The sequence below is a fragment of the Camarhynchus parvulus genome, chromosome 22, assembly GCF_901933205.1.
Source record: "Camarhynchus parvulus chromosome 22, STF_HiC, whole genome shotgun sequence".
NCBI lineage: Eukaryota > Metazoa > Chordata > Aves > Passeriformes > Thraupidae > Camarhynchus > Camarhynchus parvulus.
The window spans coordinates 933,824-1,002,880 of NC_044592.1; the positions used below are offsets into that span (position 1 = coordinate 933,824).

At 51.3% G+C, this 69,057-nt stretch overlaps 3 protein-coding genes and 1 long non-coding RNA gene across 4 annotated transcripts; all 4 read left to right on the forward strand.

Moving 5' to 3' along the window:
• Positions 1 to 9,310: 9,310 nt before the first annotated feature.
• On the forward strand, positions 9,311 to 12,472 carry LOC115912646. Its single transcript, XR_004061344.1, has 3 exons — positions 9,311 to 9,469; positions 10,690 to 10,753; positions 12,244 to 12,472. It is a non-coding gene; the product is annotated as an uncharacterized LOC115912646 (long non-coding RNA).
• A 1,518-nt stretch (positions 12,473 to 13,990) lies between these two features.
• On the forward strand, positions 13,991 to 27,580 carry STC1 (stanniocalcin 1). The gene is made up of 4 exons (XM_030964292.1): positions 13,991 to 14,140; positions 16,917 to 17,059; positions 18,703 to 18,914; positions 25,811 to 27,580. Exons 1-4 carry the CDS (start codon positions 14,023 to 14,025, stop codon positions 26,079 to 26,081), a joined length of 744 nt encoding a protein of 247 aa, XP_030820152.1. The 5' UTR covers positions 13,991 to 14,022; the 3' UTR covers positions 26,082 to 27,580.
• An 11,362-nt stretch (positions 27,581 to 38,942) lies between these two features.
• Positions 38,943 to 40,886, forward strand: NKX2-6 (NK2 homeobox 6). Its single transcript, XM_030964068.1, has 2 exons — positions 38,943 to 39,030; positions 40,351 to 40,886. The coding sequence occupies exons 1-2, from the start codon at positions 38,943 to 38,945 to the stop codon at positions 40,884 to 40,886; spliced, it is 624 nt and encodes a 207-aa protein (XP_030819928.1).
• A 3,482-nt stretch (positions 40,887 to 44,368) lies between these two features.
• On the forward strand, positions 44,369 to 48,379 carry NKX3-1 (NK3 homeobox 1). Its single transcript, XM_030964069.1, has 2 exons — positions 44,369 to 44,714; positions 47,997 to 48,379. The coding sequence occupies exons 1-2, from the start codon at positions 44,369 to 44,371 to the stop codon at positions 48,377 to 48,379; spliced, it is 729 nt and encodes a 242-aa protein (XP_030819929.1).
• The last annotated feature ends 20,678 nt before the right edge of the window (positions 48,380 to 69,057 follow it).

Sequence of the window (69,057 nt, forward strand, 5' to 3'; positions counted from 1 at the left end):
ATTAAAGGATTTTTATTTATTGAAGGGCCTTCAGGTACATTTAGGGCAGACAAAGCCCCCCAGGGGCTGCACCCAAAATGGATGATAGGTCACAGGTTTGCACACTTTTATAAGTGCCATTTTGTAAGGTCCCTTTATTAAGGGCCCTTTATTTTAGGTGCCCTTTTATAAGGGCCATTTGCATATTGGGGTTAAACTAATTACGGCTGCAGGTCATGAAGTCATTGACCCGAAGTTTGCTGCCCCAACTCCCTTTTGTTCCCATCTCTGGGCCCTGAGGCAGTGAGGTGTCCTTGGTTCCCAGGCCTGGAGAGGAATTGTTGTGTCTGCCCCAAATGGAGAGCAGCAGCTCACACTGGGTGTGGAGTTCAGAGTTACACCCTAAAGAGCTGCGGGGTTACAGAGAGATGGGAAGTAGAAAAGCTGAAATCCTGGAGAGGAATTGTTGTGTCTGCCCCAAATGGAGAGCAGCAGCTCACACTGTACATGGAGTTTAGAGCTGTGAGAAATGATCCTCACTTTCTGTCCTAGCTTACAATATAAAAATGTATTCTGTTCCCATCCTCAAGAGCTGCTGATACCAGGAGGGGAATCGCTTTTTCCTTATCTCCTGTTAATGCGCCCATCAATGTCTTGCCTTCTCCTTCTGTGCTCCTGCTGCTCTCATCTGGGGAACACACAAAGCTTGGAGGAGTCTCTGCCACACAAACTTGTCCCTGGTGAGGGTCTGATCCCTGAGGATTTCAGCTTTTCTATTTTCCATCTCTCTGTAACCCTGCAGTTAAGGACTGACCGTGGACCAAAGCTGGGCTGAATCCACCCAAAGATTCTCTGTGGATGGATATGACATGAAGGACCTGATTAAGTTATTAATTCGTTTATTAATTCTTGATCTCTTTCTGAAAAGCCCAGAAAAGCGAAAAGCCCAGGGTGAAACAGCCCTGGCTCGGGGAGGCTCATCCCAGAGCTGCTGGGAGCTGCTCTGGAGCTTTTCCTGCTCCAGCTGTGGGAGGGCAGAGATGCCTCAGGATCTCACCTTTCTATTTCCCATCTCTCTGTAACCCTGCAGCTCTTTAGGGCATGACCCTGAACTCCACACCCAGTGTGAGCTGCTGCTCTCCATTTGGGGCAGACACAGCAATTCCTCCCCAGGCCTGGGAACAAAGGACACCTCACTGCCTCAGGGCCCAGAGATGGGAACAAAAGGGAGTTGGGGGCAGCAAACCTGGGGTCAATGACTTCATTACCTGCAGCTATAATTAGATTAACCCCAATATGCAAATGGACCTTCTCCATTTCTGTTCAACGGGTAATCAAGGACCCACTGCATGACTCAGAACGATTTCAGCCCATTGTGAGATGCTCTGCCCAGGGGGAGGAGCTAAGCATCCCCAGCTGGATATAATCTGGAGTTTGGGACACCACAAGCAGTCTTTCCACTGGATTCCCACAGGAATGGCCACCCTTACCCTCGGGTTTTCCAGAGGACAGGAGCTACCAGGTGGCTTCTACAGGATCACTCTCAGAATCTCTGCTGGTCAGGATGACCCCGAGATGTGTAAAGTCTCTTGTCCCAGCCCAGGAGTCGAAGAAGGAGTCAGAGTTCTTCAGCTGTGGTTTTCAAGGTTGTTTATTTTCTGTTATCAATAACATTCTTTCCCTGGCCTGCTGAGGTCTGTTCAGCAGCTCAGTCAGAGGCACGCTGACCGCCCTCGGAGGCAGTGTTTTCTTTTACACTAAGAACTACGTGTACATTATTTACAATAATTCCCCAATACCTATCACCTGTGTTAGACAGTGAGTTCCTACCTTAAACCAATCCAAAAGTGCCACCATCTGAAGGGGGAGGGGTCTCCCCCCGGCCCCAGCCCCCAGATCGGGCTTAGCCCTGAGCAAGGCAGGCCTATCTGGATAACACAGTGCACCGGCAGTTTATATACAGGCACGAACGGGACGGGACTTAGCCAATTACACAGAGAGAAAGCATATTGACAGTGATTCTATCTAATCAACATAAGCACACGTAGCTGGAGTTAAAACAATACTTGCTTGTTCACTTATAAGAAAACAAAGCATAAAACCCTATTCATAATTTCAACCTTGCTATAGAAACTTTTTGCAACTTAGAAAGTTATTCCGAATCGCTAATACATAGCTCTGTTGTTCTATTCTTCACGTCTTCGCTACAGCTTAACAAGATGCATCAGCAATATCCATAGCTCTGCTGCACTGAGGCCTGTCTTTCTTTCCCACCAATATAAGACCCTCTAACTTTATGGATTCCTACACGCAGTCCCTCTGGGAGACAGAGTGCCCGAATACCCAGTCAGCTCATAGCGCTGGCCACCCTCAGCAAGCTTGGTGATTTCAGCTCTTTAGTGATCATCAGCTCTCTTAGGATTCCAGCTTGAGCTCGCTTGCTAGGGCGCCTTTGGCTGGGGCAGAAGCAGACACAAGAGAGGAGGAGGAGAGGTCCTGGTGTTCCACAGCGATGGTTTATTGAGGGGTCTGTGAAGGGTTCCAGCAACAGCTCTTCCTCTGCCAAATGGGCTAAACCAGCCCCTTTTTATAGGGTAAAGGGGGATCCAAACCCGTCCAATAGCAGGGGTTAGGGGAAAGGTGACCTATGGGGTTACAGAGATAAGCTATGGGTCGAGACAGAAGACAGGAGCTTATTTTGCTGTCTCATCACGACTCAGCAGTTCCTGTCATTAAGCCTCAGCCCGGCACAGGGCCCTAGCCAACTCCATGGAGCTTGCTACAGCCATCACCCAGAACACGGAGGCTGGGAAGAAGGAGAAAGAAGGACAAAACACACCCAAATCCCTCCATCTTCGGACCCCAAACCTCCATTCTAAAAACCCCAAAAATCTACTTTTCACCCTGTGACAAACTAACTATTATTCTACTTACACTCTCTTGACTTGTAATTCTTCACAGAAAGGTGGCAATGTGCTCCATGGGTCAGAATCAAACTCACAGGTGCCTTGGGCTCTGTGCCAAGGTCTCTGAGCCCTGGCAGGGGCTGGAGCCATCCAGGGCAGCCAGAGGGATGTCCTGGGTCCTGACACATCCCTGCTTGAACAAGAGCATTTCACCCAGACTGCTCCAGCCACCCTGACTAGCAGGGTGTCAGGTTGTGTTCTGACTCTGGCAGTGGTGTTTCTTTTGTATTATTGTATGTATTTTGGTGGGTTTTTTTTCCCTTTTCCTAATAAATTGTATTTCTGACTTGGAGCTTCTCGCTGGTTTTGCTTTCAAACCAGAACACTTTCAAAAAACTTTAAAAAGGTTTATTAAACCTCAGCAGAAATACAGCAGAAGGCTGAATACAGAAAATATTACACTCAGCACTAGGAGCTGAGGATTTCTTTCCCTCCATCCACACAATGGAGGTTTCATCGTTTAACCCTTTAGCCCCTCCCAAAGCTCTGTCCATTGACTCCTTCTTCCCTGCCCAGTGCTGGAGATCACGTCACTAAACCTTGACTGGGGGTCAGCTGTTGCCATGGTAACGAGCCAACCCTCCCAAATGTCCCAAACTCAGGCCACCCCATAATAACAATGTAAAGGGGATAAAACATAACTATAACTATAAATATATAAATATATAAATAAATATATAAATATATAAATATATATTTATATCTATAATGATATATATTATACATATAGTTATATATAAATATATATTATAATATAAATAAATAATATATAAACATTATAATTGTTATATTATATTATGCATATATTACATTATATTATATTATATTATATTATATTATATTATATTATATTATATTATATTATATTATATTATATTATATTATATTATATTATATTATATTATATTATATTATATTATATTATATTATATTATATTATATTATATTATATTATATTATATTATATATTGTCATTATTATAATATTATAATATCATAATGATATTATATGAATATTATAATATATTATATTTCTATAACTATATATATTTATATAAAATATAACCTTATTTTTAATAACTATAAATCTATAAAACTTCTCCTGACATATACACAGGATATTTGCATTTTCATTGAGAGAGTCAGCCGTGGCATTGCTCCTCTGTCACAGAGTTCCACGCTAAGGAGCTGCAGGATTCCGAATGGATGGAAAATGGAAAAGCTGAAGTCCTCAGGCCTCGCTGGGATCTCACTCCCAGCTGGAACGGGAGGAGCTCCGCGCTCTGGGGCTGCCAGGGGTGTGTGCCACAGGGGACACTGGGGTGACAGGGCAGGGACAGGGTGGATGCCGCTGCCTCTCCCCAGGGAGAGCAGCAAATGGCAAATCCTGGTGTTTTCCAGGGAAACTGGAATTGTGGTGGCTGAATTCATCTGGAGGAGGGTACAGGGGATGTTGTATTACCTCACCCTTCACTTAAAACTGAAATAAAAGTTTTTAAAACACCTCTCAGTTACCCCATGTCTAAGTCAGAAAAAACGTAATCTGACATTTTTTCTTCTGTGAAACCTGGGACAGTGGAAGATGTCCCTGCCATGACAGAGGGGGGACTGGATGGGCTTTCCCCACCCAAACTATTCCAGGATTTTATCATTCTGTGATCTTCCAGAGCTCTAAAAGGAGGAGAATGGCTGCATTGCTGATGTGGAAACTCAGGGAAATACAAAAACCTTCCCTGATTCTCCTCTAAAAGTCCCCAGCCTGTGCTCTTGCAGGGGGCACAGGGGGATATTTCGGGGTGGGGGCTGGGACAAGAAGCTCCCAGATTATCCCAAAATCCAGGAGGTCAAATGAATTCCAGGGATCTTGAGCCGGTGCAGTTCTGGGATTCCATGCCCCTCTTGCACCGGCCATGACCCCAGGGCAGTTTTCCCATTTCCTCTGATATATTTTAATTATGCTCTACTCACTCAGCCCCTCTTACCTCACTGTTATTTAGGCCTTGGCAATTAATATTCCCTGAGAATTATCCTTCCATCTTCTGGAAAATCACAGGGATAGAAGGATTCTCATCTCAGGCAGCTTTTTGTCAGTACAGCAACCAGAGTATTTAATACACCAGCCTTAGGATCTGTGAGTTGTTACTTCAACAAAATTTAAAACCACAAATTGACCTCCTTGACAAATAAATCCCAGCAAGGCTGGGAAAGTTTGAAGGGACTTTCTCAGGAGTGGAGTGAGGAGGCTGCTGTGTCATTCCCTCTTTTTTTAAAATTTCTTTCCCTCTTTTTAAAAAATTCCTTTTTAAAGAGCAGCTCTGCTGATTAAAATCCTGAATCCTGCCTGATCCCTGCCTCATTCCCCACCTGGGAAAGCTCCTCCCTGCATGTGGAGAGGAGCCAGCTCCTCCTGAGGATCCTCCCACAGCAGGAAACACAGCAAATCCTTCCCTGCAGCAGGTGGGGGAGCAGCCCCATTCCCATTCCCTGCCCCATTCCCAGCCCCATCCCCATTCCAAGCCCCATTTCCTGCTTCATTCCCAGCCCCATCCCCATTCCCATTCCCAGCCCCATCCCCATTCCCAGCCCCATTCCCATTCCCAGCCCCATCCCCATTCCCAACCCCATCCCCATTCCCCTTCTCCTTCCCATTCCTATTCCCTGCCCCATTGCCTGTCCGATTCCCATTCTCTGCCCCATCCCCAGCCCCATTCCCATCCCCATCCCCTGCCCCATCCCCATTCCTATTCCCATTCCCATTCCCTGCCCCATTCTTATCCCCAGCCCCGTTCCAGCCCCATCCAGCCACACACGGGGCAGGGAATTCCCCTCCGGAGGCCCAAGCCTGTGGATCCCTCATTCCCAGCCCTATTCCAAGCCCCATCCCCATTCCCTGTCCCTATTCCCATCCCCATGCCCATTCCCAGCCCCATTCCCATTTCTATTCCCATTCCCATCCCCATTCCCATCCCCATTGCCATCCCCAGCCCCATCTCCATTTCCATTCCTGTTCCCATTCCCTGCCCCATCCCCATCCCCGTTCCAGCCCCATCCAGCCGCACACAGAGCAGGGAATTCCTCTCCAGAGGCTCGTGCCGGTGGATCCCTCATCCCCATCCCCATTCCCTGCCTCATTCCCAACCCCATTCCAAGCTTCGTCCCCATTCCCTGTCCCCATTCCCATTCCCATCCCCTTTCCCATTCCCAGCCCCATTCTCATTTCTATTCCCATCCCCATCCCCATTCCCTGCCCCATCCCCAGCCCCATCCAGCCACACACAGAGCAGGGAATTCCTCTCCGGAGGCCTGTGCCAGTGGATCCCTCATTCCCAGCCCCATTCTCATCCCCATCCCCATTCCCTGCCTCATTCCCAGCCCCATTCCCATCCCCATCCCCTTTCCCATTCCCAGCCCCATTCCCATTTCTATTCCCAATCCCAGCCCCATCCAGCCGCGCACAGGGCAGGGAATTCCTGTCCCGCGGCCGGTGCCGTGGATCCCACGGAGCAATGCCCGGCAGCCGGAGGGAACGGCCGGGTTTATTTTAACCTTTGGGAATGACAGCGATCCCAACACCGATCCCACAGCTGTCAGCACTGCCAGGCTGCTCCAGCTCCGGCAAATCCGCCCCGAATCCACTGCTGGGGGGAGGCGGGATCTCCATATTCACCGGGGATCTTTGTTCTGCAGGGTGAGGGATCCTCGCTCTGCTCCAGGCAAGCCTTTGCAAGAAGCTCCCGAGATAATTTGGCGGAGTCATCAGGCTCGGGAGCAGGGAGGGGAATTCCGGGATTTCAGGGGCTGGAAACTCCTCTGGGGGAGTCCCCTGTGCATGGGGGAGCTCCTGAAGAGCCTGCCCCATTCCCTGCCCCATTCCCTACCTCATTCCCAATCCCCTCCCCATTCCCATTCCAATTCCCATTCCCTGCCCCATTCCAGCCCCATCCCTGTTCCCATTCCCAGCCCCATTTCCAGCCTCATTCCCGTCTCCATTCCCCTTCTCATTCCCATTCCTAGCCCCATTTCCTGCCTCATTCCCATTTCTATTCCCATTCCCATCCCTCAACCTCAAATTTGGGGTTGGGATCTCCCTGCTGGAGATTTTGCAGCTGCTGGGACTCCCATCCCACCACTCTGAGATTTTGGGGGTTTTCCTTCCTCTTTTGATCCTTTTTTTTCTGCTTTTCCTCCCGGTGAGCAGCTCTGTCCCTGCACGCAAATCCTGGAGATCTGTCCCCAAAATCCTCAGCTGGGTGTGGGGTGAGCTCCAAAGCCCCTTCTCCCCTGGAAATGCCACTTCCCCACCCCCACAGGGCACATCCTGGTCCTGATCCTCCCCTTGGACACTGCCCTGGGGCTGGGAATGGGGCTGGGGATGAGGGAATGGGGCTGGGGATGAGGGAATGGGGCTGGGAGTGAGGGAATGGGGCTGGGAGTGAGGGAATGCGGCTGGGGATGAGGGAATGGGGCTGGGAATGAGGGAATGGGGCTGGAGATGAGGGAATGGGGCTGGGAATGGGGCTGGAAATGAGGAAATGGGGCTGGGAATAGGAATGGGAATGGGGCTGGGGCTGGGAATGAGGGAATGGGGCAGGGAATAGGAATGGGAATGGGGCTGGGGCTGGGAATGAGGGAATGGGGCAGGGAATGAGGGAATAGGACTGGCAATGAAGGAATGGGGCTGGGATTGGGGCTGGGAATGAGGGAATGGGGCTGGGAATGGGAATGGGGCAGGAAATGGGGCCTGGAATGGGGCAGGGAATGGGACAGGGAATGAGAGAATGGGAATGGGAATGGAGCAGAGAATGGGAATGGGGATGAGGCAGGAAATGGGAATGAGGATGGGGCTGGGAACGGTACAGAGAATGAGGGAATGGGGTCTGGAATGAGGTAGGGAATGAGGGATTGGGGCCTGGAGTGGGGCTGGGAATGGGGTGGGAATTGGGCTGGGAATGGGACAGAGAAAGCGGATGGGGCTGGGAAAGGGAATGGGGCTGGCTGCTCCACCTGCTGCAGGGAAGCATTAAAACCCCTCTGAGTCCATTTTTCAGGGACAAACCCACCCAAGGCAGCGATCCCCGCGTTTGGCAAAGCTCCCAGCAGTGCCTTTGAAGGACTTTTCCCTTTTCAGAGCATTTTCAGTGCCTGGTGTAGCAGGAGCTGAGTGCTGGAAGTTCTCGATGTGTCTCCTCCACGAGGCACATTTGGTTTGAATCAAAATCCCATTGCAGCAGGCACTGGGATTTCCAGCCCGGGATTACGAGTAATTCCAGGTTATTATTAGCAATCACTTTTCATCAGACTCTGCAGCTACAAGATGCAGAACAAGCCCAGCAGAAAGAGACTGAAATGTGGGATTCCTGTTATTTAAAAAAAAATCAAATTGTGCAATGCAAACCAATCACAATAATACGAAAGAAATCCTTTACTTTGCCTTCATTTATGTTGCCAATTCAAGCTCAGTGGAAGACAAAAGTTCACAGAATCATTAAAGTTGGAAAAGCCTTCCAGGATCATCGAGTCCAAACTGTGACTGACCCAGCCCAGAGCTCTGAGTGCCACAACCAGTTGGACACCTCCAGGGGTGGGAACTCCAAACCTCCCTGGGCACCTCTTTCCTATATTTAACAGCCCTTTCCAGGAGGGAATTCCTGCTGATGTCCAGCCTGACCCTCCTCTGGCAGAGCCTGAGGCCGTTTCCCCTTGTCCTGTCAATAATTGCCACCTTACATCGGGCACTAAATAATCGTCCTGTCGATAATTGCCACCTTATATTGGGCATTAAACAACCGTCCTGTCGATAATTGCCACCTTACATCGGGCACTAAATAATCGTCCTGTCAATAATTGCCGCCCTACATCGGGCATTAAACTATCGCAGCTTCTCTGTGACACAGCCAAACCCACCCTGACTTCCTGCGCACAAAGCTGAGATATTAAATCCCTGCAATAATCAGATTTGCAGCAGTTTTGTGCCAGGTTTATGGAGCCTGTAGCCAGATCCAAGTGGCTCTGTCGGGGCAGACTCCCAGGTAACTCCGAAATTGCATCCTGCCTTTTGGAACAAGTTCTGACGCCCCTGCCCCGGTGCAGCCGGGGTTGTTCACCTGGGCTAAGCAAATTAAAAGGTTCTGCTCGGCCTCTCCCTCACTTTGCTGTTCTCCTGCCGGGTAATTGCAGCTGCTGCCGGCTCCCAGCCCCGGCATGGGGAATCGCATCCCGGCAGCGTGCGGGGACGCGCCGGAGCCATGGCGGGGGGGGAGGAGGGGATGGAATTCTGCGGTCGGGGTTAATGTGCACCTGCTGGGGAGTTGGTCCGGCGGGCTGCGAGGGCGGCTGGCCGCGGGCCAAGTCCTCCACACTGCCAGGTTTGATCCCTGGAAATCCTGGAGTGCTTCCCGAGGGGCTGGGAACACCTTCAAGCCACAACGAGCAGGAATCGCCTCGCCCCGCTGGACACGGGTCCTGCTCCTCGCCAGCCCGCAGGAATTGTGGAAACCTGGAGGGGACTCGGAGCAGCCCGGGCTGGTGGGAAGGGGCTGGAATGGGATCATCTTCCCGGCCAAAGCACCGGGACAGCCCCTCGGGGTCCTGCGGTGTCCCCAGCCGCCCCTCGGGGCTTTGGGAAGGGCGGGGGGACCCCGAGGGGGCGGCGGGGCCGGGGGAGCTGGGAGGGACGGGGGAGAGCTGGTTCTGGGAAAAGGGAAGGGAATGCTGGATTGATGGGAAGGGAAGGGAAGGGAAGGGAAGGGAAGGGAAGGGAAGGGAAGGGAAGGGAAGGGAAGGGAAGGGAAGGGAAGGGAAGGGAAAGGGAAGGGAAGGGAAGGAGGAAGGGAAGGGGAAGGGAAGGGAAGGGAAGGATCAGGAACGCTGGTTTGCTGGGAAGGATCAGGGAACGATCAGGGAATGCTGGTTTCATGGGAAAGGAAGGATCAAGGAACGCTGTTTGATGGAAAGGTTCGGGGAACGCTGGTTTGCTGGGAAGGGAAGGATCAGGGAGCGCTGGCCGCAGGCAGCAGCCGCGCAGGGCGCTCCGCGAGCAGGACGTGCCGTGCCGTGCCGTGCCGTGCCGTGCCGTGCTGGGCTGTGCCGTGCCGTGCCGTGCCGTGCCAGGCCGAGCCGTGCTGTGCCAGGCCGTGCCGTGCTGTGCCAGGCCGTGCCGGGCCGGGCCGTGCCGTGCCCCGTGCCGGGCTGTGCCGTGCCGGGCTGTGCCGTGCTGTGCCAGGCCGTGCCGTGCTGTGCCAGGCCGTGCCGGGCCGGGCCGTGCCGTGCCGTCCCAGGCCGGGCCGGGCTGTGCCGGGCTGTGCCGTCCCAGGCCGGGCCGGGCTGTGCCGGGCCGGGCTCCCTCGCGGCCGGGGCGGTGCAGTTGCTCACGTCCCTCCGGAGCCGGGGAGCGGAGGGGTCCCGGCCGGGAGAGGGGGGATAAAGGTGGGAAGGATCCAGTTACACAATGGGAGGGAAGCGGGGCCGCCCTCGCAGCCGTTCCCAGCCGGGAGCAGCTGAGCAGAAAGCCGGGAGGGGAGGGGGGGTCACTGACTTTGGGTCCCACTTTCTTCGTTTCTTTTCTTGTCCCCCTCGATTTTTTTGAGGGAGGTTGGATAAAAATCTTAACACCTTGGGAATAGAGGAACAGTGGCACAAAAGGCCGGGCTGTGCAATTTAATCGGGGCTGTGAATGGGAATGGAGAGAAGGGGGGGATTCTCCCAGGGCTAACAGTGCCTCTCTTTTTTCTCTTTCCACGCACCAGCCAGGAACAGAAACCCTCCAGCGTTTCACCTGCAAGGGAAGCCACGGGGAAAATCTTCCAGCAGGTTGTGCCAAGCTCTTAGGAACAAATAGGGAAACTTTTATTTTGGTTTTTGGGTTTTGTTTTTTTTTTTTTAATGAGCTCCCTAGTCTGCAAAGCAGCTGTCACCTGAGACAGGGAGGAAGGAAGGTTTTTAGGGAAAACCTTATCCCTTAATGGGTGTTCTTGTATCCCTAAACCTTCTAACAACGCTTGTGAAGGGCACGGCCCTTGAATGAGCCAAGCACTGATTTTGGGGCAGCGGTTCCATCTCTGGCTGTTCCTTTTTTCCTCCAAAACCTGGGACAGGAGTGAAGCCAAGCTCCTCCGCCACCAAACTCCTGGAAATCCCACAGCAAGGGCAGAGGGGAAGTTTCCAGGGAATTTTGAGCCCTTGCTGCTTTCAATATGCAAAAGAAAAAACGCAAATGTGCTTTGGTAGCACAGGACTCGGAGGTCTTGGGCAGAAATTTGCTTGTACCTGCCAAATTCGCCTGCCAAATTTGACAGCGGCTCAGAGCAGGTCCCCCACTCCTGAAAACATCCCCCCTCTCTTTTAAAGCAAAATAATCCAAGTTCTGCTCCCACTGGGTCTTTTTGGAGCCTCCTCAGAGTTCCCCTGGTGTTTTAATATTTGTGTCCTGATCCAGCAGCACTCACGGGGTCACCATGGCCGTGGCACCAACTGAGCCTCCCTCACCTCCTGTTGGTGCTGCTGGGGATTGAAACAGGCAGCAGGTACAAACAGCAAACATGGCCCTAAAGGAGCAAATCCCTGGGAAAATCGCAGGAGAAAGAACAGAAAATGTGCTGGAATAATCTCAGGGTCCCTTTGGCTCAATTCCTCCCCACGCTTGCGCTCCCCTGGGTGTGGATGGGCTCCTGGGGAATGCCAGGCCAACCTGGCCGGGTCTGCAGCCTGAAGAGGCAAAAAAACCCCAAAAATCCAAGTGGGAATGTTCAAATTGGGGTGGAGGGATCGTGCTGGGAGTCTGCAATTCAATGGTGTGGAAAATGAGGAGAGGAGAGGAGAGGAGAGGAGAGGAGAGGAGAGGAGAGGAGAGGAGAGGAGAGGAGAGGAGGAGGAGAGGAGAGGAGAGGAGAGGAGAGGAGAGGAGAGGAGAGGAGAGGAGAGGAGAGGAGAGGAGAGGAGAGGAGAGGAGAGGAGGAGAGGAGAGGAGAGGAGAGGAGAGGAGAGAGGAGGAGAGGAGAGGAGAGGAGAGGAGAGGAGAGGAGAGGAGAGGAGAGGAGAGGAGAGGAGAGGAGAGGAGAGGAAGGCTCTGGAGCCGTGAGTCAGCCCCCATTGAAGTGGCTGCCAGAGTTACTTTTGATTTAATCAGGATCAAACCCTCTGGGATTATTCTCGCTTCCAAACTGGACCGGGGCTCTGAAGTGGAGAAACCACAACGCTTTGTGGGGCTGCTGCTTCTTTTTCTTGAATTTTTTTTTCTTTATTTAATGAATTTGGCTCGGCGTCCCAAACCGGAGCCGAAACCCGAAACCCTCCTGTTTCAGGGCTTTTGGCGAGCGCTCGGAACATCTGGCACAGCTGCTCCTGTGAGCCCCGGGCAGCAGCAGCGCAGCCCCGCTCCTGCTCCCGTTCCAAAGGGAGCCGACACCGCCGGGAATGGGGCAGCGCTGCCCCGGGAATGGGACACGGGGATGGGCAGGATCCAGAGGGATCCCGTTGTCCCGGGGACAGAACGGCTGCAGTGGGGCAAAGCAGCAGGCACAGCTTCTGGAGCCCCACGGAAAGAGCCTCCTCCTGCTTCTCTTCCAATTCTTCCTTATTTGAAATTCAGCTGCCATAAACACGAATAAATGCCCCAAAATGGGGAGTTTGGCACCTCCATGTGAATGGGATTTGTGGAACTGGTTCGTCAAATGGGAATTCTGTACCTGGGTGGATCCCTGGATCTATCCAAGCTGGATTTCCTTGCCTGGCACCACAGAGCTGAGAGTCCTTCCCCTTCCCAGAAAAGATCCTGGGGGTGGCAGAGTGAGCCCCAAAAGTGCTCCTGATCAAATAATCTCAGCTCAGATCAGCCAGAGCTGGTCTCTAAATCCTTGGGTTCACTCTAAGCTGCAGGAACTTGTAACTCTTTATCTGGAAATCTTTCTGCCCTCACCTTTCCCGATTTCCTTGCAGCTCTAAGAGCCCTGCTGCACTTCCATCCCTGCAACACCCGGAGCTTTAAATTGTCTCTGGGATGGGGGAGAATCAATCCTGCAGCGTGTTAATCCTCATTACGTGCCAATTAGAAGCGAGGTTGAATCAGGCATTAGGGTGCCTCCTCCCGTTATGAAATCTGAAAAACAGGATTGAGTTTGGAGCGGGGGGACGGGGGGGGCGAGGAAAACCACGAAGCGCCTAAAAATTGGGGTTTGGGGCGCGAGCAAAGGTTGGACTGGGTGATTTTGTGGGGGGGATGGCGCAGGTGAGGGGAGCTCAGGAGGGTTGGGCGAGGCTCGGGGCAGGCAGGGATTGATTTGCATGTGCCTACGTGAGCCAGGGCTGAGTGCCGGGGCTCGCACGTGCTGGGGCAGGAGGGAGGCACCGGCGGGGAGAGGTGAGAGCCGGGGCAGGAGCGGGGGATCCCTGCCAGCCCCATCCCCGCCCCCATCCGAGCCCCTCAAGCCGCCCCTTCCCCGCTCCCCAGCCCCGGGATCGCTCTCGGACGGATGGGAGCAGATTTCCTCCAGGGCAGGTGATTTTCTGTTGGGGTGGGGGCGCTTTAGGTCGGCGCTGTCATTTCCTCGAGCTCCGCGATCCATAGGAAGCGTCCCCCCCCCTCATCCCCTCCCTTTCCCACCGCTCCTCCGAGGATGAACTTTTCGCTCATTGTTCTTTGGCAGGTACTTTTAATGGGCTGGAAAATATTCTTCCTGTGAAGTTGCAGTTTTGCGGGGCTTGAATGAGTCCAGTCCTCCCCTGGCTCTGCCCAGCGCCACCGATTGGCTCCGCAGCCCGGGGGGGACCGATAAGGGCGGCTATAAAACCCTCGCAGCTCCCGGTCCCCCAGCGAGCAGCAGCCAGAGGGGCCACCCCGATCCTCCGCACATCCCTGCGCTCATCCCCGGGCTCGCCAGGATCCTCCCTCCTGCCTTCCCTCCCTCCCGCGAGCGCGTATCCAGCTCCACATCTTTGCTCAAGCCGGAGTGGAAGAGGAGAGGCGCACACATCCAAAAAAAAAAACAACCACCCAAAAAAAAAAAAAAAAAAAAAAAAAAAAAAAAGGGAAAAAAAAAAAAAAAACCAACCCAACCCCACACTTAGCGGAAACTTGTCAAAGAATGCTCCTAAATTCTGGTTTTCTCCTGCTGCTGCTGATCAGTGCATCCGCATCCTACGAAGCTGAGCAGAATGACTCTGTGAGCCCCAGGAAAGCGCGGGTGGCAGCGCAGAACTCAGGTAACGCCGGCGAGCCGCGCTCGGAGCCGCAGCCCCGCTGCCCTAAACTGTCTCAGATTTCTCTGCTGCTGATTTTTCTTCTTCTTTTTCATTTCCTCCCTTTTTTTTTTCCCTTACAAACTTACCGGCTGGCAGCACAAATGTTCCTTCCAGGGCTGGAGGAGCTGCTGGTGCAGAGCTGGAGCAGGAATCTCCTGGAGGAGCGAGGATGCCATCCGGGCTCTCCCCTCCTCCCGCAGCTCCCCGAGGAGTTCCGAGCACTTTTTATCATTTTTATTTTCCTGCTTGCATGCGTCCCTCTCCTTCCCCCGGTGCAGCGCTGCTCTGGGGTTAAACCTTTGCTTTTTAGGAAGTTGATGGGATCCGCGGCGCCGGGACTGCCCCATTGTTCTGGAACATCTCTGTTCAAAGAGGGGCAGCCTCGGAGGAACGCGTAACCCAGAAAGTGTCCCCTGCTCGCTGCGGTTGTCACAAACCGATCGCTATCGGGCAGCTGCCGCTGTAAAAATACATCGGTGACATTTTCCAAACTTGCTTCCACAATGGAGAAAAAAAAAATAAATTGCTTTGGCGAGCGAGCCCTGGATGTGTGGACTTTGCCGCTTAGATAACTTGGAGACATTGTCTGGAACAATGGGAATTAAAAATCCGCCTCTACTGTACTGCAAAGATATTAACGCTCCAATTCGGAGCTCATTAGCAGCTGCCTTATTTTAGCTCCGCAAGGCTCTGCGGCGCTGGAGCGGGGTGTTTGCTCCATTTGCTTTTGTATTTGGTTGCTATAGGAACGTGGGGTCTCCCTCTCGCACCGCGCCGGAGACAATCAGAGCTCCGCGCACCCGGACTCTGCTGCGAGCGAAGTTCTAATTGGAACCTGTGGAAAGCTAATTACGGGGCTGGCTCGTGCTGCGGGAGGTTATGAACCGGGGAGGGGATGAATTACCAAATATTCCTCCCTTCAGGCACGCCGGCAGGAGCGCGGAACGACCAGGGGTTAATTGGGGGAATTTTTAAATATTCTTTCTTTTTTTTTTTTTTCGGGGAAAATCCCGGTTATAAAGAATTCTCTTTAGGGTGCAACTTAGATTTAATAAGGTGTGTTCTGTCGCAGTAAAGGCTCCCTTTTCCCACACCTCGGGGCTGCATGGGGGACCCTGGCCTCGCATTTCTTCCCCAAGAATGTCTGGTAACACGAGCCGCAGCGGCAGCGAACGTGCCTCGCAGGGCGCGGGAGGGGACAGATGTTCGGCTGGCCCAGAAAGGTTAATCCCGGCTAATTTCAGGGCAATCATGTGGCGATTCTGCTGATTCATGGTTAAAATGCTCTGGATGTGCTCCGGGAAAGCCGGGATGACACGGACACCCTCGTGCTCAGCCGCGGGGTTTAACCAGCCCCGGAGCGGCGTTACCTGAACTGTCCCTGCCCAAATTCCCCTTCCCCTCCCGAATCTCAGCAAAAATGACCTTTTTTGGCTACGCCTGCGAGCTCCCAGGGCAGTTTTTGCTCCAAGCTGCTGGATCGAGTCCTTTTGGGTGCTGAGAATTGACTCAAGCCCAAATCCTCTTTCTAGGTAATTGAGGCATTTTAGAAAAGCACAAATGCCTCCCAATAAGTGCGATTTCCTGCCAACTTGTTGGCATTTGCCAGCACTTCCATCTCATTTTCCAGTGGTTTTGTGAGCCAAGGCTGCTCCCAAAGGAAGAGCCCTCAGCACCCAGAGCTTTCCATGGGCCCATCCTCATCCCTGCTCCTTCTTTAGAGGGACTTGGGATGAAGATGTAAATGCCTGAAGAGAGAATTAGGTTGGGATGGGACATTTGGGTCCCCATCTCAGCAAGGACTGTGAGGTGCTGCCTCTTTTAATCCGCATGTGACCCTCGAGGGCTTTGGTAGCTGGAATTCCCGTTCTTTGGGGTGCTGGTCGTGTCTTCAGAGAATTCTGGAATTGTAGAATCCTGCAATTACAGAGTCATGGGATTGTAGAATCGTGGAATTACAGAATAATGGAATTATAGAAGTCTGGAATTGTAGAATTTTGGAATTATAGAATTCTAGAATTGTGGAATCCTGCAATTACAGAATCATGGGATTAGAGAATCATGGAATTATAGAATTATGGAATCCTGGAGTGGTTTGGGTTGGAAAGGGACCTTAGGGCACATTCCATCCCTGCCATGGGCAGGGACACATTCCACTACCCCAGGGTGCTCCAACCTGGTCTGGGACACTTCCAGGGATGAGGAATCCACAACTTCTCTGGGCACCCTGTCCCAGGGCCTTACTGCCTCCAAGGGCCTTACTTTCTCCCTAATATCTGACCTAAATCTTTCCTCTTTTAGCTTAAAACCAATCCCAGCCGTTCTAGCACCGTGCATACAAAAAGTCGCTCTCTCACTTTTTTATAATCTGCTTTTCTGCACCAGGAGGGGCTCTGAGGTCTCTCTGGAGCCTTCTCTTCTCCAGGAGAAGCATTCACTTCTCCAGCTGCTCCATCTCCTCTATCAGGCAGATTTTGGGGTCTCAGAGAGGCTCTGAGCCTGGCTCCAGTGCCAGAGCAGGATTTGGCCGGGAGCTGGGCAGGATTTGGGCACGGGCTGGGCAGGATTTGGGCGGGAGCTGGGCAGGATTTGGGCACGGGCTGGGCAGGATTTGGCCGGGAGCTGGGCAGGATTTGGGCACGGGCTGGGCAGGATTTGGCGGGAGCTGGGCAGGATTTGGGCGCGGGCTGGGCTCGCTGTCCGTGTGCTGATGTTCCTGTGCCTCTCTGTCCCGCAGCCGAGGTGGTTCGGTGCCTGAACAGTGCCCTCCAGGTGGGCTGCGGAGCCTTCGCCTGCCTGGAGAACTCCACGTGCGACACGGACGGGATGTACGACATCTGCAAATCCTTCCTCTACAGCGCTGCTAAATTCGACACTCAGGTACGGCCCGGGCACCACGGGAACAAAACCCGGCCGGGAATCAAACGTGGCCGGGAATGAATCAAACCCGGCCAAGAATAAAACCCGGCCGAAAATAAAACCCGGCCGAGAATAAATGGGAGCCGCCTTTTCATGCCCCGGACGAGTCCTGCGGGTTCTAAAGCACGTGCAAAGCGCTCCGCTCAATGCCTGCCTTAATTGAAGCTGTGCTTTGGGCAGGATTAACCCTCCCCTCCCTGCAGCCCTTCCTGCTGCTGCTCTCAGCCCCCATTTCTGGCTCCAAGCGCGTCCTCCAGGGCTCTTTTTCCACCCGCTCCCTGCTCCGGGTGAGGACTTGGCACGGAGGGTGCCGCGGGGTGGAGAGCAAGGTTTCCTCTCCAGGAGGAAATAGAAATGTTCTTCTAACAAAATAAATCCCCTGACTGTGTGACCTGGCACAGGGCTGGGCTTTGACTTGGAAGTGTTCGGGTCTGGGAATGCACGGCCAGGCTGGGGCTGTGGGGAGAATAAACGGGATAATATTGGACCACTGGGCTCTGCCAAAATCCTTTTCCCTCTGTGCTTTCCTCCCAAAATCCACACAGCCCCTTGTTCCCCGTGCTCCTGCTCCCAAGGGCAGATTAAAAAGCTCATGAAGGCTCCTGAGGTCTGAACCAGAAGTGTAAAACTGCTGGCATTAAATTGATGTTAAATCGATCTGTGGGGCAGAGCTGCTCCATCTCTGGTCCTGGCACTTCCAGGCCGAAGATTCCCACAGCCTAAATCCTTTGGGAATGGGAGTTCAGAGCATCCCGACTGCTGAGAGTGACAACTCTGCAGTAATGAGGAGCATTCCAATCCCATTCCCTGCCTGTCTATAATTGCAGGAGGGTAATTAGCACAGCCAGGCCTGGTGGGGTATCCATAACACTTCTCCTTCCTTTGGATTCTGTTAAAAATAGGTTAGAAACTGTTGTAAAATAGTGATAGATCGTTAAGCATGGACTGTTACTTTGGTTATTATATTGGAAAAGGGGTTAAAGGGCAGTTGTAAGGAATCCAGGACTCAAGGTACCAGAACACACCTCAGTAAAGTGCAGCAGGAGCCAGCCAGAGCTGTAATGGCCAATCAAGCACCTTAAACCTTCATGCAAATGAAGGATCCAAACAGAAACCAATCCAAAGGGACAAAAAACGGGATAGAAAGGGGCTCCTGACCCACTGAATTGTGCTGCTCCATCGGGGCCATTGGGGCCATCGCTGCTGAGCAGCCCCAGCGCCGGCGCTGCAGCATCTTCGAGGGAACGCCCCTGCCCCAATTCCCTGCCTCATCCCCATTCCCAGCCCCATCCCCATTCCCCTTCTCATTCCCATTCCCCTTCTTATTCCCATTCCTCTTCTCATTCCCAGCCCCATTCCCATCCCCATTCCCTGCCCCATTCTCATCTCCATTTCCTGCCCCATCCCCTGCCCCATTCTCATCCCCATCCCCATTCCCAGCCCCTCCCCATTCCCAGCCCCATCCCCATTCCCACAAGCCCCCTTGCTTTAGGCCTTTCTTTTTCCATACTAAAAGCTGAGATCACTTTAGTACCGGGAGCCTGCTCCCGTTTTTATCCGACTCCCTGGAATTCAGCTGAAGTTGGTTTCCCTTCCGTGTGCAGGGAAAAGCGTTCGTGAAGGAGAGCCTGAAGTGCATCGCCAACGGGGTGACCTCCAAGGTGTTCCTGGCCATCCGCAGGTGCTCCACGTTCCAGAGGATGATCTCGGAGGTGCAGGAGGAGTGCTACAGCAAGCTGGACCTGTGCGGCATCGCCCGCCGCAACCCCGAGGCCATCACCGAGGTGGTGCAGCTCCCAAACCTCTTCTCCAACCGGTACGGAACGGGGAACTCCGGGATACGGAGGGGAGCTGCGGGGGCAGGGACCACAGGGGATTCGGGATAAACCTGTGCAGGTCCTGGGACATCTCACCGGGAAAGCTCTGCCTCTGCAGACCCTGCCCGGCTTCAGCAGCATTCCCCTGCTCTTTTGGGGAAATAAATGTATTTCCCCTTTTGGGAAAGTCCCTTTATTTTCTTTTTTGGGAAATAAATGTATTTCCCCCTTTTGGGAAAATACATTTCTTTTCATTTTTGGGACAGTATACTTGTTCGTTTTGGGAAATACACGCATTTCCTTTTCTGGGAAAAATATTTATTACCCATTCTGGGAAAATATATTTATTTTCCCTTTTGGGAAAATTCCTTTGTTTTCCTTTTTGGGAAATACATTTATCTTCCTTTTTTGGGAAAATTCCTTTGTTTTCCTTTTTGGGAAATACATTTATTTCCCCTTTTGGGAAAATTCCTTTAGCTTCCTTTTTGGGAAAACACACTTTTTGTTCATTTTTGGGAAATACATTTATTTCCCCTTTATTTTTGGAAAAATGCCTTTATTTTCCTTTTTGGGAAAATACACTTGTTGTTCATTTTGGGAAATACACGCTTTCTGGGATTTCCCTTTCTGGGAAAAAAGTTTTTATTTCCCATTCTGGGAAAATACATTTATTTCCATTTTTTGGGGAAAATACATTTATTTCCCTTTTGGGGAAAAATCCTTTGTTTTCCTTTTCGGGAAATACATTTATTTCCCTTTTGGGGAAAATTCCTTTATTTCCTTTTTTGGCAAATACATTTATTTCCCTTTTTGGGAAAATTCCTTTGTTTTCCTTTTTGGGAAATACATTTATTTCCCCTTTTGGGAAAATACATTTATTTTCCTTTTTGGGAAAACACACTTGTTGTACATTTTGGGAAATACACGTATTTCCCTTTCGGGGCAAATCTATTTATTTCTCCTTTGGGAAATCCATTTATTTCTCCTTTTGGGAAGTACATTTAAAAGCATTTCCAGAGGAGAATCATAAAATTATCCAGACGTCCCTTACTCCAAAGCCTGGAGCTTGTTTAAATGTTATTTTTTTGTTTGGGTGCACTGTAATGATCAATGATCCCAATCAGGTTGATTAATTTGGCATGTCTGGCACATGGAGCTGCTCGGGGAATCATGGAATGGTTTGGGTGGGAAGGGACCTTAAACCCCATCTCATCCCACCCCTCCAAGGACAGGGACACTTTCCCCTGTCCCCAATTGCTCCAAGCCCTGTCCAGCCTGGCCTTCTCCATCCATTGCCATCACTCCCTTTTCCTGATTGTGGGACCTCCTGAGCAGCTCCAGCCACAGCCTCTTCCCATGGTGGAACACGTCCCTCTCCTGCTTTTGGGCTCTGTGGGGTGGTTTGAGCCCATTTCGCACCGTGTGCCAGCTCCTGGTGACTAAACCATGCAGCGAGCTTGGTAAATCCTGATTTAAACGTGCTCACAGCCATCCCCTTCCTGGGGCTCGTGTGGCACCTGGGAAATGAATCCTTGTCCTCCGGAGTCCTTGTCCTCCAGAGTCCTTGTCCTCCGGAGTCCTTGTCCTCCAGAGTCCTTGTCCTCCAGAGTCCTTGTCCTCCGGAGTCCTTGTCCTCCGGAGTCCTTGTCCTCCGGAATCCTTGTCCTCCAGAATCCTTGTCCTCCGGAATCCTTGTCCTCCAGGTCACCACACTGCTACAAAACCCAGGGAAAATGAAAGGAGCTGTTGCTGTTTGTGGATTCCCAGGGAGCCCCCTAAGCTGTGTGTTCCCTGGTAGCAGCAGCAGGCAGGCAAGGACACTCCACACGGCTTCTAGGGGTGCTAATTATTGAGGGTGCTAATTACTGGGGGTCCCAACCCTGCGAGCAGCATGGTTTCTGAGGGAGAAAAGGGAACGGGGGAGAGAGGGAGAGTCCAGGGAGAAAAGGGCCAAGAGAGCAAAGAGCCAAGACAGATTCTGATCTCCCCCCACAGCTCAACAGGGAGATTCAGAGTGGGTGCAGAACAAGCCTTGGGCCAATGGGATTTCAGATCCATGATATTCCAGGGGAGGAACACAGGCTTGGGATATCGAGGGGTGAGGCAGAGCACACCATTTAACTAAAATGTGACACCACAATTCACCCTTTTTTGTTAGAAAGGAAAGATTAAGATAAATAAGTGGCAAGAGAGAATCTGTGATTTCCCCCACACAGCTTAAAAGGGAGATTCAAAGTGGGTGCAGAATAAGGCTGGGGCCAATGGGATTTCAGATCCATGATACTGCAGGGGAGGATCAGGCTTGGGATAAAACCTGTATTTTTGAGGGGTGAGACAGAGCACACCATTTAACTAACATGTGACACCACAAGGAGCCAGCACCCCTGATCCTGTACAACCCCCCTGTGCCAACTCCGTGTTCCCCATCTCTGGTGTCCTGGGTCAAAAAGGAAGTGAGGTTTTTTTGGAGTTTGTGGTCAAACCAATGAGTGCTGAAATTTGAATGTTGGCACCCGGTGTGGCCACTGAGGACATGGATTCACCTCTGAGAACACAAGCGGTTAAAAGCAGAGAACTCCCCGGGGAACTTTCTCTTGGTTCTGGTGGGTTGAAGAGGTCAGAGCTCCTGCTTTGCTCCATTTCTGGTCACATCTCACAGCAGACACACAGGGAGGATAGATTTTCATGGGGGCAGTGGAATTGTCAAACCCAGGGAGAGCCTGGGGCTCTCACTGCTCTGCCTTGGGGCTGTCCCCTGTCCCTGTGGGAATGTCACTCTGCTGCCTGGCACCCTCCCCTGAGCAGCACTGCCCTGTCCCCTGTCCCCTGTCCCTGCAGGGATGGCAATGTCACACCTGGCACCTTCCCCTGGGCAGCACTGCCCTGTCCCCGTCCCCTGTCCCTGCAGGGATGGCAGTGCCACACCTGGCACCTTCCCCTGGGCAGCACTGCCCTGTCCCCTGTCCCCTGTCCCTGCAGGGATGGCAGTGCCACACCTGGCACCTTCCCCTGGGCAGCACTGCCCTGTCCCCTGTCCCCTGTCCCTGCAGGGATGGCAATGTCACACCTGGCACCCTCCCCTGAGCAGCACTGCCCTGTCCCTGTCCCCTGTCCCTGCAGGGATGGCAGTGCCACACCTGGCACCTTCCCCCGAGCAGCACTGCCCTGTCCCCATCCTCCAAGGACAAGGGACACAGGGAGCTTCAGGGCTGCTGCAGTCACGCTGCAGGGCAGGGATTTCTTGCTCCCAATCCCTGAACAATCAGTGCTGAGTCTTGTGATTGGGATAAAAGGGATTTTTGGGGCAGTTGGAGTAAATAACCCCAGAACTGGAGCTCAAACAGAGCACTGGGTCCTGCTGGCCGTGGCCTCAGCCCCTCTGGGGTGGCCTTGGCTGGATCCAGGAGCATCCCAAACCTCCAGACCTGTCCCAGGACAGGTGTGCAGGTGATTAATACATTTTATGTTGCATCAACCAGCATACATTTGTTCAGGGAATTCCAGATTACCCATAGCTGGAAGGGACCCACAAGGACCATGGAGATCCATTTCCTAGTACAGAAAACTCTCTCGTAGATGGAGAGATTTTTTCTTGTCTATCCAGAAAATGCCACAATTGGAACGGCAAAATTATTGTGGGGGGAGTAAAGATGAAATTTGTGCAGCAAATCTGCGGGGGAAATTGGAACCTTTGAAGGAGGATTTCTGGAGGACTGGGAGAGGAGCAGGCAGCTCTGTGGAGTCCCAGGTTAAACTGATGGGCTGGGCAGATCAGCAGAAAGAAAAAGTCTTTTCTTTCCATGTCCTCCTTTGGAAAGGGACATGGGGACACTTGGGCAGCGCTGGCCGTGCTCCTCAGAGAGGACCCAGCCCCGGAGCCTCTCCCGAGGCCGGGGAGCTCCTCCCCAGCCCAGCAGAGGATATTGTGACACGCTGAGGAACAAAAGCAGCAGGATTTCCCAGCTCCGAGGTGAGGCTGAGGGCTCCGGGAGCATCCTGCTTTCCCAGCCCGGGATCAGAATGTGCCACTTGGCCCGGCCCCAGGGGAAGTGGTTACAGGTCATTGCATCCTCCTGCCATCCCATCTGGGGCAGGAGCAGCAGGGGAGGGAAATCTCTGCTCACAGCCCAGCTCTGAGCGCTCTGGGAAGGTGTCTCAGCGCGGAAGCTCCCAGGGCTCCGTGTCTGGCCCTGGTTTAGGCCAGGTCTATGGCTGGCTCAGCTTTGCTCATCTCCACTTCAGACCTCGCCCCCAGCCCTGCTGAGCCGGGCTCAGAGCGAGCCAGAGCCGGGTCCTTTTGTGCAGCTCAGGCTCTGACCTCAGCTGACCTCCCCCGGCTGCTCCAAAGGCCACGGCTGAGAGTTGGGAAAGGATTTTGAATGGGAGCTCTCATTTCCCTTTTCCTTCCCCTCCTCCACCTGCAGGTTGTTCTCCTCTCTGCTCCTGTGGAAAAATGTCACCGTGACCTTAAAGTGCTTAAAATAAGTTCCTTTCAGGCAGAAACCCCAGCGAGTGTGGGACTGCTGCCCTTTCTCCCGGCTCTGTCTCCCTGGGAAGATGTTCCCTGGCACAGGGAGGTGCCAGGCGCTCTCCCAGCCCTGCTCCTGGCGGAGCATTCCTTGGGGAATTCTCAGCAGGGCTGGGATGCAGAGCAGCACCCCTGTGCTGTCAGTGTGCGAGTCAGGCCTGGGTACAACGTGACCTGGACTCCCAAGGCATTCACAGAAAGTTCATTCAATTTATTGAGACACCCATTGCTTTTTGTACCCTAGTTCACTACAGGTGAACCTGATTGGTCCTGTAATTAAAACACCAGCACCACTGGCTAATTAACAATTTATAAACCATTTATAACAATCTTATTATTGTTATACACCCATTTATAAACAATCTTACGAGAATAACAAGAAAACAGATATTAGAGAAACAACACCTGCAGGTTTTTAATAATTGGCTATCACTGTTTATCTCCAGCTCCCCAAAGCTTCCCAGGCTGATTCTGGGAAAACTTATTTAGCTTCTCTCTTTCTCTTTCTCTTTCTCTTTCTCTTTCTCTTTCTCTTTCTCTTTCTCTTTCTCTTTCTCTTTCTCTTTCTCTTTCTCTTTCTCTCTCTCAGGAGCTGCCACCACACGTGGCTGCTCCTTGGACGCAGAGTTTGTGCCCAGGGCCGCTGGGAGGTGAAGCTGCAGTGGGAGAGGAGGCAGGGAAGCCTCGCTTGGGGCTCTGTGCATGGTGGGCTGGAAGTGACCACAGATTGTCCCAAGGGAATCCAGGGATCTGCCAGGCTTGGGCTGGGCTGCTTCTCCCTCTGGCCCTTGCAAGGGAAGGGGACAAGAGGGACAAAGGGAATGGAAGTGACAGTGCATTGTGTGTGCTAAAGATCTGTCCCGAGGGGATCTGCCAGGCTTGGGCTGGGCTGCTCCTCTCCCTTCTGGTCCTTGCAAGGGCTGTGCAGGGGAAGGGACGGAGGGACACGGGGAATGGTGCCGCAGGGATGGATCAGTCGTGGCTCAGAGGCCAGGCCAGGCTGGGATCCCGGCAGGATCTGTTGCTCCCAACATCAATTATTTCCCTTCCCAAAGCTCCAGGAAACTCGGGTGTTGAGCAGAGAGTAAATCACATCCTTTAACCCATTCCTGATCTCTCAGCTCCTTGTTTTACCTTCCCAATCCACCAGGACCACTCCAAATCCACTGTGCTCACCCCTCACCTCCCAGAGCTGGTTTGGGGCAATTAAATCAGAATTTTGGCCATGGTGTTCGTCCCCTGTGCCAGGAGCATGGCACCTCCATACCCAGGGTGTGGAGTGGGTGCTCTGGGAGCCCTCAGCCTCTCCTCAGGGCTGGGAAATCCTGCTGCCTTTGTCCCTCAATCTGTCACAATATCCTCTGCTGGGCTGGGGAGGAGGCTCCAGGGCTGGGTCCCCTCAGAGGGGCATGGCCAGCACTGCCCAAGTGTCCCCATGTCCCCTCTGGGGGCTGCTGATCTGCCCAGCCCATCAGTTTAACCTGGGCCTCCACAGAGCTGCCTGCTCCTCTCCCAGTCCTCCAGAAATCCTCTTTCGAAGGTTCCAATTTCCCCCCCAAATCTGCTTGGGGGAAAGACACACGAGTTTCATCTTTACTGCCCCCAGTACAATTTTGCCTTCCCAATCTTGCCATTTTCTGGATAGACAAGAAAAACTTATCTCCATCTACGAGAGAGTTTTCTGTACTAGGAAATGGATCTCCATGATCCTTTCCCAACCTTAAAAATTCTGCCACAAGACTGTCAGAAATCAATTCCAAACACGCTCTGGCTGAGTTAAAAACCCTGATTCTTGCAGTTTTGTCACCTGGCTGGGCGATATCCCGGTTTCCTGCTGGGCTGGTTCGCCCCCAAGGCAGATAGCTCAGTCCTCTTTTGGGGACAGAGTGTCTGGGTACCCAGGCTGCTCTTAGCCCCAGGCAACCTTAGCAAGCTTAAGGGATATCAGCTCTTTAGGGATTTATCAGCTCTCAGGATTTCAGCTCTTTGCTTGCTAAGGCGCCCATGCCGGCCGAGGAGGAGACGTGAGAGAGCAGAAGGCAGCTGGAGCTCCACAGGGATGGCTTTACTGGGGGGTCTGTGAAGGGTTCCAGCAACAGCTCTTCTAACCAGAATGGGCTAAACCAGCCCTTTACATAGGGTGTATGGGGATCCAAACTTGTCCAGTAGCAGGGGTTAAGGGAAAGCGACCTATGGGGTTTCAGAGAGATAAGCTGGGATCTGAGAGGTGGAAGAGAGGGGCTTCTTTGCTATTTCACCACGACTTGGCATTTCCTACCTTTAATCCTCGGCTCCCCATGGGGCCCTAGCAGGCCCGGAGCCTGCTGCAGGGCGACACCGTGGGCTAACGAGGTCCCTGTGCTGCAGGTATTACAACAAGCTGGTTCGGAGCCTGCTGGAGTGTGACGAGGACACGGTGAGCACCATCAAGGAGAGCCTGATGGAGAAGCTGGGCCCCAACATGGCCAGCCTGTTCCACCTGCTGCAGAGGGACCACTGCGCCCAGGGCCACCCTCGCGCCGAGCTGCTGCGCAGGAGGCTCTCGGAGCCCCAGAAGCTGAAGCTGCTGCTCAGGAACCTGCGAGGTGAGGGCTCCACAACCGCCCACGCCAAGCGCGGCTCCGCCGAGCGCGCCTGACCGGGCCGGGCAGGCCGAGCACGACCAAAGCTGAGGGCTCTGCTCCAGGAGTGCTGCACCCAAAGCCAGCGGACTGTAGGTGTTGTAACCCCCAGGAGCTGGGTTTAGTTCCTTAGGGCTCGTTTAGTTAGTTCATCTTCTCTGTTCCTCCCCAACAACACTTCTGCATGGGTCTGTGTTCGGTGTCGTGGCTTTCCCGCCAGCCAGACGGCTCTGTCTCTTCTCTTCCCCACAAAAAATCTGTTATCCCAAAAAATCTTAGTCTTTAGTAGATCCCTACAGTGGTCAGGCCTTCAGGCGCCAAACTCCCAACGTCTGGAGGCTGAGTTTTGTCCCAAACTGTTGTGCTGACACCAGCCAGGCCTGAGGTTCGGCACTGAGGGGAGGAGCCGCTCCTCTCCTGCCAGTGACGAAAGATGCACTAACAACTCCCACAAATCCTAAAAACACTCGTGGGATTCATGTCATGAATCTGTGCTGGCCATGGACGAGCATGGATGTCACGTTCCTGGTCCTGTAGTGTCACCCTCAGCCCTGATCCTCCCAGCAGAGTGCTGTGAACACATTTAAGTCAGGATTTACCAAACTCTCTGCATGGTTTAGTCACCAGGGCCTGGCACCACGGTGCGAAATGAGCTCAAACCACCCCACAAAGCCCAAAAGCAGGAGAGGGACGTGTTCTACCATGGAAAGAGGTTGTGGCTGCAGCTGGTCAGGAGGTCCCATAATCGCGTGTTGTATTTCAAAGCTCACATCTTTGTACTGTATTTAACTGCCTGAAGCTTTAAACCAAGCCTAACAGAAACAAAGCCTGTCTTAAGATTAGAGTATTAAAGGCCTTGCTCTAACTGTGGTATAAATAGTGCTAAAATCTGTCTGTACTGTACATAAACTCCACCAGAGTCTGCTTCAAAGGAGCAGTACAGGTTAACTTTAATTGCCTAAATTGAGTTTTGTAAGTCAGCTCTTTCATTATTATTATTATTATTATTATTATTATTATTATTATTATTATTGCTTTTTTTTTCCTGGAAGCAGCACCTCTGTCATAGTCAGGAGTTCACATTCCACTCTGTGGCCTTTTAAGAAAGGAAGAGGGGAAAGGTTTAGGATGGGAATCGCAGGACCAGGAACAGCCTTTCAGAGCTGAAATTGAGGCAAAATCCATAAAAACCCAAGAGCAGGCTGGTCAGTCCTGCCCCCACAGGGCGGCCAGGAAATGCACTTAGACACAGGGCAGAGCTGCTGGGAATTCTGGAATTCTCAGATCCTTTGGGAATCTCATGGGGCAAAATTCCCATCAGGATTTCTGTGGCAAGGCAGGGAAAATCCATAATTCTCTCAAGCTCCAGCAGGAAAGCTGAGGACACAATGAATGCTCTGGGAGCTGCCTTTCCTCCTCCCTCCTCCTCCTCCTCAGCGGGCTCTGGGAAGAGGAGCAGAGCTGGAGACCCCAAAGCTGCTCCCCACAGCACAGCCAGGCCCTGGTGAGCCCAAAAATGTCCTTTGTGGTGTGGGACCCACCAAATGTCCTTTGTGGTGTGGGACCCACCAAATGTCCTTTGTGGATTGGGATCCACCAAAGGCCCTTTGTGGATTGGGATCCACCCAATGTCCTTTGTGGTGTGGGACCCACCAGTGCCCTCTGTGGTGTGGGACCCACCCAATGTCCTTTGTGGTGTAGGACCCACCAAATGTCCTCTGTGGTGTGGGATCCACCAATGCCCCTTTGTGGTGTGGGACCCACCAAATGTCCTTTGTGGATTGGGATCCACCCAGTGCCCTTTGTGGGGTGAGATCCACCAAATGTCCTCTGTGGTGTGGGATCCACCAAACGTCCCTTGTGGTGTGGGATCCACCCAAAGCCCTTTGTGGTGTGGGACCCACCAGGCCAATCCCAAATCCATGCCTTGGAGTCCCTGCAGTGTGGGAGACTCTGCCTCAGAGCGTTGGAGAGCTGATAAAGGAGGGATCTCTTTACTCTTATGGAAACCTGAAGCAATATTATTTTATTTTTTGTGTTGTTTGGGAAACCACAAAGCCTTTAAACCAGAACTTGCTGCTAAAATATCAAAACCAGATGCAGTGGCGGCGTTTCAGATGTCGCTGTCTTCACGAAATGTAGAAGTGCTGGCAGAGAATTGGAAGCAGCAAAAAAATATTGCTGACATTGGTGGAGGGTCAGAATTTGTAACTTTTTTGGGATACTCCAAACAGAGCCATGCAGGGCAAGGAAGATGCGAAGTTGCTCCTTCCTCAATCAGGCAGGAATTGAGAGGCCAACACAAAGAAATTCTGAGAGGTGAAAACCAAAACCTTCTGGAATATCCCAACCCTAAAATTGGGATTATATTTAGGAATTGATCCCAGGAGAGCATCCCTGACTTCCCATCCCGCGGCTGTTGGGAGCCAGGGAATTCTGCTGGGGTTTGTGCCTCCAGTCTGTGCTTTTTTTGAGAATTGGTCACAAAAAGTCTTTCCCTGCCTCGGGGCAGCGCTCCAGCCCCACCTGGGAGTGCTCCAGAGCTCCCACGGTGGGATCCCAAAGCTCCCAGGAGCTTTGCAAGGACACCTGGGCAGGGATATGGAAAGTGGCATCTCCACACTCCCACTGCTCTGCAGCCCCAAAAAAGCACCTGAAGCAGATTTGGGGCCGGGGAGGAGCCCTGGGCCTCCCAGTCCCATCTTTTTTTTGGGGTGCCATAATGAAATTTCCCTTTCCAGCAGCGATTCCAACTTTGTCTCTTGAATGAGGGTGGGAAGAGGAGCAGGGAGATGATTGCCCCTGGTGGGGTTTGCTGTGGTGGCCCAGGAAATCATCCCCAGGGAGCTCCCCTCGTGCCATCCCTGTCCCACAGAGCCACAATTCCCAATTTTTGAGCTGCTTTGAGGCCACTTTGGTCCCTGTGCTGGAGCAGGGAGGAATTTGGGATTTCTCACCCGAGCTGGGCACTCCCCACTCAGCTGAGGGGATTTGGGAGCCCTTCCCATCCTCAGGAGTGAGGGAAAGGTTTGGATTTGGGTGTGAGAGATCCCTCGGGGTGGGGAGTGATCCCCACGACCAAGTCCAGCAATTTCACCCTGGAGTTCGTCTCTGCTTCGTGGTTTTGGTCTCACAAAAAGATTTTTTTTTCTCTCGGGGCGGGGAGGGGCTTCTCTGGGAAGGTTTGCATGAGTCTCATGTTTGTTTGCACTTTAGATGTTTTTGTGCCATTTGAAATTTGCATTATTTGTATTTATAATTTAAAGAGACCTAGAAAAGGGAAAAGGGAGAGAGTTTGGGGGTTTTGGGGGGGTTTTGGGTTGTGGGGTTTTTTTGCTGAGTACTGGAATAAACAGTGAGCATATCTGGTATATGTCTTTATTTATTGTTTCCATGACATTTGTAAAGCTCCGTGTGTTCATATAAAGGTTATTTGAAACATATCATAGCGAGGAGAGAGAGGCAAGTTATTTTCTTTGCTTATTTTTATAATTAAAGATGCATAACGTAATGAGGCCTACGTTGGATTTTCTTCTGCAATGAAATAAAAAAGTCAAATTTTGAAAGGTTTTGGTGTCCGAGTCTTTATTGGGCTGTTGATGGCAGCAGGATAAAAATTTTTATTTGTATAAAATAAATTTATAAAAAATTTATAACATAATTTATAATTATTTTATAAATTTAAAAAATTATTTTATAAATTTAAAAATAAAAATAGAAATAATTATAAAATATAAAAATATAATATAATATAAGAATATAATATAAGAATAAAAATATAATTAAGTATAAAAATAATATAATTTAAAATACATTTATTTAATTTTTTTGTTTCCTTAGTTTGAGCATCAGATCTCTGCTGTGTCCTCTGGCTGTTTATGGCCTGGCATGGTAATTACATTTTTTTCACCCTACTTATTAAGGCAGGAGCACTTTTTAATGAATGCAGCTGCAATGCCCCTGCAGGGAAATAAAACACCTGGATTCTGGAATTCCATATGCACTTTAACCAGTCAGGAAATCTCAGATTTCCACTGGAAGATCAAAATACATTTAATAATCAGCAGAGGAAAAGAGGGATCTTAACTCCAACTCTGCTCCAAAAGCTGCTGCGAAGTTTAAAAAAATCATTTTCCCATTGCATGAGAGCGTAAGAATAAATACTGGGGATAGAAGACGATTATTAAAAGATTTCTTGCCCTAAAATCATGGAAAGGTTTGGATTGGAAGGACCTTAAAGCTGAACTCATGCCACTCCCTTCACTATTAGTGTTGCTGCATAATTATTACTATCATCATCATTATTATTATTATTATTAATATTATTATTATTATTTTATTTGGCATTATAATAAAAATTATCATTATTATAATTGCATAATTATCAATAAAATTAATTAATTAAATTATTGATGTGATTAAAATGCTTATTAAAATGAATGAATTATAATGAATATGTATATTTCATAATTATAATTATTTACATTATTGGCGCCATTGGAAATTCCCTCAGACACTTCCACCTGGAGCTCCCAACCTTGACAATATTCCAGAATTTTGACGACTTTTTAAGATTTGGGAATAAAATGGACACATTTAGATCTGTGCTGGTAATGGAGGGAGCTGAATTCCCAAAAAAAGAGCAGGAGCAAGGGGTCGGATCAACCTGGGCTCTGTGGGGAGGAAAATCATCCTGGAAAGGGAAATTTTGGCTCAGTGATGAAGAAAATTGTGCTAGAAGAGGAAATTTACGCTGGATAATGAAGAAAAGGGTCCTGGAAAAGGAAATTTTGGCTCGGTGACAAAGAAAAAAGCCCTGGAAAAGGAAATTTATGCTTGATAACCAAGACAAAAGTCCTGGGAAAAGAAATTTCAGCTCAGTGACGAAGAAAAGAGTCCTGGAAAAGGAAATCTGGGCTCGGTGGTGACGGAGAGCTCGGGAAGCATTAAAATCCTGGTTGATTTTCCCCCGGAAAAAACCCCAGGAGTTTGATTTGGCCAGGATCCAAAGGATTGACTGGAGGTTCTTTTCTTGTCCACGGGGGTTTTTGCAGCTTCGTGACGAAACAAAGGGAAAACCAATTCAGATTTTCCCAGTCCTCACCCTTCCTGCCAGCTTTGGGAGGGAGGGAGGGAGGGAGGGAGGGAGGGAGGAGTGGGATCCCCGACACTTCCAAAGGGCTGGGAATGAAATCTGGGACCAGGCTTCCCTTCCTGCCTCCCAGGAACTGAGAAAAATAAAAAAGCAGGGGGAAAAAACTCCCACGGAAAGGAAGGACAACAAAAACTCCCACAGAAATGAAGGATATTGTCTTTGCTGCCGTGATTCAGCCATTCCGAGCGGGAACACGGACGGAGTTCAAAAAATAAAAGGAGTGGAGTTGTTAAAATTAGAAATCAAAGCTCAAATGGCCTGGATCCAGAAGTGATTCCCACTGGGAGAGCTTGGATGGGTGAGGAGCAGAGGAAAAGGCAGGAGAAATGCAGAGGGATGAAGATTTGGCCAGGGGATTCTCAGGACCCCGAGATTTTGATGAATTTTTATCAATTTCAGTGGAAAGCAGTGGCCAAAAATTAATCTGAGGGATTGAGAGGATGGTGGGGCTGGAAATCTCTGAAAACCATGGAGCCATGGAATGGATTGGGTTGGAAAGGACTGGGTTGGGTTGGGTTGGGTTGGGTTGGGTTGGGTTGGGTTGGGTTGGGTTGGGTTGGAAGATCCAGATCCTCCAACCCATGGGATGAGGGAGCTGGAAATCCCAGAAAACCACAGAGCCATAGAATGGGTTGGGTTGGATGGGACCAGATCCTCCAGATCCTCCAACCCATGGGATGATGGGGTTGGGAATTCCTGAAAATCACGGAGCCATGGGATGGTTGGGTTGGTTTGGGAAGGACCAGATCCTCCATCCCATGGGATGATGGGTCTGGAAATCCCAGAAAACCACAGAACCATGGAATGGGCTGGGTTGGATGGGACCAGATTCTCCAGATCCTCCAACCCATTGGATGATGGGGCTGGAAATCCCAGAAAACCACGGAGCCATGGAATGGGCTGGGTTGGATAGGACCAGATCCTCCAGCTCCATCCCTGCCGTGTTCCTGGGCAGATCACAGGGAGGATTCCCTGCTTCCAGACTCCCAAAAAGTCACTTTTCCCAATAAATTTCCACCTTTTTCAAGGAGCCAGCCCTTCCTCAGCACACAAAGCTGGATTTCCAAAGCCTTTTCCTCCCCAAAAAAGACAAAGTTGGTGTTGGAAAGAACATCAGAGATATTTTCTGTGACCCCTCAGCTCCAACCAGAGAGTTTGGAGAACCTCAGGCACAAAACATCTGGGAGAGACCCAGGAGTTTTATTCTGGGAGCAGTTGGAAAAACCAGTAAAACCAGTTATGAGCTCATGGGGGGATGGCGTATTTCCACACAGACTGAGCTTTTTTGTTTTCCCTCTTTGATTTCCGTTTTTAAGCTGAGTGGAAGTCCGGGGTTAGCTGGATTGTGGCTCCAAAGGATGATCCCTGTTCCCGTGCATCCCTGTTTCCCTCTCTGGCCCTTCCCCTGCTCCAGATGGAATTTTCATCCTAAAAACCAAACTGGTCACGGTTAGTTAATGGCAAAAGGATCAGGGTTAGGGTTAGGGTTGTGGGTTAGGGTTTAGGGTCCAGGTCAGGGTTAGGGTTAGGATTGTGGGTTAAGGTGGTTTAGGGTTAAGGTTAGGGTTAAAGTCATGGTTTAGGATTAGGTTTAGGGTTAAGGTGAGGTTCAGGGTTAGGGTTGTGGTTATGGCTGTGGTTTAGGGTTAGAGTTAAAGTCAGGGTCAGGCTTAGGGTTAGGGTTGAGTTTAATAGTCATGGTTTTGGTTTAGGGTTTGGGATAAGGTCATGGATTGGGGTCAGGGTTAGGGTTAGGGTTCGGGTTAGGGTCAGTTTTTGGGTGAGGATTAGGGTCAGAGTCAGTTTTTGGGTTAGGGTTTGGGTTAAGGTTAGGGTTAGGGTTAGGGTTAGGTTAGGGTTAGGTTAGGGTTAGGGTTAGGGTTAGGGTTAGGGTTAGGTTAGGGTTAGGTTAGGGTTAGGGTTAGGGTTAGGGTTAGGGTTAGGGTTAGGGTTAGGTTAGGGTTAGGGTTAGGTTAGGGTTAGGGTTAGGTTAGGGTTAGGGTCAGAGTCAGTTTTTGGGTTAGGGTTTGGGTTAAGGTTAGGGTTTGGGTTAAGGTTAGGGTTAGGGTTAGGGTTAGGTTAGGGTTAGGTTAGGGTTAGGGTTAGGGTTAGGTTAGGGTTAGGGTCAGAGTCAGTTTTTGGGTTAGGGTTTGGATTAAGGTTAGGGTTAGGGTTAGGGTTAGGGTTAGGTTAGGGTTAGGTTAGGGTTAGGGTTAGGTTAGGGTTAGGGTCAGAGTCAGTTTTTGGGTTAGGGTTTGGGTTAGGGTCACTTTTTTGGCCATCCACCCCCATCTGGGATAGGAGGTACCATCTCTGTTTGCAGTTCTTGGGATTTTCAAGCTCTCTCCAAGTTCCCTGATATTTTGATGACTTTCTGTCCATCTCTGACCTTGGGATTTGTTTCTGACTCTCATGATGGAGTTTCCAACCCTGTACAGACCCAAGTCTCACCCTTTGGTCTGGAGGAACCTTTGCCTCTTGTCATCCTTCGGTAGATCCCAGCTTCTCCTCAGAGCCTTGGCTTTCACCAGGGTTTTTCAATATTTTTTATTTAAATTCAGTCCCTGGGCTTTTTGGGGTGACCTCCAGCAGTCTCGGAGGTCTCCCAGCCCAGTGTTGGATTTGAATTGTGGGAGAGGCACAGCGAGTCCATAACTCCTGAGGCATTTCCCTGCCCTGGGAATTCTGGAGTTGGGTTTAAGCTGGGCCATGCCTGGGATTTCAGCGTGGGATGACATCAGAGAAACAAAAATGAAACAATTCCGGGTTTAGGCGTTTATTTAATCCAGATTTTTCAGTTACATTTTTGGGCCAGAATCCAAGGGATCTTTCCTCAATCTAAATAATTTTTTTGTGGTTTTTTTTTTTGTTTGGTTGGTTGGTTGGTTTGGTTTGGTTTGGTTTTTGTTTTTTGGGGTTTGTTTTGTTTTGTTTTGTTTTTTGGTTTTTTGGGGTTTTTTGTTCTTGTTGTTGTTGGTTGGTTTGGTTTGGGTTGGGTTTGGTTTTTTTTCCCCCCCAGGAGACCTTTATCCCGGTTTGTTGTTGAGTTTTTCGGTTTTTTGTTGGTTTTTTTTTCCCCCACGCCTCTTGTGCCACCTGCTGACCGAGGGCTCCGTGTCCCCGCAGCCCCGGAGCCTCCCCGCTCCCCCTCCGGCATCCCCCGGTTCCTTCCTTCCCTCACCCGCTCCCACCTCCAGCCCGGACCAGAATTATTCCCCGAAAAAATCCCGTTTAAAAATAACCCCGAGCACTCGGAACCCCGCTGGATTTCACCTCCCGTGACACCGCAAAGCCCCAAAAATCCGCAATTCCCGCTCGCAGCCGTCACTGCCCCGCTGCTTTTTAACGGGGGCTGGAGGAGCACTGGGGGGATTTTCCCACCTTTCCAGTCCCTAATTTTGGGGATTTGGAGGAGAAGCAAAGCTGCAGATCCCGGCTGGCCAAGCAGAGGGCACTGCTGGCTCACGATTCCAGCCGGGGCTCTGCTCCTTGAGCCCATCCCAGAGTCCCAAAATCCCAGGAGCAGCAGCAGAGAAACCAACCCTGGGTCCCCTCCATCCCTCTGATTCCAACAGGCCCTAAAAACTCCAGGAATAATAAGTTCAAAAGCGGGAACAACACCCAGCCGAACAGAGCAGTGATGGAGAGCACTGGGCAACTTCTCAAAATGGAAAAATTGGGGGAGAAAGAGATTAAATGGGCACGGGAGATGCAAGCCTGGCCCAGTTTGGGGTTCACCAGGATGTCCTGACACCCAGCTCCACCCCGGAGGCACAGAGCAGGTTCCCCACGAAAATGAACTAAAGTTTCATATTTTTATCCCATGGATTCTGAAATTGAAGATTTTTCTTCTTTTTCCCCGCTGATGTTTATTAGAAAGCCCTGGGGAGAGAATCTCCTCCCCTCACCCCCCTGCAGCTCCTTCTCACTCCCATCCTCTCCACTTTTGCTTTTATTTTGCTGATGGAAAAGGACAGAAAGCAGCCGGGAGGAAGCAGAGGGTGCGGAAAACCCTTTCAAGTTGGATTTCAGCTGTACCGGAGATCCCCAAACCCCTCGGAGGCGCCCATGCTCAGCTCTGTGCACTCCTTTATTTTTTAATTCCTAACATTCCCAGTGTCAATATTCCCATTTTTCCCTCACTCCTGACCACTTCAAACGCCAAATGCGGCAGGACTGAAGCTCTGGGGGGGTGTTGGCTCTCCTGAGAGGCGGATTCGGGTTTCCAGCGCTTCGGATGCTCCTCCGCCGCCGCGGCTCCCGATGGATCCCGGCGATAGCTGCGAAACCCGACACGGCGGGAGCCGCGGCGGTGCCGCTGCCATGGAAACGCCCCGGTGCCGCCCCGAAGTGGTTTTCTCCCTGTTTCACCTAACCTGGTTAGAGAGAGGAGTAATGGCCCTGGAGAGCCGCAGCCGGATCAGCCCCGCGCCGCAGGGAGCCGGGATGGAGGGATGGATCCTGCCGGGAATTCGAGATGGATCCTGCCCGGCTCTTCCAGGAGCTCCCCGGGGACATCCCGGCCCAAACGCCGGCCCTGAGCTTCGGGAAGCACTTGGGAATGGCCTGGTCCCCCCTGGGAAGGGCCTGAGCCCCCTGGGAAGGGCCTGAGCCCTCCCCCCTGGATGGCACTTGGGAATGGCTTGAGCCCTTTTGGAAGGGTCTGATCCTCCCTGGGAAGGATCTGAGCCCTCCTGGATGGCACTTGGGAAGAGCCTGAGACCCTTGGGAATGGCCTGAGCCCCCTAGGAGGGGCATGATCCCTCCTGGGAAGGGCCTGAGCCCCCTGGGAAGGGTCTGAGCCCCCCTGGATGGCACTTGGGAATGGCTTGAGCCCCTTTGGAAGGGTCTGATCCTCCCTGGGAAGGGCATGATCCCTCCTGGATTGCACTTAGGAATGGCCTGAGCCCCTTGGGAAGGGCCCGGTGCCCCTGGGAAGGGCATGATCCCCCTGGATGGCACGTGAGAAGGGTCTAATCCCCCTGGCAAGGGTCTGATCCTCCCTGGATGGCACTTGTTAAGAGCTTGAGGCACCTGGGAAGAGTCTGAGCCCCTTGGGAAGGGCCTGATCCCTCCTGGATGTCACTTGGGAATGGCCTGAACCCCCGGGAAGGGTCTGATCCCCCCAAGGATGTCACTTGGGAAGGGTTTGATCACTCTGGGAAGGGTCTGATCTCTCCTGGGTGGCACTTGGGAATGGCCTGAGTCCCCGGGAATGGTCTGATCCCTCCTGGATGCCGCTGGGAAAACCCTAAGAAGGCTCCAGGAAGGCTCAGCAGCAGGTTTTGGCCAGGGAGCACCTGCGAGGTGATTTAGGAGCCTCATCCGAGCCTCTGGGTGCTGCAGAGGCCGCCTGCCAGCGAGGAGGGCTGGATGTGACCCGTGGGATGCACACGGAGAGGGATGGGGGCGGCCCCGCGGCCCCAGAGCCATCCTGGGACACCGGTCCGGGGTGAAATCCATTCTCCGTCCCTCAGCCCAGCCGCTTTGGGTGGTGCCCAGAGCCGAACCCCGCCCGCCCATTCATCCCGGAGTCAGCAGGGGCGGATGGAGCCGCTTCCCCCAATTCCTTCCTGCTCGTCTCGATCCCAGCCAAGCATCTCACCTCGGCGCCGGGGTGTAAAATGAGCCCTGGGCGCTCGCAGCCCCGAACAAAGCGGCCAGAGGCGGCCGCGGATCCCCCGGGCCCCGGGAAAGGGCTTGGGGAGCGCGTTTGGAGCGGGGAAACTGAGGCACGGGCTGGCACCGGGGGAGGATCCAGCCTGAGGAGCCGGGGCTGGGCCGAGGAGCTGCAGCCTCGCTCCTCTGGGGGAATGGGAATTTTGGGGGGTGGGCTGCGAGCGCAATAACACAAAAATGGCAAAAAAATGGCCCAAAATTTACCAAAAATGCAAAAAAAAAAAAAAAAAAGCGAAAGAAGTCGAAGAGAAGGCAAGGCAAGGCAAGGCAAGGCAGGAGAAGAAGAGAAGAGAAGAGAAGAGAAGAGAAGAGAAGAGAAGAGAAGAGAAGAGAAGAGAAGAGAAGAGAAGAGAAGAGAAGAGAAGAGAAGAGAAGAGAAGAGAAGAGAAGAGAAGAGAAAGAGAAGAGAAGAGAAGAGAAGAGAAGAGAAGAGAAGAGAAGAGAAGAGAAGAGAAGAGAAGAGAAGAGAAGAGAAGAGAAGAGAAGAGAAGAGAAGAGAAGAGAAGAGAAGAGAAAAAGAAAAGAAAAGAAAAGAAAAGAAAAAAAAAAAGGAAAAGGAAAAGGAAAAGGAAAAGGAAAAGGAAAAGGAAAAGGAAAAGGAAAAGGAAAGAAAAGAAAAGAAAAGAAAAGAAAAGAAAAGAAAAGAAAAGAAAAGAAAAGAAAAGAAAAGAAAAGAAAAGAAAAGAAAAGAAAAGAAAAGAAAAGAAAAGAAAAGAAAAGAAAAGAAAAGAAAAGAAAAGAAAAGAAAAGAAAAGAAAAGAAAAGAAAAGAAAAGAAAAGAAAAGAAAAGAAAAAGAAAAGGCATCACAGAGGAGAGTGTAAGCAAAAAGAAATCACGGAGCAGGGCCTGGGCTTTCCCCGCCAAAGGGATTCAGGAGATGCTGAGGGGATGCTGAGCCCTGAGCCTGAAAACCTGGGGAGGGGAGCTCGGTGATTCCCGGGCTGTGTCCAGCCAAAATTCCCACTTTAGACTGGGAAATGGGACTCGTGGAGTCACAGAGAGGCTGGGAAATCCCTCAGACAGGACCCCAGGGATGTGAACGCGCCCGGAGCCAAACCCGGGGGCTGGGAATGAGCCCGGGCGTTCCCCAGGGATATGATCCGACCCGTGGGGGCTCCGAGCCCTTTTCTGCCCCAGCCTCTGGGTTTATTTCCCCTCCTGCTGCAGCCCCCCACCTCCCCGCCCGCTCGGGGCCGTTTATTTATCCACCCTCCCCTCCCGGCCGCTGTCCCTGGGGCGGGAGGCCCCGGCCCAGCCCGGCCCCGGCCGGCCCGGCTGTGTCAGGGCTATCAGCGAACACCCGCCCTGAGCCCGGCTGGAATTTTAATTGCAATCGCCGCTCCCTGCGCTCAGATAAGGGGCAGCATCACCCCCGGCCCGAGGGGCTCCCCAGGACCCCCCCGCTGTCCCACGGGGTACCAGGACCCCAACTCATGGGGGTACCCTGACCCCTCTCCACGCCCTGGTAAGGCTCTGCCAGCTCAGCCGAGGAAGCGCTGGGACAAACTGGGACGAACTGGGACAAACTGGGAGGGAGCTGGGGCCCGGAGCAGTCCCACGCCCCTGCCCCAGCGCCCCTCCCCTCCCGCAGGAGCTTGGTGGTCTGCGCTCCTTATCAGCGCTTATCTGCCGGAGCCGCTCGCTAATGTGACCTTAATGGAGCTCAAATGGACTCGATTTGTTTTATTGCGGCTCAGCCCGAAGCCCGGCACCCCCTGCCCCCCTCCCTCCGCTCCCTTGTTTTGGAAACACGCAGGAAGGGAAGGGAAGGGAAGCGAAGGGGCTGCTCCTTCCTCGGGCTCGGGGGGCAGCGCATGGGGAGCCGGAGCCCCCCGGGCGGCAGGGAGAGCCCTCCCGGCACTGCCCCTCCTTCCCCTGTGCCCCCTGCTCCCCCGGCTCCCCCGGCTCCCCCTGGTCCCCCTCCTTGCCCTCCTTCCCCGGCTCCCCCTGCGCCCCCCGAGCCCCGCGGACCCCCCGGGCCGGAGCTGCTCCGGGCAGGGCCGGAGCCGGGAGCGGGGCTGGCAGCGCCCCCCGGGTCCGGAGATGCTGCCCACGCCCTTCTCGGTGAGGGACATCCTCAACCTGGAGGCTCCCGGGGATCCCCGAGCTGGGCAGGAGGAGCCGCGGCCGCGTAAGTGCCCGCGGGGCCCTGCGGGAAGGGCGGGGGAAGCACCGGGGGGACCCCGCGCAGCCGATCTCGTTACACCAGCACCCGCCGGTCCCGCTGGTTCCCCTTTTTCCTCTCTTTTCCCTTTATCCCACTCTTTTTCACCCGCTGGTTTGGTTTTTTTGCGGTTTTTTGGGGCATTTTCAGGCATCCCGGTGCGCCCCCACGCATCCCCCGCGCATCCCCCGCGCATCCCCCGCGCATCCCCCGCGCATCCCCCGCGCATCCCCTGCGCATCCCCCGCGCATCCCCCGCGCATCCCCGCAGCTCCGGCTGCCCTCGGGGAAACGGGACGGTCCGGGGGTGGATGGAGCTGGGGGCTGGATTTGGGATTTTCAGGGGTTTTTCCTGCCCGATGTCATTCCCATGTCGCGCTCCGTGAGTCGGCCCCGCTGGGGACACGCCCGGCCCGGGAGGGCAGAGGATGCCCGAGAGGGATCGATCGGGGCTGTCTCGCTTCTCCCCGCAGCTAAAATCCCAAAATTTCCTCCGCTCCTCTTTCCCGAACCCCCAGCGGCCGCAGAGCGGGGAAACCAGCGGGGACAGAGCGGGAGCACTGGGCAGACTGGGAGGGGACAGGGAGAGGGGGCCCGGGGGGGATTCTGTCCCCTCCGCACCTTCCAGAGCCTTCAGCACCCCCTGGAACTCCCGAATTCCCTGCCGGGGTATCCCAGAGCATCCCAGGCGCAGCTGGACCTGATCCCGGCTGCTCCTCTGCCACACAAATTTTCAGCAAATCAGAAATTCCCCAAAAACAGCAACTCCTCTCAGATTTAAGGATTTTCCCCCTCCGCTCCAAGCTCCTTCGGGGGTTTTTGTTTTGCCGAAATTCAGGAAATGTGGGATTCTCCTTTCCTGGAGCTGGAGGCAGATCCTGCCGGAGGTCGGGATTCCAGAGCACGATGGTGGGAAAGGGGATTTGGGGTCTGGAATGCTCGGACCTGCTGTGTGCCCGCTTTTCTTTGTGCCCCTCGGACGACGACGGCAGCCCCAAAACATTTTCAGGAGGCGTCATTAGGAGGGGGAAAAAGGAGATTTTATCCAGAATTCGTGAAACAGCTGAATTAAAAAAAAAAAAAAAAAAAAAGGGGGGGGGGGATTTTATTCTCTATAAATATCACGGGAAAATTAATATTAAATTTACCAAGTACCTTTGCTTTATGAACTGTCAACCCTACTCCATCCTATTCCCACGGGGTGCCATTCCCCATTTGATCCCTCCCTCCCGCTGGGAACAGAGCCGGATTTGGCTCTGACTTTGCTTTGTTTTTCCCCCCGCCGCAGGAAAATCCCCGCTCTCCCCGAGCTCTGAGGCCGATGCGGATCCCGGGGAGCCCCGGCCGGCGCCGGGGCAGCGGCAGCGGCGGAGGCCGCGCGTTCTGTTCTCGCAGGCTCAGGTGCTGGAGCTGGAGCGGCGCTTCCAGCGGCAGAAATACCTGTCCGGGCCAGAGCGGGAGCAGCTGGCGCGGCTGCTGCAGCTCAGCCCCACGCAGGTGAAGATCTGGTTCCAGAACCGGCGCTACAAGAGCAAGCGGCAGCGGCAGGAGCGCTGCCCGGAGCCGGCCGTGCCCGCGCTGCCCCCGCGCACGGTGCCGGTGCCGGTGCTGGTGCGGGATGGCGAGCCCTGCCCGGGGGGCTCCCGGCCCTTCCCGGCTCCCTGGGGAATTCCCGGCCCTTTTTCCTACAGCTCCTGCCTCGGCGGCGGCGCTTGCGGGCCGGGCTGCGGGTACCCGGGGGTGCCGCCCGGGGCCGCCCCCGGCGGTGCCCAGCGCCAGCGCCCGGCCCTGCCCGCGGGCATCGGCGCCGGGAGCCGGGGCTGAGCGGGGACAGGCAGCGGGACAGCTCCCGGCGCTCCGGAGCGGGCCCTGATCGGGCAGCAGCCGCATCCAAAGGGTTTCTGCCAGCCCCAAGGATCTCAGCAGCCGCATCCAAAGGGTTTCTGTCAGCCCGAAGGATCTCAGCAGCTACATCCGGAGGATTCCTGCCATCCCAAAGGATTTCAGCATCCAAATCCAAAGGATTCCTGCCAGCCCCAAGGATCTCAGCAGCCACATCCGAAGGATTCCTGCCAGCCCAAAAGATTTCAGCAGTCAAATCCAAAGGATTCCTATTATTGACAATATTTAATGCTTTGTGTTCCTGTAATTTCTAGATTTATTTTTGAAATCTCAAAGGATTTCAGCAGCCAAATCCAAAGGATTCCTGCCAGCCCCAAGCATCTCAGCATCCACATCCAAAGGGTTTCTGTCAGCCCAAAGGATCTCAGCAGTGAAATCCAGAGGATTCCTGCCATCCCAAAGGATTTCAGCATCCATATCCAGAGGATTCACACCCAGAGGATTCCTGTTATTGACAATATTTAATTCTTTGTGTTCCTGTAATTTCTAGATTTATTTTTGAAATCTCAAAGGATTTCAGCATCCATATCCAGAGGATTCCTGCCAGCCCGAAGGGTTTCATCATCCACATCCAAAGGATTCCTATTATTGACAACATTTAATGCTTTGTGTTCCTGTAATTTCTAGATTTATTTTTGAAATCCCAAAGGGTTTCACCATCCAAATCCAAAGGATTCCTGCCATCCCAAAAGATTTCACCGTCCAAATCCAGAGGATTCCTGCCAGCCCCGACAGCGGAACAGTCCCTGGAAAGAGAAAGGGACACGCTGCCCCACAGCCCCACAGTGACTTTTGGCACACAACAATTATAAATTATTTATTATTAAACAATAATTTGGAGTCTGGCCCCTCTAGCTGCCGAGGGATTTGCTCCCCCAGATGTCACCAGGACTTTTCCTTCCTCAGAATAACGGGAAAACAGGGGCTGTGCACATCCCTGTGCTTTTTTGTTATTATTATTGACAATATTTAATGCTTTGTGTTCCTGTAATTTCTAGATTTATTTCTGATTTGTTTTTCTTAATAAGTCCCAGCACAGGTATGGATTTCTGCCTTTATTATTAATATTATTGTTATTATTATTATTATTATTTGCAAGTAAAAACTAATCAGTGAAATTGCGGTTTCGCTGTTTTGTCATTTCTCACTTTGTATTTTGAATTTTACCGTCGGCCATTTGCACCTGAGCATCCAAACCTGAGCCAAAGAAAAAGAAAAATCAAATCAAATCCTAATAATCCAGGCAAAAATCACCTTGTAGCCCAAGTTTGGGAATTCCACAGGGTCCTTTCCCCTGCAATTCCACAGGGAATTCCTTTTCCCTGAGTTCCAAAGGGTCCTTTTCCCTGCAGATCCACAGAAAATTCCCTTTTTCCCTGCAATTCCAAAGGAAAATCCCATTTCTCTGCAGTTCCACAGGGAATTCCCTTTCTCCTTCAATTCCACAGGAAAATTCCTTTTCCTCTGCAATTCCACATGGAATTCCTTTTGCCTGCAGTTCCCCAGGGATTCCCTTTTCCCTTTTCCCTCTATTCCACATGAAATTCCCTTTTCCCTTCAATTCCACCCGGAATTCCTTTTTCCCTGCAATTCCACAGGGAATTTTTTTTTCCTGAAGTTCCACAGGGTCCTTTTCCCTGCAGTTCCACAAGAAATTCCCTTTTCCCTTCAATTCCACAGGGAATTCCCTTTCCCTGCAGTTTCACGGGGTCCTTTTCCCTGCAGTTCCACAGGGAATTGATTTTCCCTGCAATTCCAAATGGAATTCCCTTTCCCCTGCCCTGGGAATCGCTGCTGGCACTGGGAGAAGCCCTGGGATCGCAGTGTGCGGGCTCACCTGAAATCCCCAACAACATCGCGATTTTCCTTGGAGGTCCAGCCACAAATCCCAGGAAACTCCCCCAAATAAAGGCAGAAATAAGGAAGGAATTTTATTTTTTTTTTCCTAGGGAAAAAAAGCGCCTGGAAATGGGAATGGTGAGAGCTGGAGGAGCTCCGGGCAAAGCCCCCAGGGACGGGCTGGGATTGCTGGGATCGCCCAGGCCAGGGCCGGGATTCGGACCCGATGATCCCTGTGGGTCCCTCCCAGCTCAGGATATTCCCAATCCCTTCACAATTCTTCCCAAATTCCCTTTCCCTGCCCAAAACCAGGCTGAGCCGTTGGAGCTTTTCCAAGCGTTCCGTGAGCTCGGGGGGATAATTCCCAAACCAGAGGCTGCAGAAGGAAAAAGGGCTGGAAAAGCCGAGTTTGGGGCACGTTTGCACAACCGCTGGCGGCCTCGGGCGGCTGTAACCAAACACCTCCTGTAAAATCAACAAAGTCCCCAGGGGATTTGAGGGAAATCTTTTGTTTCCCTTTTTAAGAGTATAAAAAAAACCCCAGGCCCGGCTGAAGGGGAAGGGTTTGGGAATTAAAGGAGGCATCAGCGCTGATATTCCAGCAGGAAAAGGGGTTTGGAGACAGCAGAGCTGGAGGGGTCACTGATACATTCATATTTAGAGATTTAGAGATTTATTTAAATAGAAACTGGCCGCAATTCCCAAGGATTCTGCTCATGAGCATCACCGGAGCTCCCACGGGACCTTCCCCAGGAGATGGATTTGCCTTGGGATGGCACCAGGGGAATTTTTAATCCCCACGTCTGGGGGGTGCCGAGGCTGTTGGGGTTGTTTTCCAACAACCACAAATCAATCGGATCCTCAGGACAGAATCTGTTCCAGCAGGCGGCTCCCCTCGTGGTTTTGTTGGATTTGGGAAGGTTTTGCTCCTTTTGGGTGACCAAGACTTTGTTGTTGAAGGTGTTCAGGCTTCTTAAATGAACTGAGGGATTAGTCTGAGGTTCAGACTTAAACTTTCAGCCTTTTCCATGCCAGGATTTGCCTCTGGAGCTGCTCTCCCTGGCTTTTAAATCATCCCCGGGCTCTGGTTGGAGCGGCTTTGCAAAGCTTTGACATTTCCCCGTTTTCCGACACGCTCGCAGTGCGTCGAAGTGGAGGCGTTTGAGGAAAAACACTCAAAGCAAATTTAAAAACCACCCAACCCTTTTCTTTCTCTGCTTTTCCGCCTGGAAGCAGCGTTTTCCCGAAGAGCTCAGGGGTGGAAATCATTCCCATCAGCGAGGGAAGTGGGGCTGGGACTGGGGTGATGGATGCAGAACATCCTCCAAGGATGCTCTCCCAAAAAATCCCAGTCTGGACTCATTTGATCCCCAAATCCACGTCCTCATCCTCAGATCCGGGGGGAATCTGGGAGCGGAGGGAGCGGCTGTGACCCCACAAATCCACAGGAGGGACTCCCGGAGCAGGAGGGGAAGGCAGCGCCCCAAAGCCGAGCCCCGGGCGAAGGGCGTAGCCCGCGCCAGGCGCTCCAATCAGCCCCGGGAGGTTTGGCTCGAGCCGGATAAATGCGGGCCCGGGCCGGGCGGGGATGCAGCGAGCCCCGGGCAGCGGCAGAGCAGGGCACGAGCGGCGGGGCGCGGCCGGGACGGCGGCAGAGCTCGGCCCGCACCCCCCCGGCCATGAGCGGCTCCCCCGGGGCAGCCCCGCAGCCCCGCGCCGGCCCCGCGCGGCCCCGCAGCTCCTTCCTCATCCAGGACATCCTCTGGGAGCCCGAGCGAGCCCCGGGCAGCGCGGATGCGGAGCTGCGAGCGGCCAGCCAGGAGAGCAGCGGGGCCAGCCCGGGCCCGGGAGCGCCCCCCGAGGGTCCCCGTGCCCCCGGAGCCCCGGGGACAGCGCGGGGACCCGAGCCAGGTAACCCGGGGGGAGCGGGAACGGGAACGGCTGGGCTGGGGCGGGGAGGGAGCGGGAATGGATCGGGGATGGAGCGGGAATGGCCGCGCTTGGGACAGGGAATTGATCGGGGATGGATCAGGGATGGATCGGGGATGAATCGAGGATGGAGCGGGAATGGATTGGGACAGTCTGTGCTTGGGACAGGGAATGGATTGGGAATTGATCGGGAATGGATCACAAATAGATCAGGAATGGCTGTACTTGGGCCAAGGAATGGGTCAGGGATGGATCAGGAATGGCTGTTCTTGGGACAGGAATGGATCAGGACAGTCTGTGCTTCGATCAGGGATGAATGGGGAATTGATCAGGAATGTCTGAGTCTGGGATAAGGAATGGATCAGCAATGGGGTGGGAATGGGTCAGGAATGGCTTGCGGATGGATCAGGGGTGGATCAGGAATGATCAGGGATGGATTGGAGATGGATTGGGACGGTCTGTGCTTGGGACAGGAATGGGCAATGTTATGGTTGGATGGGGACAAGGAATGGATCAGCAATGGATTGGGAATGGCTGTGCTTGGATCAGGGATGGATCAGGACAGTCTGTGCTTTGGTCAGGGATGGATTGGGAATGGATCAGGAATGTCTGAGTCTGGGATAAGGAATGGATCAGCAATGGGGTGGGAATGGATCAGGAATGGCTGTGCTTGTTGAATCAGGGAATGGATCACAAATGGATCAGGGATGGATCAGGACAGTCTGTGCTTGGGTCGAGGATTGGGAATGGAGCAGGAATGGCTGTGCTTGTTGGATCAGGGATGGATCAGGGATTGATCAGGGATGGATCAGGGATTGATCAGGAATGGATCAGGGATTGATAAGGAATGGATCAGGGATGTCTGAGCACGGGTCAGGGAATGGATCAGGATCCAGACCCAGCTGCTGGAGCCGCTCTCAGATTAAACTCCAGGAATGTCTGAGCTGGAGCAGAGGAGAATGAGGAGTTCGGAGGCTGAGTGAGAACCTTTCCCCAGTGCCCCAAAGGGCTCCAAGCTCAGAATCTGCCTAAAACGTTGCTTGAAAACCCAATTTGATGCATTTCTACAAAAGCTTCAGGAAAAAATTCCCTTGAATGCAGATCCCAGAAAAGGCACCTTGGGAAGGGGCTGCCCGGAGGGGGAGAGAGCAGCATCCCAAAATCCCAGTGGGGCACAGGATTTTGGGACAAGGTTTTTGGAGAGGGGACTCAGCCTTTCCCAGCCCAAACATCCCCAAATCCCTTTGGAATTCTCCAGCACCGGCTCCTGCTCCGACAGCCCTGCCATGGGAGTTTTGGCTTTCCAGCCCAATTCTGTTAACAGGAATTCCTAGATAAAAGCTCTGGGATTCCAGGGACAACCAGGATTCACAAATTGGGAATTCAATCCCTTGGTTTTTTCTCGAGCTTCTGTTCACACCTTAAGAAAATAAGCGGAGAAATGACCAAAAGCCAAAAGAATTGGCTGATTTCTATTTGGATAATGCTCAAAAAGGGATTAACTGCAGAAATAAATTTATCTGAGGGGTTTTAGCTGTTGTGGGTGAGACTTCCCTGGAGCTCAGCACCTTCCTGGCTCCTGACTCTGGTGATCCATCGGGAATTAGCTGGAGATCCAAGGCCAGGTCTGAAGTTTGAGATGTGAAGGGTTAAAACTGCCCTAAAATCTCTTGGAGTTATGGGATGGAAAAGGCAGGAATGTATTCCCTGCTCTGCCCTGAGCTGCTCCCATTTCCCCGTTCCCGTGAGGAGCTTGAGGATTTATTTCCTTTGGGAATTCTGGTTTTCCCACGGGGAGGATATTCCAAAGCAGGGCTTGATATGAATCCTGCCAAAAAAATCCCTTTGATGCCATTTTGGATGTAACAACAGAACCTTGGGATTTAGGGAGACCTCCACCAGCACTGGAAAATATCCCTTTTGGGGGATTTTATCCCATCCTATCCCATCCCATCCCATCCTATCCCATCCTATCCCATCCTATCCCATCCTATCCCATCCCATCCAATAACATCCATATCCCCATCCCATCCCATCCACCACCACTCCATCCAATCCTATCCATCCTATCCCATCCCATCCTATCCTATCCTATCCTATCCATTTTATCTGAGGATTTTATTCCATCCTGTCCTATCCTGTTTAATTTGAGGATATTATTCCATCCTGTCCTACTTTATTGGCAGATATTGCTCCTATTCCTATTCTTACTCCTATTCCTATTCTTAATCTTATCCCTATTTATTATTCCTATTCCAGCACTGGAAAATATCTCTTTTTGGGTTTTTTATTCTATCCCATCCCTATCCCTATTTCCGTCCACCCCCTGGATCCCTGTTCCTATGGAATTCTGGAGGTTATGAATTAAAACCTGCGATTTAGGAAGACAAAACTCCCCTATATAACTCTCACAGCATTAAACTAAAACACAGGAAATATGGAAAATAGAAAGAGAAAATAGGAATTTTTCTCCTCTCTGTAAGGAGGAAATCCAAGTGATTTTGGTGGGATTTTTTTTTCTTTTCCAAGTGGGGATTTTTGTCCAGGTGGGGATTTGTGTCTAATTGGGAATATTGTGTCCAGGTGGGGATTTGTGTCCAGGTGGGGATTTGTGTCCAAGTGAGAATATTTTGTCCAGGCGGGAATTTGTGTCCAAATGGGAATTTGTGTCCAGGTGGGAATATTTTATCCTGGTGGGAATTTTTCTCCAGGTGAGGATCTTTATCCAAGTGGGAATTTGTGTCCAAGGGGGGATTTGTGTCTGATTGGGAATATTGTGTCCAGGCAGGAATTTGGGTCCAGGTGGGAATTTGGGTCCAGGTGAGGATCTTTATCCAAGTGGGGGATTTGTGTCCAAGTGAGGATTTGTGTCCAAGTGGGAATATTTTGTCCAGGTGGGAATTTTAGTCCAGGCAGGAATTGGTGTCCAAGTGGGAATTTGTGTCCAAATGGGAATTTGTGTCCAGGTGGGAATATTTTATCCTAGTGGGAATTTTTCTCCAGGTGAGGATCTTTATCCAAGTGGGGATTTGTGTCTGATTGGGAATGTTGTGTCCAGGTGGGGATTTGTGTCCAGGTGGGGATTTGTGTCTAGGTGGGGATTTGTGTCCAAATGAGAATATTTTGTCCAGGTGGGAATTTTTGTCCAGGTGGGAATTTTTGTCCAAATGGGAATTTGTGTCCAGGTGGGAATATTTTATCCCGGTGGGAATTTCTCTCCAATGCAGATTTTCCCAAGCACTCTTTCCCGTTTCTCCCCCCCAGAGGCGCCGCCGGAGCCGATCCTGCCCGAGCGCGGCCCCGCCGCCCCCCAGCCGCCCCCCAGGCCGGGCAAGCGCTCCCGAGCCGCCTTTTCCCACAGCCAGGTGATCGAGCTGGAGCGCAAATTCAGCCACCAGAAATACCTGTCAGCCCCGGAGAGAGCGCACCTGGCCCGGCACCTGCAGCTCACCGAGACCCAGGTGAAGATCTGGTTCCAGAACAGGAGGTACAAGACCAAGAGGAAACAGGTGGTGGCCGGGATGAGCCGCTTGGACTCGCGCCAGGAAGCGCCGGAATTCCCGGGAATGTCGCTGCTGGCGCTCAGGGGCGCCTGGCCCTACCTGCCCTGCCTGTACCACATCAATTCCTGGAGCCCCTCCTGGTAGAAATGGCTTTTTTTGGGTGGTTTCTCCTTAAATCCAGAAGGGAGTTATTGCAGTGGCAATGTTCTGTAGTGGCAACGTGAAACTGTCTCATCGCTAACCCTGAAATAATTGAAAAAGAGCCCAAAATCTTAATTCCAGTGCTCTGAGAATTCCCAGGGAATCCATGGCCACTCCATCCCTGGAAGTGCCCAAACCCAGGCTGGAGCTAAGGGCACCTGACCTTACCTGCCCTGCCTGTACTGCATCAGTTCCTGGAGCACCTCCGGGTAGAAATGGCTTTTTTAGGTGGAAAAGGTCTGGTTTTCCATAAATCCAGAGGGGAGGGATTGCAGTGACAGCATGAAATTGTCTCATCACTAACACTGAAATAAGTGAAGAAGAGCCCTGGTGCTCTGGGAATTCCCAGGGAATCCGTGGCTGCTCCATCCCTGGAAATGCCCAAATCCAGGCTGGAGCTGAGGGCACCTGGCCCTACCTGCCCTGTATGTGCTACATCAATTCCTGAAGCTCCTCCTGGTAGAAATCGCTTTTTAGGTGGAAAAGGTCTGGTTTTTCATAAATCCAGAGGGGAGGTAACAGCGTTTTGTAGCATCAGCATGAAATTGTCTCATCACTAACATTGAAATAAGTGAAGAAAAACCCAAAATTTTCATTGCAGTGCTCTGAGAATTCCCAGGGAATCCATGGCCACTCCATCCCTGGAAGTGCCCAAATCCAGGCTGGAGCTGAGGGCACCTGGCCTTACCTGCCCTGCCTGAACTGCATCAGTTCCTGGAGTTTCTCCTGGTAGAAATGGCTTTTTTAGGTGGTTTTTCCTTAAATTCAGAAGAGAGGGATTGCAGCGGCAGCATTTTGTACACTGAAATAAGTGAAAAAAGAGCCCCAAATTTTAATTGCAGTGCTCTGGGAATTCCCAGGGAATCCGTGGCTGCCCCATCCCTGGAAATGCCCAAATCCAGGCTGGATGAGGTTTGGAGCTGAGGGCACCTGGCCTTACCTGCCCTGACTCTACTACGTCAATTCCTGAAGCTCCTCCTGGTAGAAATCGCTTTTTTAGGTGGAAAAGGTCTGGTTTTTTATAAATCCAGAAGGGAAGGATTGCAGTGGCAGTATTTTGTAATGGCAGTGTGAAATTGTCTCATCACTAACATTGAAATAAGTGAAGAAAAACCCAAAATTTTCATTGCAGTGCTCTGGGAATTCCCAGGGAATCCGTGGCTGCCCCATCCTTGGAAGGGCCCAAAGCTGGCCAGGATGGGGCTTGGAGCCCCTCCTGGTGGAAACCACATTTTTAGGTGGAAAATATCATTTTTTCCCTAAATTCATGAGTTTTTGGTTTAAATCTGTGTTGCTCTTCCTAGAGCTGAGTGGGGGTGGAATTTCAGTGGCAGCACAAACCTCTCTGGCCACTAACACTGAAATAACCAAAGAAAAACCAAACCAAAATTTTAATTACATTTAATTCAGTGTTTGATTGCAGTGCTCTGGGAATTCCCAGGGAATCCGTGGCTGCTCCATCCCTGGAAGTGCCCAAATCCAGGCTGGAGCTGAGGATACCTGGCCTTACCTGCCCTGGGGAATTCCTGCAGCCCCTCCTGGTAGAAATGGCTTTTTTTAGGTGGAAAATGTATTTTTTCCCCTAAATTTGGTGTGTTTTAATTGTGTTGCTCTTCCTAGAGCAGATCAGGGGTGGGATTCTCAGTCCCAGCACAAACCGCTAACACTGAAATAACCAAAGAAAATTTAATTACATTTAATTGGGTGTTTGATTGCAACGCTCTGGGAACTCCCAGGGAATCCGTGGCTGCCCCATCCCTGGAAGTGCCCAAATCCCTTCCGCAGCCGGAGGTGCCCCGGGTGCCGCCCCGCAGGGACAATGGGGCGGTGACAGACGAGCTTCGCATATCCGGGTGCTGGCCCTGCCGAGCGCTCCGGGACCTGCGGAGCAGCAAATCCCGGCTGGAAATGGAATTTGGGGCTGGCAGTTGTGGTTTCCAGCCCCAATCACCCCAGGATTCCATGGATCAGCCCAATTCCCAGCGCTGGGGCACCACAACAGCAACAGGATGATCCCCACGAGTCGTTTTTAGGGGGAAAATTTCCCATTTGCACTTAGAGAATAGCAAAAATTCACACTATCAAGAACTAATTAAAGTCTCATCAATTCCATAAAAAAGGAGATTTCCTTTATTGCTTCCTTTTTTAGATGGAAAATATCCTTAACAGTGGATATTAAAAAATATTTCCTTAAATATTTCCTGAATACTTCCTTAAATGAATGTTAATGGATTTTCTCAGCTGGAAATGCATTTTCTCAGCTGAACTAACTCAGCAAAGCTCTGCTGGAGCAGATTTCATCTCCTGCGATTAAAATCCGCCGAGGTTTCTTCCCTGGGAAGCTCCAGGGATGTTCCTGTGATTCCTGCTCTTCGCATGAAAATGAAAAGTCCCTCCTGGAGCTGGGAAGGAGCTGCCCGGGTTTTCCCCTTTTCCGCAGGAATTTTTGGGATTTCTCTTTCATCTGCTGAATCCTCCGAGCTCCCAGGCAGAGGAGGCAAAAATTCCAGGGGCAAAACTGCAGGGAAGGGAGGGCAGGGAGTGGAGGACGCCGAACTCAGAGCTGGGAATTTTTCTCTCGCTATCAGAATTTCTGCGCTCCGGAGGCCGAGCCGCGCCTCTGGGATTGGCTCTTTCAGGAAAGTAACTTTTTAGAAAAGTAACTTTTCCTATCTCCAGCTGCATTTTTCTGCCAGTGCCGGGCAGCCCCCGAGGACCCCGGATTCCAGAGGGAAGGACATCTCCTCTCGCTGTTGCAAAATGTTCCCATCCCTGCTCTTATCCTCTGGCAACAACAAAAATCCCTTTATTCACCTCAAAAAAAAATCCCTTTATTCACCTCAGAAAAATCCCTTTTTGCCCCCCCGAGGGCGCCTCCTGCCCCAATCCCGCGCGTTTCGCTCCCAGAGCCTCGGGGCTGCTGGAATCCGGCACGGGCCGGGCTTAACCTAAAACCGGCTCGGACACCGGGCTTAGCCTAAAACCGGCTGGGAGAACGAGCCTAAGCTAAAACCGGCTCGGACACCGAGTTTAAGCTCAAACCGGCTCGGACATCGAGTTTAAATAAAAAGCGGCTCGGACAGGCGCGGACACCGAGCTAAAGCTAAAACCAGCTCGGACACTGAGCTTAAGCTAAAACCGGCACGGACACCGAGTTTAAGCTCAAACCAGCTCGGACAGGCACAGATACCGAGTTTAAGCTAAAACCAGCTCGTACACCGAGTTTAAACTAAAACCAGCTCGGACACCGAGTTTAAGCTGAAACCGGCTCCCACAGGCACGGACACAGAGTTTAAACTAAGCTTAAACTAAAACTGGCTCCGACACCGAGCTTAAACTAAAACCAGCTCGGACAGGCACGGACACCGGGTTTAAGCTAAAACCGGCTCGGACAGGCACGGACGCTGAGTTTAAACTAAAACCGGCTCGGACAGGCTCGGACCCCGGGTTTAAGCTAAAACCAGCTCGGACAGGCACGGACGCTGAGTTTAAACTAAAACCGGCTCGGACAGGCTCGGACCCCGGGTTTAAGCTAAAACCAGCTCGGAGCATCCCGCGCTGCACGGGCTGGGCTGGGAACGTTAAACTGGGAGGGGCTGGGCTGGGAAAAGGGGATTAAACTGGGAATGAGATCTGGGCTGGAAAATAAATCTAAACTGGAAATTAAAGCTAAACTGGAAATTAAACTGGAAAATGAGATCTAAACTGGAAAAGAGTTCTAAAATAAAAATCAGATTTAAACTGAAAAAAAAATCTGAACTGAAAATAAAATCTAAACTGAAATTGAGATCTAAACTCAAACGAGATCTAAACCGGAAATGGAAAATAAATCTAAACTGAAAATGAAATCTAAACTAGGAATGAGATCTGAAGCAAAAGTTAGAACTAAGCTGGAAATGAGATCTAAGCTGGAAATGAGATCTGAATTGAAAAAATCTAAGCTGAAAATAAAATCTAAAATAAAATTGAGATCTAAACTGGAAATGAGACCTAAACTAAAAATGAGATCTAAACTGGAAATAAAATCTGAACGGGAAATAAAATCTGAACGGGAAATAAAATCTGAACTGGAAATAAAATCTGAACTAAAAATGAGACCTGAACTAAAAATTAGATCAAAACTGAAATTGAGACCTGAACTGAAATGAGCCCCAACCTGGATTTCCTGGGCGCTTTTTGGGGAATGTCTCTGTCACTCTGTCTCAGCTGATTTTGTTCCTGCTCAAGGTCTCCAAGGCCAAATCTCCTGGTGCTGCTGCAGATCCCAAAAGCTCTGCCCAGACCCCACAGTTCTGGTTTTATCTCGGGTTTTATCTCGGGTTTTATCTCGGGTTTTATCTCGGGTTTTATCTCTGGTTTTTCTCGGGTTTATCTCTGGTTTATCTCGGGTTTTATCTCTGGTTTATCTCGGGTTTTATCTCAGGTTTATCTCAGGTTTATCTCTGGTTTATATCAGGTTTTATCTCGGGTTTATCTCCGGTTTATCTCTGGTTTATCTCGGGTTTTATCTCTGGTTTATCTCTGGTTTATATCGGGTTTATATCGGGTTTATCTCTGGTTTTGTCCCTGGTTTTGGCCCCGTTCCCGCTGCTCTGGGACCCTCTGGAATAAAACTGCAGGAGCTGGGCCAGGAACGAGCGGCTGCCGAGGGTTTCTGTCCCGGGTTTGGGGTTTTTATCCCGAGTTTGGGGTTTTTATCCCGAGTTTGGGGTTTTTACACTGCGGTTAGGGGTTCTTTCCTGCAGTTGGGGTTTTTATCCCAGGTTTGGAGTTTCTGTCCTGGGTTTGGGGGTTTTGTCCTAGATTTGTGATTCTTGTCCCAGGTTTGTGGGTTTTGTCCTGGGTTTGGTGTTTTTATCCCAGGTTTGAAGTTTTTGTCCTGAGTTTGGGGTTTTTGTCCCGGGTTTGAGGTTTTTGTCCAGGGTTTGGGGTTTTTATAATGGGTTTGGGGGGTTTTATCCCAGGTTTGGGGTTTTTATACTGGGGTTAGTGGCTTTATCCTGCAGTTGGAATTTTTATCCCAGGTTTGAGGTTTTTATCCCAGGTTTGGGGTTTTTGTCATGGGTTTGGGGTTTTTATCCCAGGTTTGGGTTTTTTTCCCTGGGGTTGGTGATTTTATTCTGCCTTTGGGGTTTTTATCCTTGGTTTGGGGGTTTTATCCCAGGTTTGGGGGTTTTATCCCAGATTTGGGGGTTTTGCCCTGGGGTTGGTGGCTTTATCTTGCAGTTGGGGGTTTTATCCCAGGTTTGGAGGTTTTATTCAAGGTTTGGGGTTTTTGTCCCGAGTTTGGGATTTTTGTCTTGGGTTTGAGGGTTTTATCCTGCTCTTGGAGTTTTTATCCCAGGTTTTGGGGTTTTGTCCTGGGTTTGGGGGTTTATGTCCCAGGTTTTGGGGTTTTGTCCCGTGTTTGGGGTTTTTATCTCAGGTTTGGGTTTTTTATCCCAGGTTTGGGTTTTTTATCCCAGGTTTGGTGGTTTTTATCCTGTGTTTGGGGGTTTTTGTCCCAGGTTCCAGGGTTTTGGCCCGGGTTTGGTGTTTTTATCTCAGGTTTGGGGGTTTTATCCCGGGTTTGGGTTCTTTCCATCCCTGCTCCTGCTGTGGGTGACCCTGAGTGTCCCAGCAGCGCCAAAACCTGGGACACAGCTCCCTGAGTGAGGTTTGAGTGAGGAATCATCCCCAAATCCTCATCCATCCCTCGTTTTAGGTGCTCAGCACCCAATCCTGCCCCATCCCTCCTCCAGCCAGGCAAAAATCATCCCTGAGCACCCCTGATCCCATTTCCAGCTGATTATTCCCCAAAAGTCGGAGTTTCTAAATGAAATTCTTTCCTTATCACCCCCAAACCCCACAATTTCAGCACCGTCCAGGGTTTTGGGAGCCCCATCCTGGTTATTTCTGCTCCTGCTTCCCACAGTCCTGGAATCCCAGGCAGGGGCAGGTTTGGGGAATTTTTTAGGATCATAAATTCAGGGATTTGTCCTGGGAATTCTCACTGTGGGTGCTCCGCCTCGGAGGGTGGGGAGGGACTGAATTCAATCCCAGCACTCCCTCCTTCCCTCCTGCTGCTCTTCCCAGATGGAAAATCAGCCCCAATCCCTGCTTTGTTCCCAGGTTCAATTTCTATTCTGGTAAATGAAAAAAAAAATCACCAAAAAAACCCCAAATCAGGACTGAAATGGGAAAAAGGAGCTGGGGATGGAGCCCGGCCAGCCCAGCAGATCCCATCACTGGCGATGGGAAAAGCTCCTCTCCAGGGGATGGTTTGTCCCAGGGCACCCTCGGCCCCACAGCCGGCCTGGATTTGGGATTTCCTGCTGGATAATCCTGCTGAGCATCCCCTGCCCCCTAACCCAGCTGCAGCCCGACTTTGGCTGCCAAACCGCAAAGTGCAGGTGGGATCCTGCCAAAAGCCGCCGGGATGAGCCTGGCTGGAGCAGGGATGAGGCCGCAGCCCCAGGTCCGGCCCAGCTCTGTTGGGAGAAACCCCTGGGCCGCCTCAGCCCTGCCCTCCCTCCTCCCCTCCCATCCCAAGGGGGTTTTATGGACGTAAATCACACTCCCAGTCAGTTTTCCCTTTATTTTCCAAGCACAAAACACCAGGACAAACAAAAAAAGGGGCTGAGCTGTTTGATAAGGAAATCCTTGGGGAGTGTGAAGGCATCAATCATTCCCAGGGATAAATATCCCCTTGATTAATGGGGACTGGGAAAATCCCACACCTGACTCCAGAGCCAGGGGGTTCCACCAGCCCTGGGGAAGCAGAATTCCTGTTTGTGGCCGAGTGGGAAGGGAAAATATCCTTTAAACCCCTCCTGATCCAGGGGATTATCCCAGGGCTGGTGCTGACACAACGCTGCCCCTGCTCGGGGCCAAATCATTTCTTTAAGGGATAAAAAACTCCCCAAAAAAATACAAGAGGGAGGGAGGAGGCTGCCTGTGGATAATGGAACTGCTGAGCAGCATTTGCATGGCCTGAACCGCATTCCTGGCAGGAACCCAGGGACTGGAGCCAGGGAAAGGCTCGGCTGCAGGGCGGGCAGGGCGGTGGGAACGGGTTTGGGACGGAGCTGGGGAGGGGTGGGAAGGGCAAGGACACCCCTGGGGCTGCAGCAGGGAGGGAGGGAAAGCTCTTGGGAATGAGGAGGAATCCTTCGGGATGTGGGGATCCTCCAGGGTGGGAGGGAAAGCTCTTGGGAATGGGAATGAATCCTTTGGGAGGTGGGGATGTTCTCCCAGATGAAAAGAGGGAAAGCTCTCAGGAATGGGGAGGAATCCTTCGGGATGTGGGAATGTTATCCCAGGAGAAGAGCAGGAAAGCTCTTGGGAGTGAGGAGGAACCCTTTGGGCTGTGGGGATCCTCCAGGGGAGAGAGAGAAAGCTCTTGGGAATGGGAATGGATCCTTTGGGATGTGCGGGTGTTCTGCCAGGAGAAGAGCAGCAAATCTTTCAGGCATGAGGAGGAATCCTCTGGCATGTGGGGATGCTCTCCCAGGAGAAGAGAGGGAAAGCTTCCAAGAATGAGGAGGAATCCTTTGGGATGTTTCCCCAGAAGAAGAGCAGCAAAGCTCTTGGGAGTGAGGAGGAATCCTTTGGGTTGTGGGGATCCTCCAGGGGAGAGTGAGAAAGCTCTTGGGAATGGGAATGGATCCTTTGGGATGTGCGGGTGTTCTCCCAGAAGAATGAGAAATCTCTCGGGGATGAGGATGGATCCTTTGGGATGTGGGGATGTCCTCCCTGAAGAGCAAGAAAGTTCTCAGGAATAGGAATGAATTCTTTGGGATGTGGGATTCTCCCAGAAGAAGAGCAGGAAATCTCTCAGCAATGGGATTAGATCCTTGGGGATGCGGGGATGTTCTCCCAGAAGAGTAGGAAATCTCTTGGGAATGAAGATGAATCCTTTGGGATGTGGGGGTGTTTTCCCAAGAGAAGAGCAGGAAATCTCTCAGCAACAGGAATGGATCCTTTGGGATGTGGGGTTCTCCCAGAAGAAGAGCAGGAAAGCTCTTGGGAATGAGGATGGATCCTCTGGGATGTGGGGATGCTCTCCCAGAAGAGCAGGAAATCTCTTGGGAATGAAGATGAATCCTTTGGGATGTGGGGGTGTTTTCCCAAGAGAAGAGCAGAAAATCTCTCCGGAATGAGGAGGAATCCTTTGGGATGTGAGGATGTTTCCCCAGAAGAGCAGGAAATCTCTCAGGAATTAATCCTCTGTGATGTGGGGATGTTTCCCAGGAGAGCAGGAAATCTCTCAGCAATGGGAATGGATCCTTTGGGATGTGGGGGTGTCTCCCAGGTGAAAAGAGGGAAAGTTTTCAAGAATGGTGAGGAATCCTTTGGGATGTGGGGGTGTCTCCCAGAAGAGCAGGAAAATCTCTCAGGAATTAGGAGGAATCCTCTGTGATGTGGGGGTATTTCCCAGGAGAGCAGGAATTCTCTCAGCAATGGGAATGGATCCTTTGGGATGTGGGGATGTTCTCCCAGGACAGAGGGAATCTGAGCCATGAGGACGCCCCAGCCCTGGCAGTGTCCGAAGCCTGGAGGAGCCCCCTGGGATAGGGGAAAGTGTCCCATGGGAACGGGATGAGCTTTAGGGTCTCTCCAGCCCAACCCATTCCATGATCCCACAGGGATTTCCAGCTCTTCAAATCCCCCAAGGATTTTCAGCGCTGATTATTCCCATGGTGGGCGCTCCTGTTATCCATGGAAACTCCTCACAGATCCACCTGGTGCTTCCTCCACCCCTGGAAGCAGCAAAGCCAAAGGGATTCAGGGATGAAGGGGAAAATCCAAGTGGCACAACCATCCAGGCAGATTTCCACCAAAAAAATGGAGAAAAGGAGCTTGGAGAGGTGGAAAATGCAGCTTTGGGGATTGGCATTCCCATGGCAAACTCCTGCAAAAAATCCAAGGTGAATTCCTCATCTTCTGCCACAACCTGGGCACCTCAATTCCCCAAAAAACAGTGAAAAGCAGGGAGAAATCCCAGGAAAAATCCCTGGAAGTGCCTCCAAAGCCGGCAGGAATTTGTGGTGGCCGCTGCCAGGAGGGAAAGTTGGGAGATAAGGAAAGGATTTTTATGGGAAAAGGGGTTTGGAGCAAAGCACGGCTGGGTTTGTGTGGGAATGCTCTGAGCTTGGAAGGATCGGGGGGATGGATTTGGGGTTTGTTGTTGTCCCTCATCCCAAAATGGGAAAGGGAGGGATAAAAGGGGTCCCCTCCCAACAGCGACCTGGGAATCCTCTGGGAATGGGGACAGGGAGGGGGGGAAAGCAAGGGGAAAGGGTGGAAATGAAGGAAAATGGGTGGAAATCAAGGAAAAATGATGGAAATTAAAGAAAAGGGACAGAAATCAAGGAAAAGATGTGGAAATCAAGGAAAGGGGGTGAAAATTAAGGAAAAATCGTGGAAATCCAGGAAAAGGGACAGAAATGAAGGAAAAGGGGTGGAAATTAAGGGAAATAGGTGGAAATCAAGGAAAAGGGACAGAAATCAGGGGAGGGTGGGAATGAAGGAAAAGGGGTGGAAATGAAGGAAAGAGGGTGGAAATGAAGGAAAAGAGATGAAAATTAAAGAAAAGGGGCAGAAATCGAGGAAAAGGGGTGGAAATGAAGGAAAAGGGACAGAAATCAAGAGAAGAGGTGGAAATCAAGGAAAAGGGGTGAAAATTAAGGAAAAATCATAGAAATCCAGGAAAAGGGACAGAAAAGGAAAAGAGGTGGAAATCAAGGAAAGAGGGTGGAAATGAAGGAAAAGAGGTGGAAATGAAGGAAAAGAGATGAAACTTAAAGAAAAGGGGCAGAAATCAAGGAAAAGAGGTGGAAATGAAGGAAAAGGGGATGAAAATTAAGGAAAAATCGTGGAAATCCAGGAAAAGGGACAGAAATGAAGGAAAAGGGGTGGAAATTAAGGGAAATAGGTGGAAATGAAGGAAAATTGATGGAAATGAAGGAAAAAGGGTGGAAATGAAGGAAAATTGATGGAAATGAAGGAAAATGGGTGGAAATGAAGGAAAAGAGGTGGGAATTCAGGAAAGGGGGTGGGAATCAAGGGTGGGACGCAGGGCCCGGCTCTGCCTCCCACCACAAATCCCCCTGAGCAGCCAGGGACGTTTCCCACCCGGATCCCAACCGTTCCCTCTGTGCTGGGGGTTTCACGATCCAAACACTGCAGCTGAAATTCCCATTTTATCCCCTTGGAGCCACCCTGGGCTCCCCTTGGCCGGGCAGAGCCGCAGCCCGCGATGGTGCCAGGGGAGTTGGGCTCTCGCTCGGCCCCGGCAGCTGCCAGGGACACCAAGGACACCGGGGAGGCTCCGGGAATTTCCCGCTGGAGGCGCGGGAGGATCCTCCCGCTTCTGTTCCCACCGGGGGCTTTTCCCAGCGCTGATTCCAGCATTTCCAAGCGGCACCAGCAAGGCAGAAATCCCAGGAATTTGGCCCCACAGCCAAATTTGGGGCTGGATTTGGGGTTTCCTGCTGGATTCGCCCTGCCAGGATAATCCTGTTGAGCATCTCCTGCTCCCTAATCCTGCTGCATCCCAAATTTTGCTGCCAAAGAACAATGTGCTAGCTGGGCTGGGTTTTGGCTGACCCAAAAAACTCATCCAGGGGTTTTTGGGAAAGGCAGATTTTTTTTAAAAAGTGGTAAAACTTCAGAGCATTTGGGGATTGGCATTCCCTCCAGCCCTGGCTTCCCACACGGAGATTCCAGAGGGAAATTCCCCGATATTCCCAGATTTTCCAGCACAGTTTGGTTTGGTTTGCCATGGGAGAGTTTGAATCTCCCTGAACTCCCGAGGCTGGAGCAGGCGCTCAAAGGAGGGGAAAGGGAAAGGGATCCTGTCCTGGGAAATGGGATCTTGTCATGGGAATGCGATTCCTTTCCCTGAACAAAGTCCCTTCCCCATGACACAATCCCATTCCCATGAGAGGATCCCGTTCCCAGGACAGGATCCCATTCCCAGGATTGGATCCCATTCCCAGGACAGGATTCCATTCCCAGGACAGGATCCCATATTCCTATGACAGGATCCCTTTCCTGGGGTTGAATCCCATCCTCAGGACAGGATCCCTTTCTCTGGACAGGACCCCATTCCTGGAGTTAGATCCCACTCCCAGGGCTGGATCCCATTCCCCTGACCAGATCCCATTCCCTGGGTTGGATCCCATTCCCCTGACCAGATCCCATTCCCCTGACAGGATCCCATTCCCCTGACCAGACCCCATTCCCAGGACAGGATCCCATTCCCCTGACCAGACCCCATTCCCCTGACCAGATCCCATTCCCAGATCAGGATCCCATTCCCAGATCAGGTCCCATTCCCTGACCAGACTCCATTCCCAGGACAGGATCCCATTCCGCAGATCAGGATCCCATTCCCAGGACAGGATCCCATTCCCAGGACAGGATCCCATTCCCTGACCAGACCCCATTCCCAGGACAGGATCCCATTCCGCAGATCAGGATCCCATTCCCAGGACAGGATCCCATTCCCTGACCAGACTCCATTCCCAGGACAGGATCCCATTCCGCAGATCAGGATCCCATTCCCAGGACAGGATCCCATTCCCAGGACAGGATCCCATTCCCCTGACCAGACCCCATTCCCCTGACCAGATCCCATTCCCAGATCAGGATCCCATTCCCAGATCAGGTCCCATTCCCTGACCAGACTCCATTCCCAGGACAGGATCCCATTCCGCAGATCAGGATCCCATTCCCAGATCAGGATCCCATTCCCTGACCAGACCCCATTCCCAGGGACGGGAGGAACTTCCCGGGCCATTTTTAGGACCCTTTCCCCCGAGGCTGCTCCATCCCACCGCGGGGCCCTCCGGGGCCGGAGCAGCCCCGAATTCCCGGGCCGGTCCCGCCCGGGCGCTGCCCTCGGTTTAATCCAGGATCTGGGCTGGGCTTGCGGAGCTTTTTGTTCCCCCCATGGATGTTAATCTCGAGCTCTGCTCAAACACCGCTGCGCTTTCAGGGCCAGCGAGCACGAACACAAGCAGCTCACCGCCGGCTCTCCCCGCTCCCTCTCCTGTTTGTCTTGGAGGGCTCCAGCAGGGAGAAGTTTTCCGGCCGCTCCTTCGCCTCCCTCCCGCCCGATTCTGCCCCGCTCGGCCACAAAGGGAATGAAAACATTGCGTGTTTGGCCGCGGGGTTTGTTCCTTCGAGCAGCTCCGGGAGCAGAGAAAGTGTTTCCAGCAGGTGTAAAACCGCTCTGGAGCGGGGCCAGAAATCCTGAGCTGAAATTCCTCATTTCAGCCCAGTCCGGGACCCCAAATCCTGGATTTTAGCCCGGCCTCTGAACCAAAAATCCTTAATTTTAGTCTGATCTGCGACCCCAGATCTTTCATTTTAGCCTGGTCTGTGACCCCAATGCCTGGATTTTAGCTCAGTCTGGGACCCCAAATCCTTGATTTCAACCCAGTCTCTGAACCAAAAATTCTTAATTTTAGTCCAGTCTGTGACCCCAAATCTTTGGTTTTAACCTGGTCTAATGACCCCAAATCCTTGGTTTTAGCCCAATCTGTGATCCCAAATAATGGACTTTAGCCCAGTCTCTGAACCAAAAATTCTTAATTTTAGCCCAGCCTGTGACCCAGATTCTTGACTTTAGCCCAGTCTTGCCCCAAATGTCCCAAAAATTTCTTTAATCTGTCTGTGCCCCAAATCTTTTTTAGCCTGTATACCCCAAATCCTTGATTTTAGTCCAGTCTGTGACCCAAAAATCCTTAATTTTTCTCTGGTCTGTGATTCCCAAATCCTTAGTTTTTTGCTTTTGTCGTTGTGACCCCAAATCTTTGGGTTTAGCCTGGTCTGTGACCCCAAATCTTATTTTAGCCCAGTCTGTGACCCAGATTCTTGATTTTAGCCCAGTCTGGGACTCAAAATCCTTGATTTTAGCCAAGCCTGTGGTGCAAAATCCTTGATTTTAGCCTGATCTAGGACCCCAAATTCTGGATTTTAGCCCTTTCTCTGACCCAAAAATCCTTAATTTTAGTCCAGTCTGTGACCCCAAATCCTGGATTTTAGCTCAGTCTCTGACCCCAAATCCTGGATTTTAGCCCTTTCTCTGACCCAATTCTGCCACTTCCTCCGCCACAAATGCACGGAGTTATTCAAGGGAGGATGAGGAACTTTTGCAGTTCTTAATCTGCTTTTCGTTTGGTTTCTTGCCTTGGCCAAATAAAATAAATCTTTTTTTTTTTTTAAAGAGTTTTCTTCACTGTTTACCAATGCAGGACGTGGGTATGAAATGCTGCTGCAGTTGTGTCACTGGAGCTTGAGGAAATAAAAATATCCTGATGGGATTCCAGCCCTAATATTGTCAATTTTGGGCTTTTTTGTGCTGGAATTCAGCAGCTCCAACCCCCCCAGAGCATTCCCACCTCTGCCTCGCTCGGCTCCCGCTTTGTTTCCCACTCCAATAATCCCATTTTTGGCTGGGAAGAGGAAAACCAGGATTTCCTGCTGTTTTCTTTTCCACCTGCCAAACAAAAATCGATTTCTCATCACCTGCAGGAAGCTGAACCCTCCAAAAAACTCGTGGGAGCTGCAGCTCCCCAGCCCAGCCCACACCAACCCATCCATCACCTTTATTTAAATTTTTATTATTATTTTATTTGCTTTTGGCCAGGCCCCAGCGAGGTTTGGGGCAGGTGACAAGAGGAAGGTGCAGATTGGTGCTCTGCCCAGGAGAGGAGTGGAGAAATGGAGATAAATAGCAGAGAAATGTTGGATAAATAGGGAATGATCCCTCCTTTCAGCAGCTCCAAAGGGGTTTTTATGGAAATTTGGGGGAATTTTGGGAACCTCCTGCAGGATCAGGGAAGGATTGGTGCCAATTTATCCCCATTCCCTCTTTTTTAAATGGAATTTTGGGGATTTTGAGGACTTTCTGCAGGAGCATGGATGATTGGTGCCAACTTGAGGGTTCTGTCCATTCCTTCTTCTTTTTTATGGAATTTTGGGATTTCCTGGGAACCTGCAGCAGGAATAGAGAAGGATTGGTGCCAAATTATCCCCATTCCCTCTTGTTTTATGGAATTTTGGGGATTTTGAGGACTTTCTGCAGGAGCAGGGAAGGACCAGTGCCAACTCATCCCCATTCCCTCTTTTTTATGGAAGTTTGGGATTTCCTGGGAACCTGCAGCAGGAGCAGGGAAGGATTGGTGCCAATTTATCCCCATTCCCTCTTTTTTTAATGGAATTTTGGGTATTTTGAGGACTTTCTGCAGGAGTAGGGAAGGGTTGGCGCCAGCTTGAGGGTTATCCCCATTCCCTCTTTTTTTTTCATCGGATTTTGGGAATTCCTGGGAATCTGCTGCAGGATCAGGGAAGGATTGGTGCCAATCTAAGGGTTACCCCCATTCCCTCTTTTTTTAATGGAAGTTTGGAATTTTCTGGGAACCTGCAACAGGAGCAGGGAAGGATTGGTGCCAATTTATCCCCATTCTCTCTCTTTTTTTTGTGGCAGTTTGGGGGATTTTTGAAGATCTTCTGCAGGAGCAGGGAAGGATTGGTGCCAACTTATCCCCATTCCCTCTTTTTTTTATGGAAGTTTGGGATTTCCTGGGAACCTGCAGTAGGAATAGAGAAGGATTGGTGCCAACTTATCTTCATTCCCTCTTTTTTTATGGAAGTTTGGGCTTTCCTGGGAATCTGCTGCAGGAGCAGAGCAGGATTGCTGCAGGTTATCCCCATTCCCTCCTTTTTGACAGACACAACCTGGAATGAGGGAAGATTTGATGGGAAAATTGAACGTGGGGAATGGTGCAGATTTCCATATTAAAACAGGAATATTTGGGAAAAAACTCCTGGAACTTGCCTGGGAAACTCCCCACCTCGTACTCCAGAGCCAGCAGATCCCAGGAATGCTGGCAGGGCTTGTCCTGGTTTGAACAGCCAGGTGTCTGCTGAGGAAGGCAGGAGCCTCCCCTGAAATGGAAAATGCAAACCCCCTCCCTCCGAATTATCATCATTTTGAAATTAAGGGGGGGCTCTGGCAAGGATATGGGAGTAGGAATAACTGTTCTTTATTAGGGAAGAAAAGAATAAAAATAAAATAGAATAAAATAGTATAAAATAGAATAGAATATGAATAGAATAGACTAGAATAGTAGAAAAATAAAATAAAATAAAATAAAATAAAATAAAATAAAATAAAATAAAATAAAATAAAATAAAATAAAATAAAATAAAATAAAATAAAATAAAATAAAATAAAATAAAATAAAAAAATAACATAAAATAAAATAAAATAAAATAAAATAAGATAAAATAAAATAAAATAAAATAAAATAAGATAAAATAAAATAAAATAAAATAAAATAAATAAAATAAAATAAATAAAATAAAATAAAATAAAATAAAATAAAATAAAATAAAATAAAATAAAATAAAATAAAATAAGATAAAATAAAATAAAATAAAATAATATAAAATAAAATAATATAAAATAAAATAAAATAAGAAATAATGCAGTGATACAAACCAACCCTGCCAGAGTCAGACCATGCCCTGTCCCCTGTGTGTCAGGGGGTGGCACAGCCCCATCCCATGGGGGCTCAGCCCTCCTGCAGTGCCAGCTGTGCTGCTGCTGCAGCAGGGATCCTGCACAAGGGGAGTTTTCCTCTGCAGCTCCAGGGCTGCTGCAGATGGGCCTGGGCTCCCTCTGGCAATGCAGGGCAGCAGAAAGCTGCTCCTCTGGCAATGCAGCGGGCAAAGGCTGCTGGGGTGTCCCAAAGCTCAGATTGGATCCAGGTAGGAATGCTTGGCTCCTCCCCTGGGCGGAGCATCTCCCCATGGGATGATGGAATTGGATCAGCCAGGCAGGGACACTCACTGGCCATGGACAGCAGATAATTAATAATTAATGGCCCGTGAACAGGAGAGATCTCCTGGAGGGAGGAGTGGCTGTGGAGGAGATGAAGAAAAACTGCCCAATGAACAGAGGAGAACTGCCTGTCCCAGACTTCAAGGCAAATTGTGTTCTATTCACCATCTGCATGGCAGTTGTCTTCTGTTCTGTGGGCAGTTCTCCTTATCTCTTCCACACCCACTCCTCCCTCTGGGGGACACCTGCTGATAAGAGGCCATTGAATGTCCCTGCATGGCTGATAAGAACTGCAGCATCCCATTGGGAGATGTGAGCCCAGAGGGAGGAGCCAAGCATTCCTGCCTGGATATAATCTGGAGATTCTGGAACAGCAGCCAAGCATTCCTGCCTGGATATAATCTGGGGATTCTGGAACACCAGCCAAGCATTCCTGCCTGGATATAACCTGGAGATTCTGGAACACCAGCCCGGCTTCTCCACTGGGTTTCCCAGAGGAGCAGCAGCTGCCTCTGCCCCTGGATCTCCAGAGGAAGACTCCACCCTTCTCCAGGATCCCTGCTCCAGCAGAACCACCCCTGACACTGCAGGAGGGCTGAGCCACAATTCCAATGGCGCTGCTGCCAGCACCCTGACCCACAGGGTGTCAGCTTGGGTTCTGACTCTGGCAGTGCTGGTTTTGCTTCACTGCATTGTTTATTTTATCTTTTTATTTTCTTCCCTATTAAAGAACTGTTATTCCTGCTCCCATATTTTTGCCTGAGAGCCCCTTAATTTAAAATTTATAGCAATTTGGAGGGAGGGGGTTTGCATTTTCCATTTCAGGGGAGGCTCCTGCCTTCCTGAGCAGACACCTGGCTTTCAAACCCAGACACTGCCCCACAGGCAGGAATAGAAACCACAGCCCCATTTCCAACCTGAGACAGCGCTCCAGGGCAGCTCCAGGGAATCTGGAGAGGGACTGACCTCGTCTGGCTGCTCCAAAGGGATCCCACATCCTCCCTGCTCCAGGAACACATCTGCCCCATTCCAGGGGCACATCTGGAGCTGGATGCCAGTCCTGGAACCCCATCCCTGCTCCCAGCCCAGGGAACGGGCTCCATTTCTGCCTCATCCCAATGGCGATTCCCTTGGGATGGTGTTTGGGGAACTTTCCAGCAGGGGAAGGGAAGAGGAAGGTGGAGTTTGCTGCCACCCCTGAACCCCATCCCTGCTCCAGAAGAACATCTGTCCCATTCCAGGGGCACATCTGGAGTTGGTTGCCACCCCCAAACCCCATCCCTGCTCCAGGAACACATCTGTCCTGTTCCAGGGGCACATCTGGAGCTGGATGCCACCCCCGAACGCCATCCCTGCTCTCAGCCCAGGGAACGAGCTCCATTTCTGCCTCATCCCAGCAATGATTCCTTTGGGACGGTGTTTGGGAACTTTCCAGCAGGGGAAGCTGCTCCGGGGTCGCTCTGTTCTCTGGAAATCCCCCAAATCCCCCAAATCCCCCAGACCCCCCCTGGGCGCTGCTGTCCCCACGGGAAAGCGGCTCCCGGTGGGAATCTCTCCTGGGAGGGCTCAGCGGGGCCGTTCCTGTTCCCGTTCCCTGCGCTGCCTCCCCGGGACGGGGAATCCGGCACGGAGGGAAAGCTCCCGGGAGGGTCTCCAGAGGGGCCAGACCCCTGAGTTCACTCCTGCGGCTCCTTGGGATCTGGACTGGATCCTTTTCCCAGGATTTGGTCCCTTTGCTTGGACTGGATCCCCTTCCCTGGACTGGATCAATTTCCATAGACAGGATCAGTTTCTCAGGACAGGATCCCATTCCCAGGACAGGATCCCTTTCTCAGGACCAGATCCCATTCCCTGGACTGGATCCCATTCCCCAGATTTAGTCCCTTTCCTTGGACTTGATCCCATTCCCAGGATGGGATCCCTTTCCCAGGCCTGGATCCCATCCCGTGGACAGGATCTGTTTCCCAGGACTGGATCCCTTTCCTTGGACTGGATCCCATTCCCAGGATTTGGTCCCTTTCCCTGGACCAGATCCCTTTCCCTGGACTGGATCAATTTCCCAGGACAGGATCCTTTTCCCTGGACTGGATCCCTTTCCCACTATTTTGTCCCTTTCCCTGGACTGGATTCTTTCCCAGGACTTGCTCCCTTTCCCAGGGAGCACTTGGACAGATTAAAAACCCCAAATTCGGACAAAACCACCCCAAAAATCCCAGAGGAGCTGAGATGTCCCGGCTGCCCCTGTGCCAGCCTCAGGAACACCCATGGCACAGATTGGGCTGCTCAGGGCTCCAGAAATCCCTGGAATTGTCCATTTGGAGCTCAGACGCTCATTCCACGGCGGATAATTCATCATCCCAAAGTTTTGGTGAAGATTCCCATTGTTTTTCCCCCTTTAGATCCCACCTTGGGATCTCCTTTGCCTCAGGGAGAGCTGGATCCCTCTGCACCTGACGCTGCTCAGCCCAAATCCCAGGGAATTCCGCTCCCAGGGAATTCCACTCCCAGGGAATTCCACTCCCAGGGAATTCCGCTCCCAGGGAATTATTCCCCACTCAGCACCAGCACCGGGCAGAAACTGCTCCAATAAATGGAATTTTTCCCCGTTTTTATTCCAGAAGAAGGGAAAATCCAAAGCAGCTCCAGCATTTCCTGGGGTTTTTCCTTCAAATCCTGCAGGGAATTCAAGAGAAACCCCAGCGAAGAGCAGCTCCCGCCCCGCATGCTGATTCCAGGGGAGGGAAATTCCCGTCCATGTGGGAATTTGGGAATTTTTGCTGCCGCGGGAGCCGCAGTTCCCGAGCTTGGGTTGGGAATTCCCGGCCAGGAGAGATCAAAAACTCTGCAGCGGCTCCTAGAGGAGCGCCAGGAGGAGCTGCCAGGCTGGACAACTCCTCCCAAAATGGATTTCCCTCCTCCCAAAATGGATTTTCCTCCTCCCAAAATGGATTTTCCTCCTCCCAAAATGGATTTTTCCCCTCCCAAAAGGATTTCCCCCCTCCCAGGAGAATTTTCCTCCTCCCAAAAGGATTTCCCTCCCCCCAGAGCGGATTTTCCTCCTCCCAGTACAGATTTTCCTTTTCCCAAAATGGATTTTCCTCCTCCCAGAAAGAACTTTCCCCATCCCAGAATGGAATTTCCTTTCTCCCAGAAGGATTTTTCCTTTTCCTAAAATGGATTTTCCTCCTCTCAAAAGGATTTTCCTTCTCCCAGGATGGATTTTCCTTTTCCCAGAAAGTAATTTTCCCCTCCCAGTCCAGATTTTCCCCCTCCCAGGAGAATTTCCCTTCTCCCAGAAAGATTTTCCTTCTCCCAAAAATGGATTTTTCTCCTCACAAAAGGGTTTTCACCCTCCCAGTCCAGATTTTCCTCCCCCCAGATGGATTTTTATTTTCCCAGAACAGATTTTCCCCTCCCAGGAGAATTTTCCTCCTCCCAGAACAGATTTCCTTCTCCCAGGATAGATTTTCCTTTTCCCAAAATGGATTTTTCCCCTCCCAAAATGGATTTTCTTCCTCCCAGAAGGATTTCCCTTCTCCCAGAATGGATTGTTTTCTCCTCCCAATAGGATTTTTCCCCTCCCTGAATGGATTTTCCTCCTCCCAAAATGGATTTTTTTTTTCCCCAAAATGGATTTTCTTTTTCCCAGAAGGATTTCCCTCCTCCCAGTGCAGATTTTCCTTCCCCCCAGGATGGATTTTCCTTCTCCCAGAAAGGATTTTCTCCCCCCAGAACAGAATTTTCCCCTCCCAGGAGAATTTTTCTCCTTCCAGTGCAGATTTTCCTCCTCCCAGAATGAATTTTCCATTTTCCAGAATGGATTTTCCTTTTTCCAGGATGGATTTTCCTCCTCCCAGTCCAGATTTTCCTCCTCCCAAAAGGATTTCCTCCTCCCAGTACAGATTTTCCTTTTCCCAAAATGGATTTTCCCCCTCCCAGAATGAATTTCCCTTCTCCCAAAATGGATTTTCCTCATCCCAGTTCAGATTTTCCTCCTCTTAGAATGGATTTTCCTTCTTCCAGAATGGATTTTCCTCCTCCCAGGAGAATTTTCCTCCCCCCAGATGGATTTTGATTTTCCCAGAAGGATTTTTCTCACCCCAGAATGGATTTTTCCCCTCCCAAAATGGATTCTACTTCTCCCAGGAGAATTCTCTTTCTCCCAAAAGGATTTCCCTTCTCCCAGAACGGATTTTTTTCTCCTCCCAAATGGATTTTCCTCCTCCCAAAATGGATTGTTCTCCTCCCAGTCCAGATTTTCCTCCCCCCAGATGGATTTTTCTTTTCCCAGAATGGATTTTTCCCCTCCCAGAACAGATTTCCTTCTCCCAGTACAGATTTTCCTTTTCCCAAGATGGATTTTCCTCCTCCCAGAAAGAACTTTCCCCATCCCAGAATGGAATTTCCTTTCTCCCAGATTTTCCTTCTCTCAGAATGGATTCTCCTCCTCCCAGCACAGATTTTTCTCCTCCCAAAAGGATTTTCGTCCTCCCTCCCTCCCTTCTCTCAGTCCAGATTTTCCTCTCTCCAGGAGAATTTCTCTCCTCCCAAAATGGATTTTCCTCCTCCCAGAAGGATTTCCCTTCTCCCACGACGTATTTTCCTTTTCCCAAAATGGGTTTTCCTCCACCCAAGATGGGTTTTCCCCTCCCAGAAGGATTTCCCTTCGCCCAGATGGATTTAGATTTTCCCAGAAGGATTTTTCTCACCCCAGAATGGATTTTTCCCCTCCCAAAATGGATTTTCTTCTTCCCAGAAGGATTTCCCTTCTCCCAGAACAGAT

What these genes read in the sequence shown, in the direction of transcription:
- STC1 (XM_030964292.1), top strand. Translation starts at nt 14,023, where the DNA reads ATGCTCCTAAATTCTGGTTTTCTCCTGCTGCTGCTGATCAGTGCATCC. An exon ending in CTGCTAAATTCGACACTCAG is followed by an intron (nt 17,060 to 18,702) that starts GTACGGCCCGGG and finishes TTCCGTGTGCAG; the next exon opens with GGAAAAGCGTTCGTGAAGGA. An exon ending in CCAAACCTCTTCTCCAACCG is followed by an intron (nt 18,915 to 25,810) that starts GTACGGAACGGG and finishes CCTGTGCTGCAG; the next exon opens with GTATTACAACAAGCTGGTTC.
- NKX2-6 (XM_030964068.1), top strand. Translation starts at nt 38,943, where the DNA reads ATGCTGCCCACGCCCTTCTCGGTGAGGGACATCCTCAACCTGGAGGCT. An exon ending in GCAGGAGGAGCCGCGGCCGC is followed by an intron (nt 39,031 to 40,350) that starts GTAAGTGCCCGC and finishes CCCCCGCCGCAG; the next exon opens with GAAAATCCCCGCTCTCCCCG.
- NKX3-1 (XM_030964069.1), top strand. Translation starts at nt 44,369, where the DNA reads ATGCGGGCCCGGGCCGGGCGGGGATGCAGCGAGCCCCGGGCAGCGGCA. An exon ending in AGCGCGGGGACCCGAGCCAG is followed by an intron (nt 44,715 to 47,996) that starts GTAACCCGGGGG and finishes TCTCCCCCCCAG; the next exon opens with AGGCGCCGCCGGAGCCGATC.